Genomic DNA, 72,089 nt, shown 5'->3' with positions numbered 1-72,089 from the left:
TCAAAGCTTGAAAATTCACGAAAGATGTGTGTTTGAGCACATAAATTACTCGTTTTCTAGATAACTCACCAAGATACAATGAAGTCTTCTTAGTCGTGTTAAAGAGCTCGTCGAGGTGATTCTGTGGTCAAATTTTGAAGGTAGTTGGAGCTCATTTGCCGAAGTTACGGAAGTTCAAAGCTTGAAAAGTCACGAAAGATGTGTGTTTGAGCACATAAATTACTCGTTTTCTGGAACACTCACCAAGATACAATGAAGCCTTATTAGTCATGTTAAAGAGCTCGTTGAGGTGATTCTGTGGTAAAATTTTGAAGCTATTTGGAGCTCATTTGCCGAAGTTACGGAGTTTCAAAGATTGAAAAGTCACGAAAGATGTGTGTTTGAGCACATAAATTACTCGTTTTCTAGAAATCTCACCAAGATACAATGAAGCCTTATAAGTCGTGTCAAATTACTCGTCGAGGTGATTCTGTGGTCAAATTCTGAAGGTAGTTGGAGCTCATTTGCCGAAGTTACGGAAGTTCAAAGCTTGAAAAGTAACGAAAGAAGTGTGTTTGTGCACATAAATTACTCGTTTTCTGGAAAACTCACCGAGATATAATGAGGCCTGATTTGTCATGTTAAAGAGCTCGTCGAGGTGATTCTGTGGTAAAATTTTCAAGCTATTTGGAGCTCATTTGCCGAAGTTACGGAGGTTCAAAGCTTGAAAAGTCACGAAAGATGTGTGTTTGAGCACATAAATTACTCGTTTTCTAGCAAACTCACCGAGATATAATGAGGCCTGATTTGTCATGTTAAAGAGCTCGTCGAGGTGATTCTGTGGTAAAATTTTCAAGCTATTTGGAGCTCATTTGCCGAAGTTACGGAGGTTCAAATCTTGAAAAGTCACGAAAGATGTGTGTTTGAGCACATAAATTACTCGTTTTCTAGAAAACTCACCAAGATACAATGAAGCCTTCTTAGTTGTGTTAAAGAGTTCGTCGAGGTGATTCTGTGGTAAAATTTTCAAGCTATTTGGAGCTCATTTGCCGAAGTTACGGAGGTTCAAATCTTGAAAAGTAACGAAAGAAGTGTGTTCGTGCACATAAATTACTCGTTTTCTAGATAACTCACCAAGATACAATGAAGCCTTATGAGTCATTATGAAGAGCTCACCGAGATGATTCTATGATCAATTTTTTAAGCAATTTGAAGCACATTTACCGAAGTTACGGAGGTTCAAAGCTTGAAAAGTCACGAAAGATGTGTGTTTGAGCACATAAATTACTCGTTTTCTAGAAAACTCACCAAGATACAATGATGCCTTGTTAGTTGTGTTAAAGAGTTCGTCGAGGTGATTCTGTGGTAAAATTTTGAAGCTATAGGAGCTCATTTGCCGAAGTTACGGAAGTTCAAAGCTTGAAAAGTCACGAAAGATGAGTGTTTGAGCACATAAATTACTCGTTTTTTAGTTAACTCACCAAGATACAATGAAGCCTTCTTAGTCGTGTTAAAGAGCTCGTTGAGGTGATTCTGTGGACAAATTTTGAACGTATGTGGAGCTCAGTTGCCGAAGTTACGGAGGTTCAAAGCTTGAAAATTCACGAAAGATGTGTGTTTGAGCACATAAATTACTCGTTTTCTAGATAACTCACCAAGATACAATGAAGTCTTCTTAGTCGTGTTAAAGAGCTCGTCGAGGTGATTCTGTGGACAAATTTTGAACGTATGTGGAGCTCATTTGCCGAAGTTACGGAGTTTCAAAAATTGAAAAGTCACGAAAGATGTGTGTTTGAGCACATAAATTACTCGTTTTCTGGAAAACTCACCAAGATACAATGAAGCCTTATTAGTCGTGTTAAAGTGCTCGTCGAGGTGATTCTGTGGTCAAATTTTGAACGTATGTGGAGCTCAGTTGCCGAAGTTACGGAGTTTCAAAGCTTGAAAAGTCACGAAAGAAGTGTGTTTGTGCACATAAATTACTCGTTTTCTAGAAAACTCACCAAGATACAATGAAGCCTTATTAGTCGTGTTAAAGTGCTCGTCGAGGTGATTCTGTGGTCAAATTTTGAAGCTATTTGGAGCTCATTTGCCGAAGTTACGGAGTTTCAAAAATTGAAAAGTCACGAAAGATGTGTGTTTGAGCACATAAATTACTCGTTTTCTGGAAAACTCACCAAGATACAATGAAGCCTTATTAGTCGTGTTAAAGTGCTCGTCGAGGTGATTCTGTGGTCAAATTTTGAAGCTATTTGGAGCTCATTTGCCGAAGTTACGGAGTTTCAAAAATTGAAAAGTCACGAAAGATGTGTGTTTGAGCACATAAATTACTCGTTTTCTGGAAAACTCACCAAGATACAATGAAGCCTTATGAGTCATGATGAAGAGCTCAACGAGGTGATTCTATGATCAATTTTTGACGAAATTTGAAGCTCATTTGCCGAAGTTACGGAAGTTCAAAGCTTGAAAAGTCACGAAAGATAGGTGTTTGTGCACATAAATTACTCGTTTTCTAGAAAACTCACCAAGATACAATGAAGCCTTATTAGTCATGTTAAAGAGAACGTCGAGCTGACTGTGAGGTAAAATTTCGAAGGTATTTGGAACTCATTTGCCGAAGTTACGGAGGTTCAAAGCTTGAAAAGTCACGAAAGAAGTGTGTTTGTGCACATAAATTACTCGTTTTCTAGAAATCTCACCAAGATACAATGAAGCCTTATTAGTCGTGTCAAATTACTCGTCGAGGTGATTCTGTGGTCAAATTTTGAAGGTAGTTGGAGCTCATTTGCCGAAGTTACGGAGTTTCAAAGCTTGAAAAGTCACGAAAGATGTGTGTTTGTCCACATAAATTACTCGTTTTCTAGAAAACTCACCAAGATACAATGAAGCCTTATGAGTCATTATGAAGAGCTCACCGAGATGATTCTATGATCAATTTTTTAAGCAATTTGAAGCACATTTACCGAAGTTACGGAGGTTCAAAGCTTGAAAAGTCACGAAAAAAGTGTATTTGTGCACATAAATTACTCGTTTTCTGGAAAACTCACCAAGATACAATGAAGCCTTATGAGTCATGATGAAGAGCTCAACGAGGTGATTCTATGATCAATTTTTGACGGAATTTGAAGCACATTTGCCGAAGTTACGGAGGTTCAAATCTTGAAAAGTCACGAAAGATGTGTGTTTGTGCACATAAATTACTCGTTTCCTAGAAAACTCACCAAGATAGAATGAAGCCTTATTAGTCGTGTTAAAGTGCTCGTTGAGGTGATTCTGTGGTAAAATTTTGAAGCTATTTGGAGCTCATTTGCCGAAGTTACGGAGTTTCAAAGCTTGAAAAGTCACGAAAGATGTGTGTTTGAGCACATAAATTACTCGTTTTCTAGAAAACTCACCAAGATACAATGATGCCTTGTTAGTTGTGTTAAAGAGTTCGTCGAGGTGATTCTGTGGTAAAATTTTGAAGCTATTTGGAGCTCATTTACCGAAGTTACGGAAGTTCAAAGCTTGAAAAGTCACGAAAGATGAGTGCTTGAGCACATAAATTACTCGTTTTTTAGTTAACTCACCAAGATACAATGAAGCCTTCTTAGTAGTGTTAAAGAGCTCGTTGAGGTGATTCTGTGGACAAATTTTGAACGTATGTGGAGCTCAGTTGCCGAAGTTACGGAGGTTCAAAGCTTGAAAATTCACGAAAGATGTGTGTTTGAGCACATAAATTACTCGTTTTCTAGATAACTCACCAAGATACAATGAAGTCTTCTTAGTCGTGTTAAAGAGTTCGTCGAGGTGATTCTGTGGTCAAATTTTGAAGGTAGTTGGAGCTCATTTGCCGAAGTTACGGAAGTTCAAAGCTTGAAAAGTCACGAAAGATGTGTGTTTGAGCACATAAATTACTCGTTTTCTGGAAAACTCACCAAGATACAATGAAGCCTTATTAGTCGTGTTAAAGTGGTCGTCGAGGTGATTCTGTGGTCAAATTTTGAAGCTATTTGGAGCTCATTTGCCGAAGTTACGGAGTTTCAAAGCTTGAAAAGTCACGAAAGAAGTGTGTTTGTGCACATAAATTACTCGTTTTCTAGAAAACTCACCAAGATACAATGAAGCCTTATTAGTCGTGTTAAAGTGCTCGTCGAGGTGATTCTGTGGTCAAATTTTGAAGCTATTTGGAGCTCATTTGCCGAAGTTACGGAGTTTCAAAAATTGAAAAGTCACGAAAGATGTGTGTTTGAGCACATAAATTACTCGTTTTCTGGAAAACTCACCAAGATACAATGAAGCCTTATTAGTCGTGTTAAAGTGCTCGTCGAGGTGATTCTGTGGTCAAATTTTGAAGCTATTTGGAGCTCATTTGCCGAAGTTACGGAGTTTCAAAAATTGAAAAGTCACGAAAGATGTGTGTTTGAGCACATAAATTACTCGTTTTCTGGAAAACTCACCAAGATACAATGAAGCCTTATGAGTCATGATGAAGAGCTCAACGAGGTGATTCTATGATCAATTTTTGACGAAATTTGAAGCTCATTTGCCGAAGTTACGGAAGTTCAAAGCTTGAAAAGTCACGAAAGATAGGTGTTTGTGCACATAAATTACTCGTTTTCTAGAAAACTCACCAAGATACAATGAAGCCTTATTAGTCATGTTAAAGAGAACGTCGAGCTGACTGTGAGGTAAAATTTCGAAGGTATTTGGAACTCATTTGCCGAAGTTACGGAGGTTCAAAGCTTGAAAAGTCACGAAAGAAGTGTGTTTGTGCACATAAATTACTCGTTTTCTGGAAAACTCACCAAGATACAATGAAGCCTTATTAGTCATGTTAAAGAGAACGTCGAGCTGACTGTGAGGTAAAATTTCGAAGGTATTTGGAACTCATTTGCCGAAGTTACGGAGGTTCAAAGCTTGAAAAGTCACGAAAGAAGTGTGTTTGTGCACATAAATTACTCGTTTTCTAGAAATCTCACCAAGATACAATGAAGCCTTATTAGTCGTGTCAAATTACTCGTCGAGGTGATTCTGTGGTCAAATTTTGAAGGTAGTTGGAGCTCATTTGCCGAAGTTACGGAGTTTCAAAGCTTGAAAAGTCACGAAAGATGTGTGTTTGTCCACATAAATTACTCGTTTTCTAGAAAACTCACCAAGATACAATGAAGCCTTATGAGTCATTATGAAGAGCTCACCGAGATGATTCTATGATCAATTTTTTAAGCAATTTGAAGCACATTTACCGAAGTTACGGAGGTTCAAAGCTTGAAAAGTCACGAAAAAAGTGTATTTGTGCACATAAATTACTCGTTTTCTGGAAAACTCACCAAGATACAATGAAGCCTTATGAGTCATGATGAAGAGCTCAACGAGGTGATTCTATGATCAATTTTTGACGGAATTTGAAGCACATTTGCCGAAGTTACGGAGGTTCAAATCTTGAAAAGTCACGAAAGATGTGTGTTTGTGCACATAAATTACTCGTTTCCTAGAAAACTCACCAAGATAGAATGAAGCCTTATTAGTCGTGTTAAAGTGCTCGTTGAGGTGATTCTGTGGTAAAATTTTGAAGCTATTTGGAGCTCATTTGCCGAAGTTACGGAGTTTCAAAGCTTGAAAAGTCACGAAAGATGTGTGTTTGAGCACATAAATTACTCGTTTTCTAGAAAACTCACCAAGATACAATGATGCCTTGTTAGTTGTGTTAAAGAGTTCGTCGAGGTGATTCTGTGGTAAAATTTTGAAGCTATTTGGAGCTCATTTACCGAAGTTACGGAAGTTCAAAGCTTGAAAAGTCACGAAAGATGAGTGCTTGAGCACATAAATTACTCGTTTTTTAGTTAACTCACCAAGATACAATGAAGCCTTCTTAGTAGTGTTAAAGAGCTCGTTGAGGTGATTCTGTGGACAAATTTTGAACGTATGTGGAGCTCAGTTGCCGAAGTTACGGAGGTTCAAAGCTTGAAAATTCACGAAAGATGTGTGTTTGAGCACATAAATTACTCGTTTTCTAGATAACTCACCAAGATACAATGAAGTCTTCTTAGTCGTGTTAAAGAGTTCGTCGAGGTGATTCTGTGGTCAAATTTTGAAGGTAGTTGGAGCTCATTTGCCGAAGTTACGGAAGTTCAAAGCTTGAAAAGTCACGAAAGATGTGTGTTTGAGCACATAAATTACTCGTTTTCTGGAAAACTCACCAAGATACAATGAAGCCTTATTAGTCATGTTAAAGAGCTCGTTGAGGTGATTCTGTGGTAAAATTTTGAAGCTATTTGGAGCTCATTTGCCGAAGTTACGGAGTTTCAAAGATTGCAAAGTCACGAAAGATGTGTGTTTGAGCACATAAATTACTCGTTTTCTGGAAAACTCACCAAGATACAATGAAGCCTTATTAGTCGTGTTAAAGTGGTCGTCGAGGTGATTCTGTGGTCAAATTTTGAAGCTATTTGGAGCTCATTTGCCGAAGTTACGGAGTTTCAAAGCTTGAAAAGTCACGAAAGATGTGTGTTTGAGCACATAAATTACTCGTTTTCTGGAAAACTCACCAAGATACAATGAAGCCTTATTAGTCGTGTTAAAGTGCTCGTCGAGGTGATTCTGTGGTCAAATTTTGAAGCTATTTGGAGCTCATTTGCCGAAGTTACGGAGTTTCAAAGATTGAAAAGTCACGAAAGATGTGTGTTTGAGCACATAAATTACTCGTTTTCTGGAAAACTCACCAAGATACAATGAAGCCTTCTTAGTTGTGTTAAAGAGTTCGTCGAGGTGATTCTGTGGTAAAATTTTCAAGCTATTTGGAGCTCATTTGCCGAAGTTACGGAGGTTCAAATCTTGAAAAGTAACGAAAGAAGTGTGTTCGTGCACATAAATTACTCGTTTTCTAGATAACTCACCAAGATACAATGAAGCCTTATGAGTCATTATGAAGAGCTCACCGAGATGATTCTATGATCAATTTTTTAAGCAATTTGAAGCACATTTACCGAAGTTACGGAGGTTCAAAGCTTGAAAAGTCACGAAAGATGTGTGTTTGAGCACATAAATTACTCGTTTTCTAGAAAACTCACCAAGATCCAATGAAGCCTTATTTGTCATGTTAAAGAGCTCGTCGAGGTGATTCTGTGGTAAAATTTTCAAGCTATTTGGAGCTCATTTGCCGAAGTTACGGAGGTCCAAATCTTGAAAAGTCACGAAAGATGTGTGTTTGAGCACATAAATTACTCGTTTTCTAGAAAACTCACCAAGATACAATGATGCCTTGTTAGTTGTGATAAAGAGTTCGTCGAGGTGATTCTGTGGTAAAATTTTGAAGCTATTTGGAGCTCATTTGCCGAAGTTACGGAAGTTCAAAGCTTGAAAAGTCACGAAAGATGAGTGCTTGAGCACATAAATTACTCGTTTTTTAGTTAACTCACCAAGATACAATGAAGCCTTCTTAGTAGTGTTAAAGAGCTCGTTGAGGTGATTCTGTGGACAAATTTTGAACGTATGTGGAGCTCAGTTGCCGAAGTTACGGAGGTTCAAAGCTTGAAAATTCACGAAAGATGTGTGTTTGAGCACATAAATTACTCGTTTTCTAGATAACTCACCAAGATACAATGAAGCCTTATTAGTCATGTTAAAGAGCTCGTTGAGGTGATTCTGTGGTAAAATTTTGAAGCTATTTGGAGCTCATTTGCCGAAGTTACGGAGTTTCAAAGATTGCAAAGTCACGAAAGATGTGTGTTTGAGCACATAAATTACTCGTTTTCTGGAAAACTCACCAAGATACAATGAAGCCTTATTAGTCGTGTTAAAGTGGTCGTCGAGGTGATTCTGTGGTCAAATTTTGAAGCTATTTGGAGCTCATTTGCCGAAGTTACGGAGTTTCAAAGCTTGAAAAGTCACGAAAGAAGTGTGTTTGTGCACATAAATTACTCGTTTTCTAGAAAACTCACCAAGATACAATGAAGCCTTATGAGTCATGATAAAGAGCTCAACGAGGTGATTCTATGATCAATTTTTGACGGAATTTGAAGCTCATTTGCCGAAGTTACGGAAGTTCAAAGCTTGAAAAGTCACGAAAGATAGGTGTTTGTGCACATAAATTACTCGTTTTCTAGAAAACTCACCAAGATACAATGAAGCCTTATTAGTCGTGTTAAAGTGCTCGTCGAGGTGATTCTGTGGTCAAATTTTGAAGCTATTTGGAGCTCATTTGCCGAAGTTACGGAGTTTCAAAGCTTGAAAAGTCACGAAAGAAGTGTGTTTGTGCACATAAATTACTCGTTTTCTGGAAAACTCACCAAGATACAATGAAGCCTTATTAGTCATGTTAAAGAGCACGTCGAGCTGACTGTGAGGTAAAATTTCGAAGGTATTTGGAACTCATTTGCCGAAGTTACGGAGGTTCAAAGCTTGAAAAGTCACGAAAGAAGTGTGTTTGTGCACATAAATTACTCGTTTTCTAGAAATCTCACCAAGATACAATGAAGCCTTATTAGTCGTGTCAAATTACTCGTCGAGGTGATTCTGTGGTCAAATTTTGAAGGTAGTTGGAGCTCATTTGCCGAAGTTACGGAGTTTCAAAGCTTGAAAAGTCACGAAAGATGTGTGTTTGTCCACATAAATTACTCGTTTTCTAGAAAACTCACCAAGATACAATGAAGCCTTATGAGTCATTATGAAGAGCTCACCGAGATGATTCTATGATCAATTTTTTAAGCAATTTGAAGCACATTTACCGAAGTTACGGAGGTTCAAAGCTTGAAAAGTCACGAAAGATGTGTGTTTGTGCACATAAATTACTCGTTTTCTAGAAAACTCACCAAGATACAATGAAGCCTTATTAGTCGTGTTAAAGTGCTCGTTGAGGTGATTCTGTGGTAAAATTTTGAAGCTATTTGGAGCTCATTTGCCGAAGTTACGGAGTTTCAAAACTTGAAAAGTCACGAAAGAAGTGTGTTTGTGCACATAAATTACTCGTTTTCTAGAAAACTCACCAAGATACAATGAAGCCTTGTTAGTTGTGTTAAAGAGTTCGTCGAGGTGATTCTGTGGTAAAATTTTGAAGCTATTTGGAGCTCATTTGCCGAAGTTACGGAAGTTCAAAGCTTGAAAAGTCACGAAAGATGAGTGTTTGAGCACATAAATTACTCGTTTTTTAGTTAACTCACCAAGACACAATGAAGCCTTCTTAGTCGTGTTAAAGAGCTCGTTGAGGTGATTCTGTGGACAAATTTTGAACGTATGTGGAGCTCAGTTGCCGAAGTTACGGAGGTTCAAAGCTTGAAAAGTCACGAAAGATGTGTGTTTGAGCACATAAATTACTCGTTTTCTGGAAAACTCACCAAGATACAATGAAGCCTTATTAGTCGTGTTAAAGTGCTCGTCGAGGTGATTCTGTGGTCAAATTTTGAAGCTATTTGGAGCTCATTTGCCGAAGTTACGGAGTTTCAAAAATTGAAAAGTCACGAAAGATGTGTGTTTGAGCACATAAATTACTCGTTTTCTGGAAAACTCACCAAGATACAATGAAGCCTTATTAGTCGTGTTAAAGTGCTCGTCGAGGTGATTCTGTGGTCAAATTTTGAACGTATGTGGAGCTCAGTTGCCGAAGTTACGGAGGTTCAAAGCTTGAAAAGTCACGAAAGATGTGTGTTTGAGCACATAAATTACTCGTTTTCTGGAAAACTCACCAAGATACAATGAAGCCTTATGAGTCATGATGAAGAGCTCAACGAGGTGATTCTATGATCAATTTTTGACGGAATTTGAAGCTCATTTGCCGAAGTTACGGAAGTTCAAAGCTTGAAAAGTCACGAAAGATAGGTGTTTGTGCACATAAATTACTCGTTTTCTAGAAAACTCACCAAGATACAATGAAGCCTTATTAGTCGTGTTAAAGTGCTCGTCGAGGTGATTCTGTGGTCAAATTTTGAAGCTATTTGGAGCTCATTTGCCGAAGTTACGGAGTTTCAAAGCTTGAAAAGTCACGAAAGAAGTGTGTTTGTGCACATAAATTACTCGTTTTCTAGAAAACTCACCAAGATACAATGAAGCCTTATTAGTCGTGTTAAAGAGCTCGTTGAGGTGATTCTGTGGTAAAATTTTGAAGCTATTTGGAGCTCATTTGCCGAAGTTACGGAGTTTCAAAGCTTGAAAAGTCACGAAAGAAGTGTGTTTGTGCACATAAATTACTCGTTTTCTAGAAAACTCACCAAGATACAATGAAGCCTTATTAGTCGTGTTAAAGTGCTCGTCGAGGTGATTCTGTGGTCAAATTTTGAAGCTATTTGGAGCTCATTTGCCGAAGTTACGGAGTTTCAAAGCTTGAAAAGTCACGAAAGAAGTGTGTTTGTGCACATAAATTACTCGTTTTCTAGAAAACTCACCAAGATACAATGAAGCCTTATTAGTCGTGTTAAAGTGCTCGTCGAGGTGATTCTGTGGTCAAATTTTGAAGCTATTTGGAGCTCATTTGCCGAAGTTACGGAGTTTCAAAGCTTGAAAAGTCACGAAAGAAGTGTGTTTGTGCACATAAATTACTCGTTTTCTGGAAAACTCACCAAGATACAATGAAGCCTTATTAGTCATGTTAAAGAGCACGTCGAGCTGACTGTGAGGTAAAATTTCGAAGGTATTTGGAACTCATTTGCCGAAGTTACGGAGGTTCAAAGCTTGAAAAGTCACGAAAGAAGTGTGTTTGTGCACATAAATTACTCGTTTTCTAGAAATCTCACCAAGATACAATGAAGCCTTATTAGTCGTGTCAAATTACTCGTCGAGGTGATTCTGTGGTCAAATTTTGAAGGTAGTTGGAGCTCATTTGCCGAAGTTACGGAGTTTCAAAGCTTGAAAAGTCACGAAAGATGTGTGTTTGTCCACATAAATTACTCGTTTTCTAGAAAACTCACCAAGATACAATGAAGCCTTATGAGTCATTATGAAGAGCTCACCGAGATGATTCTATGATCAATTTTTTAAGCAATTTGAAGCACATTTACCGAAGTTACGGAGGTTCAAAGCTTGAAAAGTCACGAAAGATGTGTGTTTGTGCACATAAATTACTCGTTTTCTAGAAAACTCACCAAGATACAATGAAGCCTTATTAGTCGTGTTAAAGTGCTCGTCGAGGTGATTCTGTGGTCAAATTTTGAAGCTCTTTGGAGCTCATTTGCCAAAGTTACGGAGTTTCAAAGCTTGAAAAGTCACGAAAAAAGTGTATTTGTGCACATAAATTACTCGTTTTCTGGAAAACTCACCAAGATACAATGAAGCCTTATGAGTCATGATGAAGAGCTCAACGAGGTGATTCTATGATCAATTTTTGACGGAATTTGAAGAACATTTGCCGAAGTTACGGAGGTTCAAATCTTGAAAAGTCACGAAAGATGTGTGTTTGTGCACATAAATTACTCGTTTCCTAGAAAACTCACCAAGATACAATGAAGCCTTATTAGTCGTGTTAAAGTGCTCGTTGAGGTGATTCTGTGGTAAAATTTTGAAGCTATTTGGAGCTCATTTGCCGAAGTTACGGAGTTTCAAAGCTTGAAAAGTCACGAAAGATGTGTGTTTGAGCACATAAATTACTCGTTTTCTAGAAAACTCACCAAGATACAATGATGCCTTGTTAGTTGTGTTAAAGAGTTCGTCGAGGTGATTCTGTGGTAAAATTTTGAAGCTATTTGGAGCTCATTTGCCGAAGTTACGGAGTTTCAAAGCTTGAAAAGTCACGAAAGAAGTGTGTTTGTGCACATAAATTACTCGTTTTCTAGAAAACTCACCAAGATACAATTAAGCCTTATTAGTCGTGTTAAAGTGCTCGTCGAGGTGATTCTGTGGTCAAATTTTGAAGCTATTTGGAGCTCATTTGCCGAAGTTACGGAGGTTCAAATCTTGAAAAGTCACGAAAGATGTGTGTTTGTGCACATAAATTACTCGTTTCCTAGAAAACTCACCAAGATACAATGAAGCCTTATTAGTCGTGTTAAAGTGCTCGTCGAGGTGATTCTGTGGTCAAATTTTGAAGCTCTTTGGAGCTCATTTGCCAAAGTTACGGAGTTTCAAAGCTTGAAAAGTCACGAAAAAAGTGTGTTTGTGCACATAAATTACTCGTTTTCTATAAATCTCACCAAGATACAATGAAGCCTTCTTAGTCGTGTTAAAGTGCTCGTCGAGGTGAGTCTGTGGTCAAATTTTGAAGGTAGTTGGAGCTCATTTGCCGAAGTTACGGAGGATCAAAGCTTGAAAAGTCACGAAAGAAGTGTGTTTGTGCACATAAATTACTCGTTTTCTAGAAATCTCACCAAGATACAATGAAGCCTTATTAGTCGTGTCAAATTACTCGTCGAGGTGATTCTGTGGTCAAATTTTGAAGGTAGTTGGAGCTCATTTGCCGAAGTTACGGAGTTTCAAAGCTTGAAAAGTCACGAAAGATGTGTGTTTGTCCACATAAATTACTCGTTTTCTAGAAAACTCACCAAGATACAATGAAGCCTTATGAGTCATTATGAAGAGCTCACCGAGATGATTCTATGATCAATTTTTTAAGCAATTTGAAGCACATTTACCGAAGTTACGGAGGTTCAAAGCTTGAAAAGTCACGAAAGATGTGTGTTTGTGCACATAAATTACTCGTTTTCTAGAAAACTCACCAAGATACAATGAAGCCTTATTAGTCGTGTTAAAGTGCTCGTTGAGGTGATTCTGTGGTAAAATTTTGAAGCTATTTGGAGCTCATTTGCCGAAGTTACGGAGTTTCAAAACTTGAAAAGTCACGAAAGAAGTGTGTTTGTGCACATAAATTACTCGTTTTCTAGAAAACTCACCAAGATACAATGAAGCCTTGTTAGTTGTGTTAAAGAGTTCGTCGAGGTGATTCTGTGGTAAAATTTTGAAGCTATTTGGAGCTCATTTGCCGAAGTTACGGAAGTTCAAAGCTTGAAAAGTCACGAAAGATGAGTGTTTGAGCACATAAATTACTCGTTTTTTAGTTAACTCACCAAGACACAATGAAGCCTTCTTAGTCGTGTTAAAGAGCTCGTTGAGGTGATTCTGTGGACAAATTTTGAACGTATGTGGAGCTCAGTTGCCGAAGTTACGGAGGTTCAAAGCTTGAAAAGTCACGAAAGATGTGTGTTTGAGCACATAAATTACTCGTTTTCTGGAAAACTCACCAAGATACAATGAAGCCTTATTAGTCGTGTTAAAGTGCTCGTCGAGGTGATTCTGTGGTCAAATTTTGAAGCTATTTGGAGCTCATTTGCCGAAGTTACGGAGTTTCAAAAATTGAAAAGTCACGAAAGATGTGTGTTTGAGCACATAAATTACTCGTTTTCTGGAAAACTCACCAAGATACAATGAAGCCTTATTAGTCGTGTTAAAGTGCTCGTCGAGGTGATTCTGTGGTCAAATTTTGAACGTATGTGGAGCTCAGTTGCCGAAGTTACGGAGGTTCAAAGCTTGAAAAGTCACGAAAGATGTGTGTTTGAGCACATAAATTACTCGTTTTCTAGATAACTCACCAAGATACAATGAAGCCTTATTAGTCATGTTAAAGAGCTCGTTGAGGTGATTCTGTGGTAAAATTTTGAAGCTATTTGGAGCTCATTTGCCGAAGTTACGGAGTTTCAAAGATTGCAAAGTCACGAAAGATGTGTGTTTGAGCACATAAATTACTCGTTTTCTGGAAAACTCACCAAGATACAATGAAGCCTTATTAGTCGTGTTAAAGTGGTCGTCGAGGTGATTCTGTGGTCAAATTTTGAAGCTATTTGGAGCTCATTTGCCGAAGTTACGGAGTTTCAAAGCTTGAAAAGTCACGAAAGAAGTGTGTTTGTGCACATAAATTACTCGTTTTCTAGAAAACTCACCAAGATACAATGAAGCCTTATTAGTCGTGTTAAAGTGCTCGTCGAGGTGATTCTGTGGTCAAATTTTGAACGTATGTGGAGCTCAGTTGCCGAAGTTACGGAGGTTCAAAGCTTGAAAAGTCACGAAAGATGTGTGTTTGAGCACATAAATTACTCGTTTTCTGGAAAACTCACCAAGATACAATGAAGCCTTATGAGTCATGATAAAGAGCTCAACGAGGTGATTCTATGATCAATTTTTGACGGAATTTGAAGCTCATTTGCCGAAGTTACGGAAGTTCAAAGCTTGAAAAGTCACGAAAGATAGGTGTTTGTGCACATAAATTACTCGTTTTCTAGAAAACTCACCAAGATACAATGAAGCCTTATTAGTCGTGTTAAAGTGCTCGTCGAGGTGATTCTGTGGTCAAATTTTGAAGCTATTTGGAGCTCATTTGCCGAAGTTACGGAGTTTCAAAGCTTGAAAAGTCACGAAAGAAGTGTGTTTGTGCACATAAATTACTCGTTTTCTGGAAAACTCACCAAGATACAATGAAGCCTTATTAGTCATGTTAAAGAGCACGTCGAGCTGACTGTGAGGTAAAATTTCGAAGGTATTTGGAACTCATTTGCCGAAGTTACGGAGGTTCAAAGCTTGAAAAGTCACGAAAAAAGTGTGTTTGTGCACATAAATTACTCGTTTTCTATAAATCTCACCAAGATACAATGAAGCCTTCTTAGTCGTGTTAAAGTGCTCGTCGAGGTGAGTCTGTGGTCAAATTTTGAAGGTAGTTGGAGCTCATTTGCCGAAGTTACGGAGGATCAAAGCTTGAAAAGTCACGAAAGAAGTGTGTTTGTGCACATAAATTACTCGTTTTCTAGAAATCTCACCAAGATACAATGAAGCCTTATTAGTCGTGTCAAATTACTCGTCGAGGTGATTCTGTGGTCAAATTTTGAAGGTAGTTGGAGCTCATTTGCCGAAGTTACGGAGTTTCAAAGCTTGAAAAGTCACGAAAGATGTGTGTTTGTCCACATAAATTACTCGTTTTCTAGAAAACTCACCAAGATACAATGAAGCCTTATGAGTCATTATGAAGAGCTCACCGAGATGATTCTATGATCAATTTTTTAAGCAATTTGAAGCACATTTACCGAAGTTACGGAGGTTCAAAGCTTGAAAAGTCACGAAAGATGTGTGTTTGTGCACATAAATTACTCGTTTTCTAGAAAACTCACCAAGATACAATGAAGCCTTATTAGTCGTGTTAAAGTGCTCGTTGAGGTGATTCTGTGGTAAAATTTTGAAGCTATTTGGAGCTCATTTGCCGAAGTTACGGAGTTTCAAAACTTGAAAAGTCACGAAAGAAGTGTGTTTGTGCACATAAATTACTCGTTTTCTAGAAAACTCACCAAGATACAATGAAGCCTTGTTAGTTGTGTTAAAGAGTTCGTCGAGGTGATTCTGTGGTAAAATTTTGAAGCTATTTGGAGCTCATTTGCCGAAGTTACGGAAGTTCAAAGCTTGAAAAGTCACGAAAGATGAGTGTTTGAGCACATAAATTACTCGTTTTTTAGTTAACTCACCAAGACACAATGAAGCCTTCTTAGTCGTGTTAAAGAGCTCGTTGAGGTGATTCTGTGGACAAATTTTGAACGTATGTGGAGCTCAGTTGCCGAAGTTACGGAGGTTCAAAGCTTGAAAAGTCACGAAAGATGTGTGTTTGAGCACATAAATTACTCGTTTTCTGGAAAACTCACCAAGATACAATGAAGCCTTATTAGTCGTGTTAAAGTGCTCGTCGAGGTGATTCTGTGGTCAAATTTTGAAGCTATTTGGAGCTCATTTGCCGAAGTTACGGAGTTTCAAAAATTGAAAAGTCACGAAAGATGTGTGTTTGAGCACATAAATTACTCGTTTTCTGGAAAACTCACCAAGATACAATGAAGCCTTATTAGTCGTGTTAAAGTGCTCGTCGAGGTGATTCTGTGGTCAAATTTTGAACGTATGTGGAGCTCAGTTGCCGAAGTTACGGAGGTTCAAAGCTTGAAAAGTCACGAAAGATGTGTGTTTGAGCACATAAATTACTCGTTTTCTAGATAACTCACCAAGATACAATGAAGCCTTATTAGTCATGTTAAAGAGCTCGTTGAGGTGATTCTGTGGTAAAATTTTGAAGCTATTTGGAGCTCATTTGCCGAAGTTACGGAGTTTCAAAGATTGCAAAGTCACGAAAGATGTGTGTTTGAGCACATAAATTACTCGTTTTCTGGAAAACTCACCAAGATACAATGAAGCCTTATTAGTCGTGTTAAAGTGGTCGTCGAGGTGATTCTGTGGTCAAATTTTGAAGCTATTTGGAGCTCATTTGCCGAAGTTACGGAGTTTCAAAGCTTGAAAAGTCACGAAAGAAGTGTGTTTGTGCACATAAATTACTCGTTTTCTAGAAAACTCACCAAGATACAATGAAGCCTTATTAGTCGTGTTAAAGTGCTCGTCGAGGTGATTCTGTGGTCAAATTTTGAACGTATGTGGAGCTCAGTTGCCGAAGTTACGGAGGTTCAAAGCTTGAAAAGTCACGAAAGATGTGTGTTTGAGCACATAAATTACTCGTTTTCTGGAAAACTCACCAAGATACAATGAAGCCTTATGAGTCATGATAAAGAGCTCAACGAGGTGATTCTATGATCAATTTTTGACGGAATTTGAAGCTCATTTGCCGAAGTTACGGAAGTTCAAAGCTTGAAAAGTCACGAAAGATAGGTGTTTGTGCACATAAATTACTCGTTTTCTAGAAAACTCACCAAGATACAATGAAGCCTTATTAGTCGTGTTAAAGTGCTCGTCGAGGTGATTCTGTGGTCAAATTTTGAAGCTATTTGGAGCTCATTTGCCGAAGTTACGGAGTTTCAAAGCTTGAAAAGTCACGAAAGAAGTGTGTTTGTGCACATAAATTACTCGTTTTCTGGAAAACTCACCAAGATACAATGAAGCCTTATTAGTCATGTTAAAGAGCACGTCGAGCTGACTGTGAGGTAAAATTTCGAAGGTATTTGGAACTCATTTGCCGAAGTTACGGAGGTTCAAAGCTTGAAAAGTCACGAAAGAAGTGTGTTTGTGCACATAAATTACTCGTTTTCTAGAAATCTCACCAAGATACAATGAAGCCTTATTAGTCGTGTCAAATTACTCGTCGAGGTGATTCTGTGGTCAAATTTTGAAGGTAGTTGGAGCTCATTTGCCGAAGTTACGGAGTTTCAAAGCTTGAAAAGTCACGAAAGATGTGTGTTTGTCCACATAAATTACTCGTTTTCTAGAAAACTCACCAAGATACAATGAAGCCTTATGAGTCATTATGAAGAGCTCACCGAGATGATTCTATGATCAATTTTTTAAGCAATTTGAAGCACATTTACCGAAGTTACGGAGGTTCAAAGCTTGAAAAGTCACGAAAGATGTGTGTTTGTGCACATAAATTACTCGTTTTCTAGAAAACTCACCAAGATACAATGAAGCCTTATTAGTCGTGTTAAAGTGCTCGTCGAGGTGATTCTGTGGTCAAATTTTGAAGCTCTTTGGAGCTCATTTGCCAAAGTTACGGAGTTTCAAAGCTTGAAAAGTCACGAAAAAAGTGTGTTTGTGCACATAAATTACTCGTTTTCTATAAATCTCACCAAGATACAATGAAGCCTTCTTAGTCGTGTTAAAGTGCTCGTCGAGGTGAGTCTGTGGTCAAATTTTGAAGGTAGTTGGAGCTCATTTGCCGAAGTTACGGAGGATCAAAGCTTGAAAAGTCACGAAAGAAGTGTGTTTGTGCACATAAATTACTCGTTTTCTAGAAATCTCACCAAGATACAATGAAGCCTTATTAGTCGTGTCAAATTACTCGTCGAGGTGATTCTGTGGTCAAATTTTGAAGGTAGTTGGAGCTCATTTGCCGAAGTTACGGAGTTTCAAAGCTTGAAAAGTCACGAAAGATGTGTGTTTGTCCACATAAATTACTCGTTTTCTAGAAAACTCACCAAGATACAATGAAGCCTTATGAGTCATTATGAAGAGCTCACCGAGATGATTCTATGATCAATTTTTTAAGCAATTTGAAGCACATTTACCGAAGTTACGGAGGTTCAAAGCTTGAAAAGTCACGAAAGATGTGTGTTTGTGCACATAAATTACTCGTTTTCTAGAAAACTCACCAAGATACAATGAAGCCTTATTAGTCGTGTTAAAGTGCTCGTTGAGGTGATTCTGTGGTAAAATTTTGAAGCTATTTGGAGCTCATTTGCCGAAGTTACGGAGTTTCAAAACTTGAAAAGTCACGAAAGAAGTGTGTTTGTGCACATAAATTACTCGTTTTCTAGAAAACTCACCAAGATACAATGAAGCCTTGTTAGTTGTGTTAAAGAGTTCGTCGAGGTGATTCTGTGGTAAAATTTTGAAGCTATTTGGAGCTCATTTGCCGAAGTTACGGAAGTTCAAAGCTTGAAAAGTCACGAAAGATGAGTGTTTGAGCACATAAATTACTCGTTTTTTAGTTAACTCACCAAGACACAATGAAGCCTTCTTAGTCGTGTTAAAGAGCTCGTTGAGGTGATTCTGTGGACAAATTTTGAACGTATGTGGAGCTCAGTTGCCGAAGTTACGGAGGTTCAAAGCTTGAAAAGTCACGAAAGATGTGTGTTTGAGCACATAAATTACTCGTTTTCTGGAAAACTCACCAAGATACAATGAAGCCTTATTAGTCGTGTTAAAGTGCTCGTCGAGGTGATTCTGTGGTCAAATTTTGAAGCTATTTGGAGCTCATTTGCCGAAGTTACGGAGTTTCAAAAATTGAAAAGTCACGAAAGATGTGTGTTTGAGCACATAAATTACTCGTTTTCTGGAAAACTCACCAAGATACAATGAAGCCTTATTAGTCGTGTTAAAGTGCTCGTCGAGGTGATTCTGTGGTCAAATTTTGAACGTATGTGGAGCTCAGTTGCCGAAGTTACGGAGTTTCAAAGATTGAAAAGTCACGAAAGATGTGTGTTTGAGCACATAAATTACTCGTTTTCTGGAAAACTCACCAAGATACAATGAAGCCTTATTAGTCGTGTTAAAGTGCTCGTCGAGGTGATTCTGTGGTCAAATTTTGAACGTATGTGGAGCTCAGTTGCCGAAGTTACGGAGGTTCAAAGCTTGAAAAGTCACGAAAGATGTGTGTTTGAGCACATAAATTACTCGTTTTCTGGAAAACTCACCAAGATACAATGAAGCCTTATGAGTCATGATAAAGAGCTCAACGAGGTGATTCTATGATCAATTTTTGACGGAATTTGAAGCTCATTTGCCGAAGTTACGGAAGTTCAAAGCTTGAAAAGTCACGAAAGATAGGTGTTTGTGCACATAAATTACTCGTTTTCTAGAAAACTCACCAAGATACAATGAAGCCTTATTAGTCGTGTTAAAGTGCTCGTCGAGGTGATTCTGTGGTCAAATTTTGAAGCTATTTGGAGCTCATTTGCCGAAGTTACGGAGTTTCAAAGCTTGAAAAGTCACGAAAGAAGTGTGTTTGTGCACATAAATTACTCGTTTTCTAGAAAACTCACCAAGATACAATGAAGCCTTATTAGTCGTGTTAAAGAGCTCGTTGAGGTGATTCTGTGGTAAAATTTTGAAGCTATTTGGAGCTCATTTGCCGAAGTTACGGAGTTTCAAAGCTTGAAAAGTCACGAAAGAAGTGTGTTTGTGCACATAAATTACTCGTTTTCTAGAAAACTCACCAAGATACAATGAAGCCTTATTAGTCGTGTTAAAGTGCTCGTCGAGGTGATTCTGTGGTCAAATTTTGAAGCTATTTGGAGCTCATTTGCCGAAGTTACGGAGTTTCAAAACTTGAAAAGTCACGAAAGAAGTGTGTTTGTGCACATAAATTACTCGTTTTCTAGAAAACTCACCAAGATACAATGAAGCCTTGTTAGTTGTGTTAAAGAGTTCGTCGAGGTGATTCTGTGGTAAAATTTTGAAGCTATTTGGAGCTCATTTGCCGAAGTTACGGAAGTTCAAAGCTTGAAAAGTCACGAAAGATGAGTGTTTGAGCACATAAATTACTCGTTTTTTAGTTAACTCACCAAGACACAATGAAGCCTTCTTAGTCGTGTTAAAGAGCTCGTTGAGGTGATTCTGTGGACAAATTTTGAACGTATGTGGAGCTCAGTTGCCGAAGTTACGGAGGTTCAAAGCTTGAAAAGTCACGAAAGATGTGTGTTTGAGCACATAAATTACTCGTTTTCTGGAAAACTCACCAAGATACAATGAAGCCTTATTAGTCGTGTTAAAGTGCTCGTCGAGGTGATTCTGTGGTCAAATTTTGAAGCTATTTGGAGCTCATTTGCCGAAGTTACGGAGTTTCAAAAATTGAAAAGTCACGAAAGATGTGTGTTTGAGCACATAAATTACTCGTTTTCTGGAAAACTCACCAAGATACAATGAAGCCTTATTAGTCGTGTTAAAGTGCTCGTCGAGGTGATTCTGTGGTCAAATTTTGAACGTATGTGGAGCTCAGTTGCCGAAGTTACGGAGTTTCAAAGATTGAAAAGTCACGAAAGATGTGTGTTTGAGCACATAAATTACTCGTTTTCTGGAAAACTCACCAAGATACAATGAAGCCTTATTAGTCGTGTTAAAGTGCTCGTCGAGGTGATTCTGTGGTCAAATTTTGAACGTATGTGGAGCTCAGTTGCCGAAGTTACGGAGGTTCAAAGCTTGAAAAGTCACGAAAGATGTGTGTTTGAGCACATAAATTACTCGTTTTCTGGAAAACTCACCAAGATACAATGAAGCCTTATGAGTCATGATAAAGAGCTCAACGAGGTGATTCTATGATCAATTTTTGACGGAATTTGAAGCTCATTTGCCGAAGTTACGGAAGTTCAAAGCTTGAAAAGTCACGAAAGATAGGTGTTTGTGCACATAAATTACTCGTTTTCTAGAAAACTCACCAAGATACAATGAAGCCTTATTAGTCGTGTTAAAGTGCTCGTCGAGGTGATTCTGTGGTCAAATTTTGAAGCTATTTGGAGCTCATTTGCCGAAGTTACGGAGTTTCAAAGCTTGAAAAGTCACGAAAGAAGTGTGTTTGTGCACATAAATTACTCGTTTTCTAGAAAACTCACCAAGATACAATGAAGCCTTATTAGTCGTGTTAAAGAGCTCGTTGAGGTGATTCTGTGGTAAAATTTTGAAGCTATTTGGAGCTCATTTGCCGAAGTTACGGAGTTTCAAAGCTTGAAAAGTCACGAAAGAAGTGTGTTTGTGCACATAAATTACTCGTTTTCTAGAAAACTCACCAAGATACAATGAAGCCTTATTAGTCGTGTTAAAGTGCTCGTCGAGGTGATTCTGTGGTCAAATTTTGAAGCTATTTGGAGCTCATTTGCCGAAGTTACGGAGTTTCAAAGCTTGAAAAGTCACGAAAGAAGTGTGTTTGTGCACATAAATTACTCGTTTTCTAGAAAACTCACCAAGATACAATGAAGCCTTATTAGTCGTGTTAAAGTGCTCGTCGAGGTGATTCTGTGGTCAAATTTTGAAGCTATTTGGAGCTCATTTGCCGAAGTTACGGAGTTTCAAAGCTTGAAAAGTCACGAAAGAAGTGTGTTTGTGCACATAAATTACTCGTTTTCTGGAAAACTCACCAAGATACAATGAAGCCTTATTAGTCATGTTAAAGAGCACGTCGAGCTGACTGTGAGGTAAAATTTCGAAGGTATTTGGAACTCATTTGCCGAAGTTACGGAGGTTCAAAGCTTGAAAAGTCACGAAAGAAGTGTGTTTGTGCACATAAATTACTCGTTTTCTAGAAATCTCACCAAGATACAATGAAGCCTTATTAGTCGTGTCAAATTACTCGTCGAGTTGATTCTGTGGTCAAATTTTGAAGGTAGTTGGAGCTCATTTGCCGAAGTTACGGAGTTTCAAAGCTTGAAAAGTCACGAAAGATGTGTGTTTGTCCACATAAATTACTCGTTTTCTAGAAAACTCACCAAGATACAATGAAGCCTTATGAGTCATTATGAAGAGCTCACCGAGATGATTCTATGATCAATTTTTTAAGCAATTTGAAGCACATTTACCGAAGTTACGGAGGTTCAAAGCTTGAAAAGTCACGAAAGATGTGTGTTTGTGCACATAAATTACTCGTTTTCTAGAAAACTCACCAAGATACAATGAAGCCTTATTAGTCGTGTTAAAGTGCTCGTCGAGGTGATTCTGTGGTCAAATTTTGAAGCTCTTTGGAGCTCATTTGCCAAAGTTACGGAGTTTCAAAGCTTGAAAAGTCACGAAAAAAGTGTATTTGTGCACATAAATTACTCGTTTTCTGGAAAACTCACCAAGATACAATGAAGCCTTATGAGTCATGATGAAGAGCTCAACGAGGTGATTCTATGATCAATTTTTGACGGAATTTGAAGAACATTTGCCGAAGTTACGGAGGTTCAAATCTTGAAAAGTCACGAAAGATGTGTGTTTGTGCACATAAATTACTCGTTTCCTAGAAAACTCACCAAGATACAATGAAGCCTTATTAGTCGTGTTAAAGTGCTCGTTGAGGTGATTCTGTGGTAAAATTTTGAAGCTATTTGGAGCTCATTTGCCGAAGTTACGGAGTTTCAAAGCTTGAAAAGTCACGAAAGATGTGTGTTTGAGCACATAAATTACTCGTTTTCTAGAAAACTCACCAAGATACAATGATGCCTTGTTAGTTGTGTTAAAGAGTTCGTCGAGGTGATTCTGTGGTAAAATTTTGAAGCTATTTGGAGCTCATTTGCCGAAGTTACGGAGTTTCAAAGCTTGAAAAGTCACGAAAGAAGTGTGTTTGTGCACATAAATTACTCGTTTTCTAGAAAACTCACCAAGATACAATTAAGCCTTATTAGTCGTGTTAAAGTGCTCGTCGAGGTGATTCTGTGGTCAAATTTTGAAGCTATTTGGAGCTCATTTGCCGAAGTTACGGAGGTTCAAAGCTTGAAAAGTCACGAAAGAAGTGTGTTTGTGCACATAAATTACTCGTTTTCTATAAATCTCACCAAGATACAATGAAGCCTTCTTAGTCGTGTTAAAGTGCTCGTCGAGGTGAGTCTGTGGTCAAATTTTGAAGGTAGTTGGAGCTCATTTGCCGAAGTTACGGAGGATCAAAGCTTGAAAAGTCACGAAAGAAGTGTGTTTGTGCACATAAATTACTCGTTTTCTAGAAATCTCACCAAGATACAATGAAGCCTTATTAGTCGTGTCAAATTACTCGTCGAGGTGATTCTGTGGTCAAATTTTGAAGGTAGTTGGAGCTCATTTGCCGAAGTTACGGAGTTTCAAAGCTTGAAAAGTCACGAAAGATGTGTGTTTGTCCACATAAATTACTCGTTTTCTAGAAAACTCACCAAGATACAATGAAGCCTTATGAGTCATTATGAAGAGCTCACCGAGATGATTCTATGATCAATTTTTTAAGCAATTTGAAGCACATTTACCGAAGTTACGGAGGTTCAAAGCTTGAAAAGTCACGAAAGATGTGTGTTTGTGCACATAAATTACTCGTTTTCTAGAAAACTCACCAAGATACAATGAAGCCTTATTAGTCGTGTTAAAGTGCTCGTTGAGGTGATTCTGTGGTAAAATTTTGAAGCTATTTGGAGCTCATTTGCCGAAGTTACGGAGTTTCAAAACTTGAAAAGTCACGAAAGAAGTGTGTTTGTGCACATAAATTACTCGTTTTCTAGAAAACTCACCAAGATACAATGAAGCCTTGTTAGTTGTGTTAAAGAGTTCGTCGAGGTGATTCTGTGGTAAAATTTTGAAGCTATTTGGAGCTCATTTGCCGAAGTTACGGAAGTTCAAAGCTTGAAAAGTCACGAAAGATGAGTGTTTGAGCACATAAATTACTCGTTTTTTAGTTAACTCACCAAGACACAATGAAGCCTTCTTAGTCGTGTTAAAGAGCTCGTTGAGGTGATTCTGTGGACAAATTTTGAACGTATGTGGAGCTCAGTTGCCGAAGTTACGGAGGTTCAAAGCTTGAAAAGTCACGAAAGATGTGTGTTTGAGCACATAAATTACTCGTTTTCTGGAAAACTCACCAAGATACAATGAAGCCTTATTAGTCGTGTTAAAGTGCTCGTCGAGGTGATTCTGTGGTCAAATTTTGAAGCTATTTGGAGCTCATTTGCCGAAGTTACGGAGTTTCAAAAATTGAAAAGTCACGAAAGATGTGTGTTTGAGCACATAAATTACTCGTTTTCTGGAAAACTCACCAAGATACAATGAAGCCTTATTAGTCGTGTTAAAGTGCTCGTCGAGGTGATTCTGTGGTCAAATTTTGAACGTATGTGGAGCTCAGTTGCCGAAGTTACGGAGGTTCAAAGCTTGAAAAGTCACGAAAGATGTGTGTTTGAGCACATAAATTACTCGTTTTCTGGAAAACTCACCAAGATACAATGAAGCCTTATGAGTCATGATGAAGAGCTCAACGAGGTGATTCTATGATCAATTTTTGACGGAATTTGAAGCTCATTTGCCGAAGTTACGGAAGTTCAAAGCTTGAAAAGTCACGAAAGATGAGTGCTTGAGCACATAAATTACTCGTTTTTTAGTTAACTCACCAAGATACAATGAAGCCTTCTTAGTAGTGTTAAAGAGCTCGTTGAGGTGATTCTGTGGACAAATTTTGAACGTATGTGGAGCTCAGTTGCCGAAGTTACGGAGGTTCAAAGCTTGAAAATTCACGAAAGATGTGTGTTTGAGCACATAAATTACTCGTTTTCTAGATAACTCACCAAGATACAATGAAGTCTTCTTAGTCGTGTTAAAGAGCTCGTCGAGGTGATTCTGTGGTCAAATTTTGAAGGTAGTTGGAGCTCATTTGCCGAAGTTACGGAAGTTCAAAGCTTGAAAAGTCACGAAAGATGTGTGTTTGAGCACATAAATTACTCGTTTTCTGGAAAACTCACCAAGATACAATGAAGCCTTATTAGTCATGTTAAAGAGCTCGTTGAGGTGATTCTGTGCTAAAATTTTGAAGCTATTTGGAGCTCATTTGCCGAAGTTACGGAGGTTCAAAGCTTGAAAAGTCACGAAAGAAGTGTGTTTGTGCACATAAATTACTCGTTTTCTAGAAATCTCACCAAGATACAATGAAGCCTTATTAGTCATGTTAAAGAGCACGTCGAGCTGACTGTGAGGTAAAATTTCGAAGGTATTTGGAACTCATTTGCCGAAGTTACGGAGGTTCAAAGCTTGAAGAGTCACGAAAGAAGTGTGTTTGTGCACATAAATTACTCGTTTTCTAGAAATCTCACCAAGATACAATGAAGCCTTATTAGTCATGTTAAAGAGCACGTCGAGCTGACTGTGAGGTAAAATTTCGAAGGTATTTGGAACTCATTTGCCGAAGTTACGGAGGTTCAAAGCTTGAAAAGTCACGAAAGAAGTGTGTTTGTGCACATAAATTACTCGTTTTCTAGAAATCTCACCAAGATACAATGAAGCCTTATTAGTCGTGTCAAATTACTCGTCGAGGTGATTCTGTGGTCAAATTTTGAAGGTAGTTGGAGCTCATTTGCCGAAGTTACGGAAGTTCAAAGCTTGAAAAGTCACGAAAGATGTGTGTTTGAGCACATAAATTACTCGTTTTCTGGAAAACTCACCAAGATACAATGAAGCCTTATTAGTCATGTTAAAGAGCTCGTTGAGGTGATTCTGTGGTAAAATTTTGAAGCTATTTGGAGCTCATTTGCCGAAGTTACGGAGTTTCAAAGATTGCAAAGTCACGAAAGATGTGTGTTTGAGCACATAAATTACTCGTTTTCTGGAAAACTCACCAAGATACAATGAAGCCTTATTAGTCGTGTTAAAGTGGTCGTCGAGGTGATTCTGTGGTCAAATTTTGAAGCTATTTGGAGCTCATTTGCCGAAGTTACGGAGTTTCAAAGCTTGAAAAGTCACGAAAGATGTGTGTTTGAGCACATAAATTACTCGTTTTCTGGAAAACTCACCAAGATACAATGAAGCCTTATTAGTCGTGTTAAAGTGCTCGTCGAGGTGATTCTGTGGTCAAATTTTGAAGCTATTTGGAGCTCATTTGCCGAAGTTACGGAGTTTCAAAGATTGAAAAGTCACGAAAGATGTGTGTTTGAGCACATAAATTACTCGTTTTCTAGATAACTCACCAAGATACAATGAAGCCTTATGAGTCATTATGAAGAGCTCACCGAGATGATTCTATGATCAATTTTTTAAGCAATTTGAAGCACATTTACCGAAGTTACGGAGGTTCAAAGCTTGAAAAGTCACGAAAGATGTGTGTTTGAGCACATAAATTACTCGTTTTCTAGAAAACTCACCAAGATCCAATGAAGCCTTATTTGTCATGTTAAAGAGCTCGTCGAGGTGATTCTGTGGTAAAATTTTCAAGCTATTTGGAGCTCATTTGCCGAAGTTACGGAGGTCCAAATCTTGAAAAGTCACGAAAGATGTGTGTTTGAGCACATAAATTACTCGTTTTCTAGAAAACTCACCAAGATACAATGATGCCTTGTTAGTTGTGATAAAGAGTTCGTCGAGGTGATTCTGTGGTCAAATTTTGAAGCTATTTGGAGCTCATTTGCCGAAGTTACGGAGTTTCAAAGCTTGAAAAGTCACGAAAGAAGTGTGTTTGTGCACATAAATTACTCGTTTTCTAGAAAACTCACCAAGATACAATGAAGCCTTATTAGTCGTGTTAAAGTGCTCGTCGAGGTGATTCTGTGGTCAAATTTTGAAGCTATTTGGAGCTCATTTGCCGAAGTTACGGAGGTTCAAATCTTGAAAAGTCACGAAAGATGTGTGTTTGTGCACATAAATTACTCGTTTTCTAGAAAACTCACCAAGATACAATGAAGTCTTCTTAGTCGTGTTAAAGAGCTCGTCGAGGTGATTCTGTGGTCAAATTTTGAAGGTAGTTGGAGCTCATTTGCCGAAGTTACGGAAGTTCAAAGCTTGAAAAGTCACGAAAGATGTGTGTTTGAGCACATAAATTACTCGTTTTCTGGAAAACTCACCAAGATACAATGAAGCCTTATTAGTCATGTTAAAGAGCTCGTTGAGGTGATTCTGTGGTAAAATTTTGAAGCTATTTGGAGCTCATTTGCCGAAGTTACGGAGTTTCAAAGATTGCAAAGTCACGAAAGATGTGTGTTTGAGCACATAAATTACTCGTTTTCTGGAAAACTCACCAAGATACAATGAAGCCTTATGAGTCATGATGAAGAGCTCAACGAGGTGATTCTATGATCAATTTTTGACGGAATTTGAAGCTCATTTGCCGAAGTTACGGAAGTTCAAAGCTTGAAAAGTCACGAAAGATAGGTGTTTGTGCACATAAATTACTCGTTTTCTAGAAAACTCACCAAGATACAATGAAGCCTTATTAGTCGTGTTAAAGTGCTCGTCGAGGTGATTCTGTGGTCAAATTTTGAAGCTATTTGGAGCTCATTTGCCGAAGTTACGGAGTTTCAAAGCTTGAAAAGTCACGAAAGAAGTGTGTTTGTGCACATAAATTACTCGTTTTCTGGAAAACTCACCAAGATACAATGAAGCCTTATTAGTCATGTTAAAGAGCACGTCGAGCTGACTGTGAGGTAAAATTTCGAAGGTATTTGGAACTCATTTGCCGAAGTTACGGAGGTTCAAAGCTTGAAAAGTCACGAAAGAAGTGTGTTTGTGCACATAAATTACTCGTTTTCTAGAAATCTCACCAAGATACAATGAAGCCTTATTAGTCATGTTAAAGAGCTCGTTGAGGTGATTCTGTGGTAAAATTTTGAAGCTATTTGGAGCTCATTTGCCGATGTTACGGAGTTTCAAAGATTGCAAAGTCACGAAAGATGTGTGTTTGAGCACATAAATTACTCGTTTTCTGGAAAACTCACCAAGATACAATGAAGCCTTATGAGTCATGATGAAGAGCTCAACGAGGTGATTCTATGATCAATTTTTGACGGAATTTGAAGCTCATTTGCCGAAGTTACGGAAGTTCAAAGCTTGAAAAGTCACGAAAGATAGGTGTTTGTGCACATAAATTACTCGTTTTCTAGAAAACTCACCAAGATACAATGAAGCCTTATTAGTCGTGTTAAAGTGGTCGTCGAGGTGATTCTGTGGTCAAATTTTGAAGCTATTTGGAGCTCATTTGCCGAAGTTACGGAGTTTCAAAGCTTGAAAAGTCACGAAAGAAGTGTGTTTGTGCACATAAATTACTCGTTTTCTGGAAAACTCACCAAGATACAATGAAGCCTTATGAGTCATGATGAAGAGCTCAACGAGGTGATTCTATGATCAATTTTTGACGGAATTTGAAGCTCATTTGCCGAAGTTACGGAAGTTCAAAGCTTGAAAAGTCACGAAAGATAGGTGTTTGTGCACATAAATTACTCGTTTTCTAGAAAACTCACCAAGATACAATGAAGCCTTATTAGTCGTGCTAAAGTGCTCGTCGAGGTGATTCTGTGGTCAAATTTTGAAGCTATTTGGAGCTCATTTGCCGAAGTTACGGAGTTTCAAAGCTTGAAAAGTCACGAAAGAAGTGTGTTTGTGCACATAAATTACTCGTTTTCTGGAAAACTCACCAAGATACAATGAAGCCTTATTAGTCATGTTAAAGAGCACGTCGAGCTGACTGTGAGGTAAAATTTCGAAGGTATTTGGTACTCATTTGCCGAAGTTACGGAGGTTCAAAGCTTGAAAAGTCACGAAAGAAGTGTGTTTGTGCACATAAATTACTCGTTTTCTAGAAATCTCACCAAGATACAATGAAGCCTTATTAGTCGTGTCAAATTACTCGTCGAGGTGATTCTGTGGTCAAATTTTGAAGGTAGTTGGAGCTCATTTGCCGAAGTTACGGAGTTTCAAAGCTTGAAAAGTCACGAAAGATGTGTGTTTGTCCACATAAATTACTCGTTTTCTAGAAAACTCACCAAGATACAATGAAGCCTTATGAGTCATTATGAAGAGCTCACCGAGATGATTCTATGATCAATTTTTTAAGCAATTTGAAGCACATTTACCGAAGTTACGGAGGTTCAAAGCTTGAAAAGTCACGAAAGATGTGTGTTTGTGCACATAAATTACTCGTTTTCTAGAAAACTCACCAAGATACAATGAAGCCTTATTAGTCGTGTTAAAGTGCTCGTCGAGGTGATTCTGTGGTCAAATTTTGAAGCTCTTTGGAGCTCATTTGCCAAAGTTACGGAGTTTCAAAGCTTGAAAAGTCACGAAAAAAGTGTATTTGTGCACATAAATTACTCGTTTTCTGGAAAACTCACCAAGATACAATGAAGCCTTATGAGTCATGATGAAGAGCTCAACGAGGTGATTCTATGATCAATTTTTGACGGAATTTGAAGCACATTTGCCGAAGTTACGGAGGTTCAAATCTTGAAAAGTCACGAAAGATGTGTGTTTGTGCACATAAATTACTCGTTTCCTAGAAAACTCACCAAGATACAATGAAGCCTTATTAGTCGTGTTAAAGTGCTCGTTGAGGTGATTCTGTGGTAAAATTTTGAAGCTATTTGGAGCTCATTTGCCGAAGTTACGGAGTTTCAAAGCTTGAAAAGTCACGAAAGATGTGTGTTTGAGCACATAAATTACTCGTTTTCTAGAAAACTCACCAAGATACAATGATGCCTTGTTAGTTGTGTTAAAGAGTTCGTCGAGGTGATTCTGTGGTAAAATTTTGAAGCTATTTGGAGCTCATTTGCCGAAGTTACGGAGTTTCAAAGCTTGAAAAGTCACGAAAGAAGTGTGTTTGTGCACATAAATTACTCGTTTTCTAGAAAACTCACCAAGATACAATGAAGCCTTATTAGTCGTGTTAAAGTGCTCGTCGAGGTGATTCTGTGGTCAAATTTTGAAGCTATTTGGAGCTCATTTGCCGAAGTTACGGAGGTTCAAATCTTGAAAAGTCACGAAAGATGTGTGTTTGTGCACATAAATTACTCGTTTCCTAGAAAACTCACCAAGATACAATGAAGCCTTATTAGTCGTGTTAAAGTGCTCGTTGAGGTGATTCTGTGGTAAAATTTTGAAGCTATTTGGAGCTCATTTGCCGAAGTTACGGAGTTTCAAAGCTTGAAAAGTCACGAAAGATGTGTGTTTGAGCACATAAATTACTCGTTTTCTAGAAAACTCACCAAGATACAATGATGCCTTGTTAGTTGTGATAAAGAGTTCGTCGAGGTGATTCTGTGGTAAAATTTTGAAGCTATTTGGAGCTCATTTGCCGAAGTTACGGAAGTTCAAAGCTTGAAAAGTCACGAAAGATGAGTGCTTGAGCACATAAATTACTCGTTTTTTAGTTAACTCACCAAGATACAATGAAGCCTTCTTAGTAGTGTTAAAGAGCTCGTTGAGGTGATTCTGTGGACAAATTTTGAACGTATGTGGAGCTCAGTTGCCGAAGTTACGGAGGTTCAAAGCTTGAAAATTCACGAAAGATGTGTGTTTGAGCACATAAATTACTCGTTTTCTAGATAACTCACCAAGATACAATGAAGTCTTCTTAGTCGTGTTAAAGAGCTCGTCGAGGTGATTCTGTGGTCAAATTTTGAAGGTAGTTGGAGCTCATTTGCCGAAGTTACGGAAGTTCAAAGCTTGAAAAGTCACGAAAGATGTGTGTTTGAGCACATAAATTACTCGTTTTCTGGAAAACTCACCAAGATACAATGAAGTCTTCTTTGTCGTGTTAAAGAGCTCGTCGAGGTGATTCTGTGGTAAAATTTTGAAGCTATTTGGAGCTCATTTGCCGAAGTTACGGAGTTTCAAAGATTGCAAAGTCACGAAAGATGTGTGTTTGAGCACATAAATTACTCGTTTTCTGGAAAACTCACCAAGATACAATGAAGTCTTCTTAGTCGTGTTAAAGAGCTCGTCGAGGTGATTCTGTGGTCAAATTTTGAAGGTAGTTGGAGCTCATTTGCCGAAGTTACGGAAGTTCAAAGCTTGAAAAGTCACGAAAGATGTGTGTTTGAGCACATAAATTACTCGTTTTCTGGAAAACTCACCAAGATACAATGAAGTCTTCTTAGTCGTGTTAAAGAGCTCGTCGAGGTGATTCTGTGGTAAAATTTTGAAGGTATTTGGAACTCATTTGCCGAAGTTAAGGAGGTTCAAAGCTTGAAAAGTCACGAAAGAAGTGTGTTTGTGCACATAAATTACTCGTTTTCTAGAAATCTCACCAAGATACAATGAAGCCTTCTTAGTCGTGTTAAAGAGCTCGTTGAGGTGATTCTGTGGTAAAATTCTGAAGCTATTTGGAGCTCATTTGCCGAAGTTACGGAGTTTCAAAGCTTGAAAAGTCACGAAAGATGTGTGTTTGAGCACATAAATTACTCGTTTTCTAGATAACTCACCAAGATACAATGAAGCCTTCTTAGTCGTGTTAAAGAGCTCGTTGAGGTGATTCTGTGGACAAATTTTGAACGTATGTGGAGCTCAGTTGCCGAAGTTACGGAGTTTCAAAGCTTGAAAAGTCACGAAAGAAGTGTGTTTGTGCACATAAATTACTCGTTTTCTAGAAAACTCACCAAGATACAATGAAGCCTTATGAGTCATGATGAAGAGCTCAACGAGGTGATTCTATGATCAATTTTTGACGGAATTTGAAGCTCATTTGCCGAAGTTACGGAAGTTCAAAGCTTGAAAAGTCACGAAAGATAGGTGTTTGTGCACATAAATTACTCGTTTTCTAGAAAACTCACCAAGATACAATGAAGCCTTATTAGTCGTGTTAAAGTGCTCGTCGAGGTGATTCTGTGGTCAAATTTTGAAGCTATTTGGAGCTCATTTGCCGAAGTTACGGAGTTTGAAAGCTTGAAAAGTCACGAAAGAAGTGTGTTTGTGCACATAAATTACTCGTTTTCTGGAAAACTCACCAAGATACAATGAAGCCTTATTAGTCGTGTCAAATTACTCGTCGAGGTGATTCTGTGGTCAAATTCTGAAGGTAGTTGGAGCTCATTTGCCGAAGTTACGGAAGTTCAAAGCTTGAAAAGTAACGAAAGAAGTGTGTTTGTGCACATAAATTACTCGTTTTCTGGTAAACTCACCAAGATACAATGAAGCCTTCTTAGTTGTGTCAAATTACTCGTCGAGGTGATTCTGTGGTCAAATTCTGAAGGTAGTTGGAGCTCATTTGCCGAAGTTACGGAAGTTCAAAGCTTGAAAAGTCACGAAAGATGTGTGTTTGAGCACATAATTTACTCGTTTTCTGGAAAACTCACCAAGATACAATGAAGCCTTATGAGTCATGATGAAGAGCTCAACGAGGTGATTCTATGATCAATTTTTGACGGAATTTGAAGCACATTTGCCGAAGTTACGGAGGTTCAAAGCTTGAAAAGTCACGAAAGATGTGTGCTTGTGCACATAAATTACTCGTTTTCTAGAAAACTCACCAAGATACAATGAAGCCTTATGAGTCATGATGAAGAGCTCAACGAGGTGATTCTATGATCAATTTTTGACGGAATTTGAAGCTCATTTGCCGAAGTTACGGAGGTTCAAAGCTTGAAAAGTCACGAAAGATGTGTGTTTGAGCACATAAATTACTCGTTTTCTAGCAAACTCACCGAGATATAATGAGGCCTGATTTGTCATGTTAAAGAGCTCGTCGAGGTGATTCTGTGGTAAAATTTTCAAGCTATTTGGAGCTCATTTGCCGAAGTTACGGAAGTTCAAATCTTGAAAAGTCACGAAAGATGTGTGTTTGAGCTCATAAATTACTCGTTTTCTAGAAAACTCACCAAGATACAATGAAGCCTTCGTAGTTGTGTTAAAGAGTTCGTCGAGGTGATTCTGTGGTAAAATTTTCAAGCTATTTGGAGCTCATTTGCCGAAGTTACGGAGGTTCAAATCTTGAAAAGTCACGAAAGATGTGTGTTTGAGCACATAAATTACTCGTTTCCTAGAAAACTCACCAAGATACAATGAAGCCTTATTAGTCGTGTTAAAGTGCTCGTCGAGGTGATTCTGTGGTCAAATTTTGAAGCTATTTGGAGCTCATTTGCAGAAGTTACGGAGTTTCAAAGCTTGAAAAGTCACGAAAGAAGTGTGTTTGAGCACATAAATTACTCGTTTTCTGGAAAACTCACCAAGATACAATGAAGCCTTATGAGTCATGATGAAGAGCTCAACGAGGTGATTCTATGATCAATTTTTGACGGAATTTGAAGCACATTTGCCGAAGTTACGGAGGTTCAAAGCTTGAAAAGTCACGAAAGATGTGTGCTTGTGCACATAAATTACTCGTTTTCTAGAAAACTCACCAAGATACAATGAAGCCTTATTTGTCTTGTTAAAGTGCTCGTCGAGGTGATTCTGTGGTAAAATTTTGAAGCTATTTGGAGCTCATTTGCCGAAGTTACGGAGTTTCAAAGCTTGAAAAGTCACGAAAGAAGTGTGTTTGAGCACATAAATTACTCGTTTTCTAGAAAACTCACCAAGATACAATGAAGCCTTATTAGTCGTGTTAAAGAGCTCGTTGAGGTGATTCTGTGGTAAAATTTTGAAGCTATTTGGAGCTCATTTGCCGAAGTTACGGAGGTTCAAAGCTTGAAAAGTCACGAAAGATGTGTGTTTGAGCACATAAATTACTCGTTTTCTAGCAAACTCACCGAGATATAATGAGGCCTGATTTGTCATGTTAAAGAGCTCGTCGAGGTGATTCTGTGGTAAAATTTTCAAGCTATTTGGAGCTCATTTGCCGAAGTTACGGAGGTTCAAATCTTGAAAAGTCACGAAAGATGTGTGTTTGAGCACATAAATTACTCGTTTTCTAGAAAACTCACCAAGATTCAATGAAGCCTTCTTAGTTGTGTTAAAGAGTTCGTCGAGGTGATTCTGTGGTAAAATTTTGAAGCTATTTGGAGCTCATTTGCCGAAGTTACGGAGGTTCAAAGCTTGAAAAGTCACGAAAGATGTGTGTTTGAGCACATAAATTACTCGTTTTCTAGCAAACTCACCGAGATATAATGAGGCCTGATTTGTCATGTTAAAGAGCTCATCGAGGTGATTCTGTGGTAAAATTTTGAAGGTATTTGAAGCTCATTTGTCGAAGTTACGGAGGTTCAAATCTTGAAAAGTCACGAAAGATGTGTGTTTGTGCATATAAATTACTCGTTTTCTAGAAAACTCACCAAGATACAATGAAGCCTTATGAGTCATGATGAAGAGCTCAACGAGATGCTTCTATGATCAATTTTTGACGGAATTTGAAGCACATTTGCCGAAGTTCCTGAGGTTCAAAGCTTGAAAAGTCAAGAAAGATGTGTGTTTGAGCACATAAATTACTCGTTTTCTAGAAAACTCACCAAGATACAATGAAGCCTTATATGTCATGTTAAAGAGCTCATCGAGGTGATTCTGTGGTAAAATTTTGAAGCTATTTGGAGCTCATTTGCCGAAGTTACGGAGGTTCAAATCTTGAAAAGTCACGAAAGATGTGTGTTTGAGCACATAAATTACTCGTTTTCTAGAAAACTCACCAAGATACAATGAAGCCTTCTTAGTTGTGTTAAAGAGTTCGTCGAGGTGATTCTGTGGTAAAATTTTGAAGCTATTTGGAGCTCATTTGCCGAAGTTACGGAGGTTCAAAGCTTGAAAAGTCACGAAAGATGTGTGTTTGAGCACATAAATTACTCGTTTTCTAGCAAACTCACCAAGATACAATGAAGCCTTATGAGTCATGATGAAGAGCTCCACGAGATGATTCTATGATCAATTTTTTAAGCAATTTGAAGCACATTTGCCGATGTTTCGGAGATTCAAAGCTTGAAAAGTCACGAAAGATGTGTGTTTGAGCACATAAATTACTCGTTTTCTAGCAAACTCACCGAGATATAATGAAGCCTTATGAGTCATGATGAAGAGCTCCACGAGATGATTCTATGATCAATTTTTTAAGCAATTTGAAGCACTTTTGCCGAAGTTTCGGAGGTTCAAAACTTGAAAAGTCACGAAGGAAGTGTGTTTGTGCACGTAAATTACTCGTTTTCTAGAAAACTCACCAAGGTACAATGAAGCCTTCTTTGTCATGTTAAAGAGCTCGTCGAGGTGATTCTATGGTAAAATTTTGAAGGATTTGAAGCTCATTTGCCGAAGTTCCTGAGGTTCAAAGCTTGAAAAGTCAGGAAAGATGTCTGTTTGAGTACATAAATTACCCGTTTTCTAGAAAACTCACCAAGGTACAATGAAACCTTATGAGTCATGATGAAGAGCTCAACAAGATGATTCTATGATCAATTTTTTAAGCAATTTGAAGCACATTTGCCGAAGTTTCGGAGGTTCAAATCTTGAAAAGTCACGAAAGATGTGTGTTTGTGCATATAAATTACTCGTTTTCTAGAAAACTCACCAAGATACAATGAAGCCTTATGAGTCATGATGAAGAGCTCAACGAGATGCTTCTATGATCAATTTTTGACGGAATTTGAAGCACATTTGCCGAAGTTCCTGAGGTTCAAAGCTTGAAAAGTCAGGAAAGATGTGTGTTTGAGCACATAAATTACTCGTTTTCTAGAAAACTCACCAAGATACAATGAAGCCTTATTAGTCTTGTTAAAGAGCTCGTTGAGGTGATTCTGTGGTAAAATTTTGAAGGTATTTGAATCTCATTTGCCGAAGTTACGGAGGTTCAAAGCTTGAAAAGTCAGGAAAGATGTCTGTTTGAGTACATAAATTACCCGTTTTCTAGAAAACTCACCAAGGTACAATGAAACCTTATGAGTCATGATGAAGAGCTCAACAAGATGATTCTATGATCAATTTTTTAAGCAATTTGAAGCACATTTGCCGAAGTTTCGGAGGTTCAAAGCTTGAAAAGTCACGAAAGAAGTGTGTTTGTGCATATAAATTACTCGTTTTCTAGAAAACTCACTAAGATACAATGAAGCCTTCTTAGTCTTGTTAAAGAGCTCGTTGAGGTGATTCTGTGGTAAAATTTTGAAGCTATTTGGAGCTCATTTGCCGAAGTTACAGAGGTTCAAATCTTGAAAGGTCACGAAAGATGTGTGTTTGAGCACATAAAATACTCGTTTTCTAGAAAACTCACTAAGATACAATGAAGCCTTCTTAGTCTTGTTAAAGAGCTCGTTGAGGTGATTCTGTGGTAAAATTTTGAAGCTATTTGGAGCTCATTTGCCGAAGTTACGGAGGTTCAAATCTTGAAAAGTCACGAAAGATGTGTGTTTGTGCATATAAATTACTCGTTTTCTAGAAAACTCACCAAGATACAATGAAGCCTTATGAGTCATGATGAAGAGCTCAACGAGATGCTTCTATGATCAATTTTTGACGGAATTTGAAGCACATTTGCCGAAGTTCCTGAGGTTCAAAGCTTGAAAAGTCACGAAAGATGTGTATTTGTGCACATAAATTACCGTTTTCTAGAAAACTCACCGAGATATAATGAAGCCTTATGGGTCATGATGAAGAGCTCAATGAGATGATTCTATGATCAATTTTTTAAGCAATTTGAAGCACATTTGCCGAAGTTTCGGAGGTTCAAAGCTTGAAAAGTCACGAAAGATGTGTGTTTGAGCACATAAATTACTCGTTTTCTAGAAAACTCACCAAGATACAATGAAGCCTTCCTAGTTGTGTTAAAGAGTTCGTCGAGGTGATTCTGTGGTAAAATTTTGAAGCTATTTGGAGCTCATTTGCCGAAGTTACGGAGGTTCAAAGCTTGAAAAGTCACGAAAGATGTGTGTTTGAGCACATAAATTACTCGTTTTCTAGCAAACTCACCGAGATATAATGAGGCCTGATTTGTCATGTTAAAGAGCTCATCGAGGTGATTCTGTGGTAAAATTTTGAAGGTATTTGAAGCTCATTTGTCGAAGTTACGGAGGTTCAAATCTTGAAAAGTCACGAAAGATGTGTGTTTGTGCATATAAATTACTCGTTTTCTAGAAAACTCACCAAGATACAATGAAGCCTTATGAGTCATGATGAAGAGCTCAACGAGATGCTTCTATGATCAATTTTTGACGGAATTTGAAGCACATTTGCCGAAGTTCCTGAGGTTCAAAGCTTGAAAAGTCAAGAAAGATGTGTGTTTGAGCACATAAATTACTCGTTTTCTAGAAAACTCACCAAGATACAATGAAGCCTTATATGTCATGTTAAAGAGCTCATCGAGGTGATTCTGTGGTAAAATTTTGAAGGTATTTGAAGCTCATTTGTCGAAGTTACGGAGGTTCAAATCTTGAAAAGTCACGAAAGATGTGTGTTTGTGCATATAAATTACTCGTTTTCCAGAAAACTCACCAAGATACAATGAAGCCTTATGAGTCATGATGAAGAGCTCAACGAGATGCTTCTATGATCAATTTTTGACGGAATTTGAAGCACATTTGCCGAAGTTCCTGAGGTTCAAAGCTTGAAAAGTCACGAAAGATGTGTGTTTGAGCACATAAATTACTCGTTTTCTAGAAAACTCACCAAGATACAATGAAGCCTTCCTAGTTGTGTTAAAGAGTTCGTCGAGGTGATTCTGTGGTAAAATTTTGAAGCTATTTGGAGCTCATTTGCCGAAGTTACGGAGGTTCAAATCTTGAAAAGTCACGAAAGATGTGTGTTTGAGCACATAAATTACTCGTTTTCTAGAAAACTCACCAAGATACAATGAAGCCTTCTTAGTTGTGTTAAAGAGTTCGTCGAGGTGATTCTGTGGTAAAATTTTGAAGCTATTTGGAGCTCATTTGCCGAAGTTACGGAGGTTCAAAGCTTGAAAAGTCACGAAAGATGTGTGTTTGAGCACATAAATTACTCGTTTTCTAGCAAACTCACCAAGATACAATGAAGCCTTATGAGTCATGATGAAGAGCTCCACGAGATGATTCTATGATCAATTTTTGACGGAATTTGAAGCACATTTGCCGAAGTTCCTGAGGTTCAAAGCTTGAAAAGTCAGGAAAGTTGTGTGTTTGAGCACATAAATTACTCGTTTTCTAGAAAACTCACCAAGATACAATGAAGCCTTATTAGTCTTGTTATAGAGCTCGTTGAGGTGATTCTGTGGTAAAATTTTGAAGGTATTTGAATCTCATTTGCCGAAGTTACGGAGGTTCAAAGCTTGAAAAGTCAGGAAAGATGTCTGTTTGAGTACATAAATTACCCGTTTTCTAGAAAACTCACCAAGGTACAATGAAACCTTATGAGTCATGATGAAGAGCTCAACAAGATGATTCTATGATCAATTTTTTAAGCAATTTGAAGCACATTTGCCGAAGTTTCGGAGGTTCAAAGCTTGAAAAGTCACGAAAGAAGTGTGTTTGTGCATATAAATTACTCGTTTTCTAGAAAACTCACTAAGATACAATGAAGCCTTCTTAGTCTTGTTAAAGAGCTCGTTGAGGTGATTCTGTGGTAAAATTTTGAAGCTATTTGGAGCTCATTTGCCGAAGTTACGGAGGTTCAAATCTTGAAAAGTCACGAAAGATGTGTGTTTGAGCACATAAATTACTCGTTTTCTAGAAAACTCACCAAGATACAATGAAGCCTTCTTAGTTGTGTTAAAGAGTTCGTCGAGGTGATTCTGTGGTAAAATTTTGAAGCTATTTGGAGCTCATTTGCCGAAGTTACGGAGGTTCAAAGCTTGAAAAGTCACGAAAGATGTGTGTTTGAGCACATAAATTACTCGTTTTCTAGCAAACTCACCAAGATACAATGAAGCCTTATGAGTCATGATGAAGAGCTCCACGAGATGATTCTATGATCAATTTTTTAAGCAATTTGAAGCACATTTGCCGAAGTTACGGAGGTTCAAATCTTGAAAAGTCACGAAGGAAGTGTGTTTGAGCACATAAATTACTCGTTTTCTGGAAAACTCACCAAGATACAATGAAGCCTTATTTGTCATGTTAAAGAGCTCGTCGAGGTGATTCTGTGGTAAAATTTTGAAGGTATTTGAAGCTCATTTGCCGAAGTTACGTAGGTTCAAAGCTTGAAAAGTCACGAAAGTTGTGTGTTTGAGCACATAAGTTACTCGTTTTCTAGAAAACTCACCAAGATACAATGAGGCCTTATTTGTCATGTTAAAGAGCTCGTCGAGGTGATTCTGTGGTCAAATTTTGAAGGTATTTGAAGCACATTTGCCGAAGTTGCGGAGGTTCAAATCTTGAAAATTCACGAAAGATGTGTGTTTGAGCACATAAATTACTCGTTTTCTAGAAAACTCAGCAAGATACAATGAAGCCTTATGAGTCATGATGAAGAACTCACCGAGATGATTCTATGATCAATTTTTTAAGCAATTTGAAGCACATTTGCCGAAGTTACGGAGGTTCAAATCTTGAAAATTCACGAAAGATGTGTGTTTGAGCACATAAATTACTCGTTTTCTAGAAAACTCAGCAAGATACAATGAGGCCTTATTTGTCATGTTAAAGAGCTCGTCGAGGTGATTCTGTGGTCAAATTTTGAAGGTATTTGAAGCACATTTGCCGAAGTTGCGGAGGTTCAAATCTTGAAAATTCACGAAAGATGTGTGTTTGAGCACATAAATTACTCGTTTTCTAGAAAACTCAGCAAGATACAATGAAGCCTTATGAGTCATGATGAAGAACTCACCGAGATGATTCTATGATCAATTTTTTAAGCAATTTGAAGCACATTTGCCGAAGTTACGGAGGTTCAAATCTTGAAAAGTCACGAAAGATGTGTGTTTGTGCATATAAATTACTCGTTTTCTAGAAAACTCACCAAGATACAATGAAGCCTTATGAGTCATGATGAAGAGCTCAACGAGATGCTTCAATGATCAATTTTTGACGGAATTTGAAGCACATTTGCCGAAGTTCCTGAGGTTCAAAGCTTGAAAAGTCACGAAAGATGTGTGTTTGAGCACATAAATTACTCGTTTTCTAGAAAACTCACCAAGATACAATGAAGCCTTATATGTCATGTTAAAGAGCTCGTCGAGGTGATTCTGTGGTAAAATTTTGAAGCTATTTGGAGCTCATTTGCCGATGTTACGGAGGTTCAAATCTTGAAAAGTCACGAAAGATGTGTGTTTGAGCACATAAATTACTCGTTTTCTAGAAAACTCACCAAGATACAATGAAGCCTTCCTAGTTGTGTTAAAGAGTTCGTCGAGGTGATTCTGTGGTAAAATTTTGAAGCTATTTGGAGCTCATTTGCCGAAGTTACGGAGGTTCAAAGCTTGAAAAGTCACGAAAGATGTGTGTTTGAGCACATAAATTACTCGTTTTCTAGCAAACTCACCGAGATATAATGAGGCCTGATTTGTCATGTTAAAGAGCTCATCGAGGTGATTCTGTGGTAAAATTTTGAAGGTATTTGAAGCTCATTTGTCGAAGTTACGGAGGTTCAAATCTTGAAAAGTCACGAAAGATGTGTGTTTGTGCATATAAATTACTCGTTTTCTAGAAAACTCACCAAGATACAATGAAGCCTTCTTAGTTGTGTTAAAGAGTTCGTCGAGGTGATTCTGTGGTAAAATTTTGAAGCTATTTGGAGCTCATTTGCCGAAGTTACGGAGGTTCAAATCTTGAAAAGTCACGAAAGATGTGTGTTTGAGCACATAAATTACTCGTTTTCTAGAAAACTCACCAAGATACAATGAAGCCTTCTTAGTTGTGTTAAAGAGTTCGTCGAGGTGATTCTGTGGTAAAATTTTGAAGCTATTTGGAGCTCATTTGCCGAAGTTACGGAGGTTCAAAGCTTGAAAAGTCACGAAAGATGTGTGTTTGAGCACATAAATTACTCGTTTTCTAGCAAACTCACCAAGATACAATGAAGCCTTATGAGTCATGATGAAGAGCTCCACGAGATGATTCTATGATCAATTTTTTAAGCAATTTGAAGCACATTTGCCGATGTTTCGGAGGTTCAAAGCTTGAAAAGTCACGAAAGATGTGTGTTTGAGCACATAAATTACTCGTTTTCTAGCAAACTCACCGAGATATAATGAAGCCTTATGAGTCATGATGAAGAGCTCCACGAGATGATTCTATGATCAATTTTTTAAGCAATTTGAAGCACTTTTGCCGAAGTTTCGGAGGTTCAAAACTTGAAAAGTCACGAAGGAAGTGTGTTTGTGCACATAAATTACTCGTTTTCTAGAAAACTCACCAAGATACAATGAAGCCTTATTTGTCATGTTAAAGAGCTCGTCGAGGTGATTCTATGATCAATTTTTTAAGCAATTTGAAGCACATTTGCCGAAGTTACGGAGGTTCAAATCTTGAAAATTCACGAAAGATGTGTGTTTGAGCACATAAATTACTCGTTTTCTAGAAAACTCAGCAAGATACAATGAGGCCTTATTTGTCATGTTAAAGAGCTCGTCGAGGTGATTCTGTGGTCAAATTTTGAAGGTATTTGAAGCACATTTGCCGAAGTTGCGGAGGTTCAAATCTTGAAAATTCACGAAAGATGTGTGTTTGAGCACATAAATTACTCGTTTTCTAGAAAACTCAGCCAGATACAATGAAGCCTTATGAGTCATGATGAAGAACTCACCGAGATGATTCTATGATCAATTTTTTAAGCAATTTGAAGCACATTTGCCGAAGTTACGGAGGTTCAAATCTTGAAAAGTCACGAAGGAAGTGTGTTTGAGCACATAAATTACTCGTTTTCTGGAAAACTCACCAAGATACAATGAAGCCTTATTTGTCATGTTAAAGAGCTCGTCGAGGTGATTCTGTGGTAAAATTTTGAAGGTATTTGAAGCTCATTTGCCGAAGTTACGTAGGTTCAAAGCTTGAAAAGTCACGAAAGTTGTGTGTTTGAGCACATAAGTTACTCGTTTTCTAGAAAACTCACCAAGATACAATGAGGCCTTATTTGTCATGTTAAAGAGCTCGTCGAGGTGATTCTGTGGTCAAATTTTGAAGGTATTTGAAGCACATTTGCCGAAGTTGCGGAGGTTCAAATCTTGAAAATTCACGAAAGATGTGTGTTTGAGCACATAAATTACTCGTTTTCTAGAAAACTCAGCAAGATACAATGAAGCCTTATGAGTCATGATGAAGAACTCACCGAGATGATTCTATGATCAATTTTTTAAGCAATTTGAAGCACATTTGCCGAAGTTACGGAGGTTCAAATCTTGAAAATTCACGAAGGAAGTGTGTTTGAGCACATAAATTACTCGTTTTCTGGAAAACTCACCAAGATACAATGAAGCCTTATTTGTCATGTTAAAGAGCTCGTCGAGGTGATTCTGTGGTCAAATTTTGAAGGTAGTTGGAGCTCATTTGCCGAAGTTACGGAGGTTCAAATCTTGAAAAGTCACGAAAGATGTGTGCTTGAGCACATAAATTACTCGTTTTCTAGAAAACTCAGCAAGATACAATGAAGCCTTATTTGTCATGTTAAAGAGCTCGTCGAGGTGATTCTGTGGTAAAATTTTGAAGGTATTTGAAGCTCATTTGCCGAAGTTACGTAGGTTCAAATCTTGAAAAGTCACGAAAGATGTGTGTTTGTGCATATAAATTACTCGTTTTCTAGAAAACTCACCAAGATACAATGAAGCCTTATGAGTCATGATGAAGAGCTCAACGAGATGCTTCAATGATCAATTTTTGACGGAATTTGAAGCACATTTGCCGAAGTTCCTGAGGTTCAAAGCTTGAAAAGTCACGAAAGATGTGTGTTTGAGCACATAAATTACTCGTTTTCTAGAAAACTCACCAAGATACAATGAAGCCTTATATGTCATGTTAAAGAGCTCGTCGAGGTGATTCTGTGGTAAAATTTTGAAGCTATTTGGAGCTCATTTGCCGAAGTTACGGAGGTTCAAATCTTGAAAAGTCACGAAAGATGTGTGTTTGAGCACATAAATTACTCGTTTTCTAGAAAACTCACCAAGATACAATGAAGCCTTCCTAGTTGTGTTAAAGAGTTCGTCGAGGTGATTCTGTGGTAAAATTTTGAAGCTATTTGGAGCTCATTTGCCGAAGTTACGGAGGTTCAAAGCTTGAAAAGTCACGAAAGATGTGTGTTTGAGCACATAAATCACTCGTTTTCTAGCAAACTCACCGAGATATAATGAGGCCTGATTTGTCATGTTAAAGAGCTCATCGAGGTGATTCTGTGGTAAAATTTTGAAGGTATTTGAAGCTCATTTGTCGAAGTTACGGAGGTTCAAATCTTGAAAAGTCACGAAAGATGTGTGTTTGTGCATATAAATTACTCGTTTTCTAGAAAACTCACCAAGATACAATGAAGCCTTATGAGTCATGATGAAGAGCTCAACGAGATGCTTCTATGATCAATTTTTGACGGAATTTGAAGCACATTTGCCGAAGTTCCTGAGGTTCAAAGCTTGAAAAGTCAAGAAAGATGTGTGTTTGAGCACATAAATTACTCGTTTTCTAGAAAACTCACCAAGATACAATGAAGCCTTATATGTCATGTTAAAGAGCTCATCGAGGTGATTCTGTGGTAAAATTTTGAAGCTATTTGGAGCTCATTTGCCGAAGTTACGGAGGTTCAAATCTTGAAAAGTCACGAAAGATGTGTGTTTGAGCACATAAATTACTCGTTTTCTAGAAAACTCACCAAGATACAATGAAGCCTTCTTAGTTGTGTTAAAGAGTTCGTCGAGGTGATTCTGTGGTAAAATTTTGAAGCTATTTGGAGCTCATTTGCCGAAGTTACGGAGGTTCAAAGCTTGAAAAGTCACGAAAGATGTGTGTTTGAGCACATAAATTACTCGTTTTCTAGCAAACTCACCAAGATACAATGAAGCCTTATGAGTCATGATGAAGAGCTCCACGAGATGATTCTATGATCAATTTTTTAAGCAATTTGAAGCACATTTGCCGATGTTTCGGAGGTTCAAAGCTTGAAAAGTCACGAAAGATGTGTGTTTGAGCACATAAATTACTCGTTTTCTAGCAAACTCACCGAGATATAATGAAGCCTTATGAGTCATGATGAAGAGCTCCACGAGATGATTCTATGATCAATTTTTTAAGCAATTTGAAGCACTTTTGCCGAAGTTTCGGAGGTTCAAAACTTGAAAAGTCACGAAGGAAGTGTGTTTGTGCACATAAATTACTCGTTTTCTAGAAAACTCACCAAGATACAATGAAGCCTTATATGTCATGTTAAAGAGCTCGTCGAGGTGATTCTGTGGTAAAATTTTGAAGCTATTTGGAGCTCATTTGCCGAAGTTACGGAGGTTCAAATCTTGAAAAGTCACGAAAGATGTGTGTTTGAGCACATAAATTACTCGTTTTCTAGAAAACTCACCAAGATACAATGAAGCCTTATGAGTCATGATGAAGAGCTCAACGAGATGCTTCTATGATCAATTTTTGACGGAATTTGAAGCACATTTGCCGAAGTTCCTGAGGTTCAAAGCTTGAAAAGTCAAGAAAGATGTGTGTTTGAGCACATAAATTACTCGTTTTCTAGAAAACTCACCAAGATACAATGAAGCCTTATATGTCATGTTAAAGAGCTCATCGAGGTGATTCTGTGGTAAAATTTTGAAGCTATTTGGAGCTCATTTGCCGAAGTTACGGAGGTTCAAATCTTGAAAAGTCACGAAAGATGTGTGTTTGAGCACATAAATTACTCGTTTTCTAGCAAACTCACCGAGATATAATGAAGCCTTATGAGTCATGATGAAGAGCTCCACGAGATGATTCTATGATCAATTTTTTAAGCAATTTGAAGCACTTTTGCCGAAGTTTCGGAGGTTCAAAACTTGAAAAGTCACGAAGGAAGTGTGTTTGTGCACATAAATTACTCGTTTTCTAGAAAACTCACCAAGATACAATGAAGCCTTATTTGTCATGTTAAAGAGCTCGTCGAGGTGATTCTATGATCAATTTTTTAAGCAATTTGAAGCACATTTGCCGAAGTTACGGAGGTTCAAATCTTGAAAATTCACGAAAGATGTGTGTTTGAGCACATAAATTACTCGTTTTCTAGAAAACTCAGCAAGATACAATGAGGCCTTATTTGTCATGTTAAAGAGCTCGTCGAGGTGATTCTGTGGTCAAATTTTGAAGGTATTTGAAGCACATTTGCCGAAGTTGCGGAGGTTCAAATCTTGAAAATTCACGAAAGATGTGTGTTTGAGCACATAAATTACTCGTTTTCTAGAAAACTCAGCAAGATACAATGAAGCCTTATGAGTCATGATGAAGAACTCACCGAGATGATTCTATGATCAATTTTTTAAGCAATTTGAAGCACATTTGCCGAAGTTACGGAGGTTCAAATCTTGAAAAGTCACGAAGGAAGTGTGTTTGAGCACATAAATTACTCGTTTTCTAGCAAACTCACCGAGATATAATGAAGCCTTATGAGTCATGATGAAGAGCTCCACGAGATGATTCTATGATCAATTTTTTAAGCAATTTGAAGCACTTTTGCCGAAGTTTCGGAGGTTCAAAACTTGAAAAGTCACGAAGGAAGTGTGTTTGTGCACATAAATTACTCGTTTTCTAGAAAACTCACCAAGATACAATGAAGCCTTATTTGTCATGTTAAAGAGCTCGTCGAGGTGATTCTATGATCAATTTTTTAAGCAATTTGAAGCACATTTGCCGAAGTTACGGAGGTTCAAATCTTGAAAATTCACGAAAGATGTGTGTTTGAGCACATAAATTACTCGTTTTCTAGAAAACTCAGCAAGATACAATGAGGCCTTATTTGTCATGTTAAAGAGCTCGTCGAGGTGATTCTGTGGTCAAATTTTGAAGGTATTTGAAGCACATTTGCCGAAGTTGCGGAGGTTCAAATCTTGAAAATTCACGAAAGATGTGTGTTTGAGCACATAAATTACTCGTTTTCTAGAAAACTCAGCAAGATACAATGAAGCCTTATGAGTCATGATGAAGAACTCACCGAGATGATTCTATGATCAATTTTTTAAGCAATTTGAAGCACATTTGCCGAAGTTACGGAGGTTCAAATCTTGAAAAGTCACGAAGGAAGTGTGTTTGAGCACATAAATTACTCGTTTTCTGGAAAACTCACCAAGATACAATGAAGCCTTATTTGTCATGTTAAAGAGCTCGTCGAGGTGATTCTGTGGTAAAATTTTGAAGGTATTTGAAGCTCATTTGCCGAAGTTACGTAGGTTCAAAGCTTGAAAAGTCACGAAAGTTGTGTGTTTGAGCACATAAGTTACTCGTTTTCTAGAAAACTCACCAAGATACAATGAGGCCTTATTTGTCATGTTAAAGAGCTCGTCGAGGTGATTCTGTGGTCAAATTTTGAAGGTATTTGAAGCACATTTGCCGAAGTTGCGGAGGTTCAAATCTTGAAAATTCACGAAAGATGTGTGTTTGAGCACATAAATTACTCGTTTTCTAGAAAACTCAGCAAGATACAATGAAGCCTTATGAGTCATGATGAAGAACTCACCGAGATGATTCTATGATCAATTTTTTAAGCAATTTGAAGCACATTTGCCGAAGTTACGGAGGTTCAAATCTTGAAAATTCACGAAAGATGTGTGTTTGAGCACATAAATTACTCGTTTTCTAGAAAACTCAGCAAGATACAATGAGGCCTTATTTGTCATGTTAAAGAGTTCGTCGAGGTGATTCTGTGGTAAAATTTTGAAGGTATTTGGAGCTCATTTGCCGAAGTTACGGAGGTTCAAAGCTTGAAAAGTCACGAAAGATGTGTGTTTGAGCACATAAATTACTCGTTTTCTAGCAAACTCACCGAGATATAATGAGGCCTGATTTGTCATGTTAAAGAGCTCATCGAGGTGATTCTGTGGTAAAATTTTGAAGGTATTTGAAGCTCATTTGTCGAAGTTACGGAGGTTCAAATCTTGAAAAGTCACGAAAGATGTGTGTTTGTGCATATAAATTACTCGTTTTCTAGAAAACTCACCAAGATACAATGAAGCCTTATGAGTCATGATGAAGAGCTCAACGAGATGCTTCTATGATCAATTTTTGACGGAATTTGAAGCACATTTGCCGAAGTTCCTGAGGTTCAAAGCTTGAAAAGTCAAGAAAGATGTGTGTTTGAGCACATAAATTACTCGTTTTCTAGAAAACTCACCAAGATACAATGAAGCCTTATATGTCATGTTAAAGAGCTCATCGAGGTGATTCTGTGGTAAAATTTTGAAGCTATTTGGAGCTCATTTGCCGAAGTTACGGAGGTTCAAATCTTGAAAAGTCACGAAAGATGTGTGTTTGAGCACATAAATTACTCGTTTTCTAGAAAACTCACCGAGATATAATGAAGCCTTATGAGTCATGATGAAGAGCTCCACGAGATGATTCTATGATCAATTTTTTAAGCAATTTGAAGCACTTTTGCCGAAGTTTCGGAGGTTCAAAACTTGAAAAGTCACGAAGGAAGTGTGTTTGTGCACATAAATTACTCGTTTTCTAGAAAACTCACCAAGATACAATGAAGCCTTATTTGTCATGTTAAAGAGCTCGTCGAGGTGATTCTGTGGTAGAATTTTGAAGGTATTTGAAGCTCATTTGTCGAAGTTACGGAGGTTCAAATCTTGAAAAGTCACGAAAGATGTGTGTTTGTGCATATAAATTACTCGTTTTCTAGAAAACTCACCAAGATACAATGAAGCCTTATGAGTCATGATGAAGAGCTCAACGAGATGCTTCTATGATCAATTTTTGACGGAATTTGAAGCACATTTGCCGAAGTTCCTGAGGTTCAAAGCTTGAAAAGTCAGGAAAGATGTGTGTTTGAGCACATAAATTACTCGTTTTCTAGAAAACTCACCAAGATACAATGAAGCCTTATTAGTCTTGTTAAAGAGCTCGTTGAGGTGATTCTGTGGTAAAATTTTGAAGGTATTTGAATCTCATTTGCCGAAGTTACGGAGGTTCAAAGCTTGAAAAGTCAGGAAAGATGTCTGTTTGAGTACATAAATTACCCGTTTTCTAGAAAACTCACCAAGGTACAATGAAGCCTTCTTTGTCATGTTAAAGAGCTCGTCGAGGTGATTCTATGGTAAAATTTTGAAGGTATTTGAAGCTCATTTGCCGAAGTTCCTGAGGTTCAAAGCTTGAAAAGTCAGGAAAGATGTCTGTTTGAGTACATAAATTACCCGTTTTCTAGAAAACTCACCAAGGTACAATGAAACCTTATGAGTCATGATGAAGAGCTCAACAAGATGATTCTATGATCAATTTTTTAAGCAATTTGAAGCACATTTGCCGAAGTTTCGGAGGTTCAAATCTTGAAAAGTCACGAAAGATGTGTGTTTGTCCATATAAATTACTCGTTTTCTAGAAAACTCACCAAGATACAATGAAGCCTTATGAGTCTTGTTAAAGAGCTCGTTGAGGTGATTCTGTGGTAAATTTTTGAAGCTATTTGGAGCTCATTTGCCGAAGTTACGGAGGTTCAAAGCTTGAAAAGTCACGAAAGATGTGTGTTTGAGCACATAAATTACTCGTTTTCTAGCAAACTCACCGAGATATAATGAAGCCTTATGGGTCATGATGAAGAGCTCAATGAGATGATTCTATGATCAGTTTTTTAAGCAATTTGAAGCACATTTGCCGATGTTTCGGAGGTTCAAAGCTTGAAAAGTCACGAAAGATGTGTGTTTGAGCACATAAATTACTCGTTTTCTAGCAAACTCACCGAGATATAATGAAGCCTTATGAGTCATGATGAAGAGCTCCACGAGATGATTCTATGATCAATTTTTTAAGCAATTTGAAGCACTTTTGCCGAAGTTTCGGAGGTTCAAAACTTGAAAAGTCACGAAGGAAGTGTGTTTGTGCACATAAATTACTCGTTTTCTAGAAAACTCACCAAGATACAATGAAGCCTTATGAGTCATGATGAAGAGCTCAACGAGATGCTTCTATGATCAATTTTTGACGGAATTTGAAGCACATTTGCCGAAGTTCCTGAGGTTCAAAGCTTGAAAAGTCAGGAAAGATGTGTGTTTGAGCACATAAATTACTCGTTTTCTAGAAAACTCACCAAGATACAATGAAGCCTTATTAGTCTTGTTAAAGAGCTCGTTGAGGTGATTCTGTGGTAAAATTTTGAAGGTATTTGAATCTCATTTGCCGAAGTTACGGAGTTTCAAAGCTTGAAAAGTCAGGAAAGATGTCTGTTTGAGTACATAAATTACCCGTTTTCTAGAAAACTCACCAAGGTACAATGAAGCCTTCTTTGTCATGTTAAAGAGCTCGTCGAGGTGATTCTATGGTAAAATTTTGAAGGTATTTGAAGCTCATTTGCCGAAGTTCCTGAGGTTCAAAGCTTGAAAAGTCAGGAAAGATGTCTGTTTGAGTACATAAATTACCCGTTTTCTAGAAAACTCACCAAGGTACAATGAAACCTTATGAGTCATGATGAAGAGCTCAACAAGATGATTCTATGATCAATTTTTTAAGCAATTTGAAGCACATTTGCCGAAGTTTCGGAGGTTCAAATCTTGAAAAGTCACGAAAGATGTGTGTTTGTCCATATAAATTACTCGTTTTCTAGAAAACTCACCAAGATACAATGAAGCCTTATGAGTCTTGTTAAAGAGCTCGTTGAGGTGATTCTGTGGTAAATTTTTGAAGCTATTTGGAGCTCATTTGCCGAAGTTACGGAGGTTCAAAGCTTGAAAAGTCACGAAAGATGTGTGTTTGAGCACATAAATTACTCGTTTTCTAGCAAACTCACCGAGATATAATGAAGCCTTATGGGTCATGATGAAGAGCTCAATGAGATGATTCTATGATCAGTTTTTTAAGCAATTTGAAGCACATTTGCCGATGTTTCGGAGGTTCAAAGCTTGAAAAGTCACGAAAGATGTGTGTTTGAGCACATAAATTACTCGTTTTCTAGCAAACTCACCGAGATATAATGAAGCCTTATGAGTCATGATGAAGAGCTCAACGAGATGATTCTATGATCAATTTTTTAAGCAATTTGAAGCACATTTGCCGAAGTTTCGGAGGTTCAAAACTTGAAAAGTCACGAAGGAAGTGTGTTTGTGCACATAAATTACTCGTTTTCTAGAAAACTCACCGAGATATAATGAAGCCTTATGAGTCATGATGAAGAGCTCAACGAGATGATTCTATGATCAATTTTTGACGGAATTTGAAGCACATTTGCCGAAGTTCCTGAGGTTCAAAGTTTGAAAAGTCAGGAAAGATGTGTGTTTGAGCACATAAATTACTCGTTTTCTAGAAAACTCACCAAGATACAATGAAGCCTTCTTTGTCATGTTAAAGAGCTCGTCGAGGTGATTCTATCGTAAAATTTTGAAGGTATTTGAAGCTCATTTGCCGAAGTTACGGAGGTCCAAATCTTGAAAAGTCACGAAAGATGTGTATTTGAGCACATAAATTACTCGTTTTCTAGAAAACTCACCAAGATACAATGAAGCCTTCTTTGTCATGTTAAAGAGCTCGTCGAGGTGATTCTATGGTAAAATTTTGAAGGTATTTGTAGCTCATTTGCCGAAGTTCCTGAGGTTCAAATCTTGAAAAGTCACGAAAGATGTGTGTTTGAGCACATAAATTACTCGTTTTCTAGCAAACTCACCGAGATATAATGAAGCCTTATGAGTCATGATGAAGAGCTCAACGAGATGATTCTATGATCAATTTTTTAAGCAATTTGAAGCACATTTGCCGAAGTTACGGAGGTCCAAATCTTGAAAAGTCACGAAAGTTGTGTGTTTGAGCAAATAAATTACTCGTTTTCTAGAAAACTCTCCAATTTACAATGAAGCCAGTAGTTAGTTATTACCGATTTTGGCTCACTTCCCCCCACCACTTTACTGCCCCGCACTACTTTACTTTCCCCCACCACTTTACTTCCCCCCAACCACCATTCTAGCTTTTTGTATATATTTTAATCTTTTAAGGGGATTTGCAATAAATATAAGTAAATTTTTAGTAACATTTCAATATTTTTCGTCAAAAAATTAATATAATGCATCTGTACAATGGATGTAATAAAAGTTTTACACAAAAGTGTAACTTGAAACGAGACATGAAGCAATCATGTCGTTTTCAACCGTCTTGTTCTAGTGTAGTGAATAAAGCAGACAAAAGAAAAGCAGATTTTTCCAGTAGTGCTATCAAGAAAGCCAAAATACCAAACCTGCTACTATCCCATTGCACAGAGTATAATAACCGGTACAAGAAGAAAACACTTAGTGCTCATTTACGTTCAAATCTTCATAAAAATATAGTGTGTGACAAAAACGATAACAGAACTGTGAAAGTTATAACTTCAGCATTTAAAAATCGTATTATTTCTTTTATGCTGCTTTCGGAAAAGAAACATGTAGATATTGGAGATTTTTTTGGTGATGTGAAGAAATCTTTTATAGAATTAATTTTACAACAACTTAAGAAACATAAATTGGTAAAGGTGAATGTTGAATTGTTTCGACAATACCTTTTACACTCAAAGGAGATTCTAGAACTTAAATCTTTTAATACAAAGAATAAGATTGTTTCTTTATCATCGGATATGGAAATAATCTTTGGTGACTTTTTGAGTGAAATCAAGGAAAAAGTGTCAGTGTTTGCTGAAAATGGATCAGGATGGGCCTTGTAGAAAATAATGCATTTAGAAGTCAACATTAACAAATATAATCCAATTCGAGCTTCCTCATATATTCCTTTACCGAAATAGATCGTTAACAAACACGCCATCATTAATGTGAAGGATAGTAGTCGACACTCCGTCAATGCGAGTAGACGTGTTCACGCAGCAGCGATAGTGGTGTTTACAGTTAGTGATAAATATAAACATAGATGAAATACCACTCCCAATACGAGGTGGTATTGCGGTTAAGACCGTAAGCAATCGTATATAAAATTTATAATATAAAATACTTAAAATATTTAAAATAAAATAAACTCAACCAATTGCCATAAAGATGGCTAACCAGGAACCATTTAAAAAAGCACCCAAAATTAGGAGATCCCCGTTAGGACAAAATGAATTAAATGAAGGTAGTAGTGTTTCAAACTATTATGACGCTTGGCAGGAGCAAGTGCAGAATAATAAACAACTACAACAAGCAATTACCCAATTACAATTGGAGATACACAATCTGAAAGAAAGATTGGAAGAGGAGAACAAGAAACAAAAATTATCTTTCAGCTCTCAAGAGGATATTGCTCCCATTGAATACCAAACAGATGAGGAAGAACTTGCCAGGGAGACAAAGTGGATCAGAACGAAAGTCAAAAAAAGAAAAAGAACTAAAACTGATTCAACCCCAATAATAAAACTAACAAATTTAAATAAGCAACCAGAGCGGCAGCAACAAAAACGAATTCATAAACCCCCGCCAATTATACTATCAGGAATTAAAAACCAGGAAGAGCTATGTGCAAGTACTGGCCAAATTATCGGCAGCGAGAACTTTCAAACAAAACTACTAAACAGGGATACAGTTAAAATAAACGTTTTGAACGAGGATTGCTAGAGGGTTTTAACGAATGAGCTCAAAACTCGGGGCCTTGCATGGTACTCTTACGAAAACAAACAAAATAGGGATATTAAAATAATGATAAAGAACCTGCACCACTCATTCCAACCTAAAAATATTATAAGTAACCTAAACGAACAGGGATTTGTAGCCAAGAATGCGACGCTAAAACTGAAATGGAAAACTAAAGAACCTCTTGACATGTTCATTGTAGCCTTCTCAAACAATGAAAATGTAAAGAAAATATATGACATTAAAACAGTCTGCAACACTAATGTTACTGTAGAACCACTAAAAACCAATAAACTAATACCACAATGTAAAACATGCCAATCGTTTGGACACACAAAGAACTATTGCAACAAAACCCCTAGATGTGTTAAGTGCGCTGGCTCTCACCTCACATCTGAATGCAAAAAACCGGAAAATATTGCACCGAAATGCTGTCACTGCGGTAAAAATCACCCTGCGAGTTACAGAGGATGTGAAGTTATTAAAGAACTTCAAAAACTAAGAGGAAATAAAAACAAAACCCAATCAGTAGCAAAAGAAGCTATAGTGGCAAAAACATCTAACCAGAAGGTGTCTGGAAGGAAGGAAAACAAGGAAACCTATGAATCATATAGCTAAGTGTTGATGAAAAGGAAATCCTCAGGAACCCAAGAACCGAAAACCAATGAAGATAGATTAGACCAAATACTGGAACTATTAAAAAACCAAGATCTGCGTCTCAACAAAATCGAGAGCACCCTTAAAATAATATAACGATTAATGGCCTCCCTACGTATAATGGAATGGAATGCTAATGGACTTGCGAAGCATCTACAAGAACTCCAGGTAGTATTACATTCGGAGAACATAGATATATGCCTCATATCCGAGACTCATTTTACCACAGAATCCTTTATAAGACTCAAAAATTACTCAGTCTCTCAAACAGTACATCCCGCCAACACAGAACGAGGAGGTAGTGCTATTATTATCAAAAATAACATCAAACATTATGAAGAACAACAACACAAAACAATGGAAATTCAAGCAACTGTTATTACGATCGAGACAACCAAACAAAAGCTAAAGGTATGCGCTGTCTATTCTCCACCGAAATACAGCATCACCGCAGAGCAATACATGACACTTTTCAAAAAACTAAAAACACAATTCATTATGGGTGGTGACTTTAACGCTAAACATACCCAATGGGGTTCAAGGCTCATCACTCCCAAAGGACGAGAACTATATACAGCAGCTGCTGATTATGGCTGCCATTTTATATCCACTGGACAACCAACCTACTGGCCAACTGACCCCAATAAAACACCGGATTTAATTGACTTCTTCATTATTAAAAGTGTGTCACTGAACGTTATTAAGATTGAGAGTGGCCTTGACATGTCATCGGATCACTCTCCGATATACCTAACACTTAATGACCACATTATCACCAGGGAATATCAGCAAAGACTAACCAACAAAAAAATGGACTGGAATTACTTCAACAAACTATTGGAAAGCCAGATAAACATAACCAAACAGCCTAAAACGTGGGTACAATTGGAAGAAGATATTGTTAACTTCACTGTAGCGATCCAAGAAACCGCCTGGAAAAGTACTCCTGCTATCAAAAGATGAACAAATGGTCTTAACTATCCAAAGGAAATTTGCGAACTGATTACTGAAAAGCGAAAACTTAGAAGAAGATGGCATCAGACAAGAAGCCCCATAGACAAAAAACTACTAAATAGAGCTACTCAACAACTAACTAAAGAAACTAAACGCATTAAACAAGAGTTAACAAACGAATTTCTTTCAAACCTGACCCTGGATAATGACCCAAATCACTCGTTGTGGAACGCTACAAAATATCTAAAACGTCCCATACCCCATGTGCCTCCAATCCGAACTCCAGATGGCAAATGGGCTCAAAGCAATGTGGAAAAAGCCAATATGTTTGCAACACATCTTGAAGCTACATTCCAGCCAAATGCAGGAGACAATATATTACCACAAGCTATAAACAGCAACTGCTCGGAAGAAATACCGTTAGTAACACCCAAAGAACTATTTGAAGAGATATAATACAATCTAAATGCGAAAAAAGCACCAGGCTACGATCTTATAACGGGCGAGATTTTAAAGCACCTTCAACGAAAGTCTTTGATTAAACTAACTAATTTGTTCAACGCCTGCATACGGATGAAATATGTCCCAAGTGTATGGAAAACGGCTGAGGTGATCATGTTGCCAAAACTTGGAAAAGACGCAAACAAAGTTGAATCCTACAGACCCATATCGCTATTACCAACTATGTCTAAATTGTTCGAGAAAATAATATTAAAGCGGCTTAAGCCATTCATTGAACAAAAAAAACTACTCCCTGCACATCAGTTTGGATTTAGAAACGACCATTCAACAATTGATCAAGTACATCGTATCACAGATGTAATCGAAGAGACGTTGGAAAACCAAAGAGTGTGCACAGCCGTCTTCATTGATGTAGCACAAGCATTCGATAAAATGTGGCACGAAGGTTTACTACACAAACTAAAGACACAAGTTCCCAGCCAATACTATCAACTCGTAGAATCATACCTAGCTGATCGACACTTCCGAGTAAAATATGAGGATGCGTACTCAGAACTAAAAGGGACTAAAGCTGGTGTACCCCAAGGGAGTGTGCTGGGACCGGTCCTATATCTTCTCTTTGTCAGTGATATTCCAACAACGCTGTATAGCACAACAACCACCTTTGCTGACGACACAGCGATCCTGGCAGTAGCAGAGACGGTAAAAGACTCAACTAAAAAATTACAATCCGCAGTCAACAAAGTTGCCGCATGGACCCAAAAATGGCGCATCAAACTTAATGAAACCAAGTCAGTACAAATAAATTTCACAAACAAAAAGATAATTCCCCAGCCAATCTTTATTAATGGCGTGAAACTTCCATATTGCAATACCGCAAAATATCTTGGTATGACACTGGATACTAAGCTCAGGTGGAAGGAACATATCAAGAAAAAACGGAATGAACTCAATATTAAATTCAGAAAAATGTATTGGCTACTTGGCCGTAACTCCAAGCTATCAACATATAACAAGCTTATGGTATACAAGCAAATTCTAAGACCAGTATGGACCTATGGAATACAACTGTGGGGCTGTGCTAGCATTTCTAACATCCAAATAATCCAAAGATTCCAAAACAAAGTACTGAAGTCTATCGTGAATGCACCGTGGTATGTGCGTATATGTGATCTTCATCGCGATTTAGGGGTTGAGATGATTTCGGAAGTAATTGGTAGCTTTGCCGATTCGCATCAAAACATACTTCAAAACCACGTCAATAAAGAAGCCTCAGGTCTTCTTAGTGCGAAATATCGTACTAGAAGACTCAAAAGAACGAAACCTTTTGAACTTGTAAAGTGATCCCGAGGGGAATAACTTAGTAGTAGCAATGTAACTCTAATAAAATAGGATAGAACAAAATTGATCGTTAGTTATGTAAACTAGTTTTAATTGTAGTGGGTTCTGTTAGAAGTGGGCATGCAAATGCAAATACTGCAAACGAACCTTATAAAAAAATATATAAAAAAAAATTAAAAAAAAAAATTAATGTGAAGAATAAGGATCAACACTGTTTTGGATGGAGTATTATAAGCGCATTGTTTCCTGTCAAAGCGAACGCTGACAGAACAACTTCATATCCAAATTTTTTTAATATTCTTAACTTTGCCAGAATATCGTTTCCAGTAAAGTTAAAAGACATCAAATTATTTGAATTGCAAAATAATATTTCTGTGAATGTTTATGGTTTAGAGAGTGTTGATTGGGGACGCAAACACGAGATAGTTGGACCGCTTCATTATTCCTCTCAAAAATTTCCCTCACATGTAAATTTGTTATTATTGAATTAAGGTAAGAATTATCATTATTGTTGGATAAAGGATATGTCTAGGTTAGTATCTTTTCAAATTAATAAAGTAGGACATAAAAAATATTTTTGTGATGGTTGTTTAATATATTTTAATACAGAACACCAATTAGATATACACCAAAAAAATGATTGTAATCATGTGACAACAAAACTTCCTACAACTAAAATTAAAATAAATAAATATGGTCAAAATATTCCTGAAAATATTCTTCAATTTGAAAATTTTCAACGCCAGATAAAAGTTCCTTTTGTAATATATGCAGACTTTGAATGTTTTTTAAAACCTTTAGAGTTTGAAGTACCCAAAAGTTGTGATGAGTCTTATACTAAAAATACTTTTAAACACGAACCGTACGCCTTTGCTTATTTCATTAAATGCTCATTCGATAATTCATTGTCACTATTAGATTATTATTTCGGTGAGGATGCAGCTGAGGTATTTTGCAAACGAATTGAAGAACACATTCACAAAATTTACAATACTCATCTGAAGCATGATGTTAAAATGCTTCCATTAACAGACGAACAAAAAAAGGATTTTGAAAATTCTGTTATTTGCAGTATTTGTGATGAAAAATTTAAACCCGAAGATGTTGTGGTTAAAGATCATGACTATATTACCGGATACTATCGTGGAAAGGCTCACAATCTATGTAATTTACATTGCAAAATATCAAACGTTATTCCAGTTTTTTTTCACAATCTAAATTATGATTCCCATCTATTTATTAAACAGCTTTGTTGTGAAGGAGATATAATAGATATTGTTCCACAAACAAAAGAAAAATATATTTCGTTTTCTAAATCAATTTTAGTAGATAAAGTAGCTACAATGGACAATAGAATTAAAAATATTTTCATTAAACTTAGATTTCTAGATTCTTTTCGATTTGTTGCTTCATCGCTAGAATCTTTAGATGAAAGTTTAGAAACAGAGCAATGTATTGAAATTTAAAAAAATTTCAAAGATCCAAATCAATTTAATGAAATTAGAAGAAAAGATGTATTCCCATATAATTATATAAATTCAATGGAAAAATGATATGAAATTCAACTACCTGCTATTGATGATTTTTATGATACACTTAATGATAAACCTATAAGTCCCGCAGACTATAACAGAGCTAGAAATATTTGGAATTTATTTCAATGTAAAAATTTATTAGACTATACTAAAACGTATTTATTATCTGATGTCCTCATTCTTACTGACTTTTTTGAAGCTTTTCGAAATATTTCATTTAATATATTTAAATTAGATCCTGCTCATTATTATACATCACCAAGTTTAAGTTGGGATGCTATGTTAAAATACACTAAAGTAAAATTAGAATTATTAACAGATATTGATATGTTGTATTTTTTTTTTTTAAATAACATAAGGGGGGGTATATGTCACTGCAGTGTTCGAAAGATAGAAGCTACTAACCAATTTCTTCAAAATTTTGATTCAACAAAACCATCATTATATATAATGTGGAGTCGGAGTTCGATCGTCGTTCGATGAACATGTGTCTACAGGCCGGCAAGTTGTTTATTTATTTGTTTATTTAGAGTAAACTAGCGAATACTATCGGGCGAGTGGATACGGCGGCGCGTCAGTGTCGTGCGAGTTAAGTTTGAGGTTCAGCCAAACTATTTTTTAAAAATTTATTTTACAGGAAACAACACAAAATGTAACTAACAATACGGTTACAAAAATTATGATTCCTAAATCTACGTTTTTCCCTATTTATATTAAAATATATGCTGACCATGCATAAGGCTTCCAGAACATTATGAACTTAATATTAAATCGCAATTAGGGGTAATACGTTTTCTAATCGCAAATTCTAGATGGTAGTAAACACTACGCAGTTTCTTATTATTTAATTATTAAGCAAATTGTTGTGATATAACTCCTCCATCCTTAAGAGGCAAACTTAATGGAATGGGTTTGACTGTTAGTGTTTTCTACTTCATTATATGTTTTTTCCAATGTTTTTCTCTTATTACAAAACTTTTTATACCTAACTATAAGAATACTAATTATTATTGAGATTATTATAAATGTCCAAAGAGTTGCACTTGACCACATTGATATCTCATCTAGATGGCTTTCTTCTATGGGTGGTAGATGATCGATAATGTCCTTTATATGGTGGCTTTCTATAAAATCCATTCTTGTGAGGTTGATTACTATTGATGATTGATCATTTGGCACATAATCCATTTGAACTTCTGGTAGAATAAATGCAATTCCTTGACTTATTTGCATTTTGTTAATAAATGTTTTTCCTTCTATAACGAGTTCACAATCAGTTGAAAATTCAACTAGGGTAGGTGCTCCGATTTCCGTATAATGATCCGATGGACACTTTGACAGTACTTGTATCGGCATTGAAGGAATTATTAATAATTTATTGTTTGCAACTTGTTCTATTAATGTTTGTTGCAACGATACATGGGTCTTTTGGCATCCTTTTAAGGGACGGTTTGTCAATAAGTTGACGACACACTCGTCGGCAGAGTTTTCACTTTCCTTGCAGAAAAATATTCTTCCAATGTCTGGGCAGATGTGTTCTTTAAACTGCAGGTTATCATTGCTTTGTGCCACGAAAGGGAATTTTAAGAGAAGCATGGATTTTCTTTGGATAACGGAATATAGGCGATGAAAGTTATAAACTTCTGTTTTCAGGATTGGGATATGTATTGCAAAAATTATTCTTCCTTTGACAAAAGATACTTGCGTTCCCAATAATTGATAATACTCTACTGAGTTATTTAATTTAGGTATTTTATCATCTCCATAAATGTTACTTAATTCTATTAATAGTTCATTAATTTGAGAAATGGATATTACAGTATTATGTATCGAATTGAGTTTTGCAAAAACAACAGCATCTTCTAAATTGTCCAAGAATGAGATTAAACTTTGACAATCTAAATTAATTTGCGTTAAAATATTTTGAATACTAAGGTACTGGTCTTGATTCCTAATTATTCGATCTATAGTACTTTGAACTAATTCTATACCTCTTTTAAGTTTTCCTTGATTATCTGAAATTATTTGCATCGTTTTATTAAGAAAATTTACAATTTTCTGAGATATTGTTATTTGTCCATTTACAGTTTTTTCGAACCTTATTTGATTCGTTTCCAAATTTCTAATCGCCTTATCATATTGTTTTCCATCGTCAGAGTCCAAATTTCCGAATATCCATTTATTAAAGTGACCAATTACGTTTATTAAACCTCGTTTTCTTTGAAGATTCGAATTTGGATAAAGGTTGAATATTTTCTTTTCAATTGTGTTTATAAAAAACTCTGTTCTAGGAAGCAAATTTCCAATCAATCCATGATAAGATATCGGATTCGATATATTATCTTTAGTTATACAGTTCCTAATTGAATCATATGATTTCTTAATATTAATTAATTGCGAAAGTAAGGACTCCATTTCTACATAATACAGAAATGTATGTTTCGTATAGATTATTCTTGCTGATCCTAATTTAATTGGTAACAAAGGATTTGGAACTGAAATAAATTTTGCTTCTTCATTCCTTGCTGGTTGAAGGCTGATTGTCAGTATTATTAGCACAAATTTTGGAGTCGTCCTGAAAAATTTTGACTGTTGTATTTTGAGGTCTTTTAAGTGTATTCTTATGATATTCCGCATTTGCAGTTTTTACTTTAATTTCTGATTGATCTTTTAAATCATAAATTTTAAATTTTGGCAGGGCTTTATTACGATTCTTCGTTTTCACGTATATTGGTTTATCTAAGGGGTAGAGTTCTGGCTCTTCTCGTTTCTCATTTCTTTTTGAAATTGTTTGTTCTTTTATCTTGTGATTCTGCTGGGCGATTTCTCTATATAGTTCTTGACAAATTTTTTTATGTTCCTGAACGTAATGTGATATAATTACGTGATCATTCATGTCTAATGAATCCGAATTATTTATATGCCCTTTAATTATTTCAAAAGGTGTAAATTTAGTAACACTGTGGATTGAATTGTTATATCCCAATACTGCTCTCTTCATAAGTTGTTCGGGATTCAAATGTTTATTAGTTTCTTTAAGGCAACGATAATGTTCAATTATTGTTGAATGAAACCTTTCGACAGGAGAATTGGAATTACTATTCTTGGACGTGGTAAAATGCAAGTCTATTTTATATAGTTTACAAAAATCTTCTAAGTCAGCATTTTTAAACTCTGATCCTCGATCACAAGTGATTTTTAGGGGAAGTCCATGATGTGTAATAAAGTTGAACAAATTTTCAGAAATAGATATACCCGTTATACTATCTAACAAATAGGCTTGGCCGTATCTGGAAAATGTATCTATGATTGTTAAAAATGATTTATTTTCTATCCTAAATGTGTCTATATGAATATGCTCAAAAGGTTTGGAAGTTGTTGGTGTTAAGTTAAACTTAATGATTGGTGGGTTCCGGTCATATTTATTTCTTTGACATATCTCACAGTTATTAACATATTCTTCAATATCCGAATCCATTTTTGGCCAATAATATTTTTTTTGTAACGCAGTTTTCATCTCTGTTATCCCCCTATGACAAGTTTTCGTGTTATGATGCAGATCTAATTTTTGTACTTGATCTTCCTTTGTTAAAACATCCTCGCGCATTTTTGTACATTGGACAAATTTAAATGAAGTGTTTACGAAAATATTTTGCATCGTAACAGTAAAAATTTCTCCCAATTGTGGTTCTCGAAACAAAAATGCATAAGAACGTTTAGGACTGACATATTCTTTCACGAACTGAATAATCCCAGGAACTAAATTATTTCTTGGCAATATGACATTAAACCTTGTATTGTCAAAAATCTGTTCCTTTTGACACCTTACCGCTGGAATATCTCCCATTATTACAAGAATTTGATTTTTATATCCATTAAATACTCTCTCTGTGATTGGTAGATTAAAAATGGGATTCTCTAATGAGGTATGCACTGTTTCTAAATCATCGTCAGTATTCTCATTGGTTTCTTTTGGAATTTCCTTTAATTTCGATATTTCTTTATTTCCGCACTTATTATCGGGTGGTTTGATTTGTATATCAGATATAACATTAATTTTTGGTGGTTCTATATTTTCTAATATTTCTTTAACCGTTTGTTCATCTAATTGTGGGTACCTTTCTATGTTTTTGCAGAATTCTAAAATTTCTTCATCACAATCGCCTGGATTGTTAACTATTGAAGCAGTTTCTAAAGCATTTAAATCTTCTTTTGGATTTCTTGACAGTGCATCCGCTGCTGTATTAGAGTTTCCTTTTTTGTATTTAATTGTATAATCAAATTCTTCCAGTTTGAGTCTCCATCTCACTAAACGGCTATTTGGTTCTTTTAAGGAATAAACCCATTCAAGTGGTTTATGATCTGTAAAGATTGTGAATTTTGTTCCAAATAGGTATGGACGATAATATTTACATCCCCATACAACTGCGAGTAATTCTTTCTCTATTGTGGAATAATTTGTTTCGGCTGGGTTCAATGTTCTAGATGCATAACCGATCGGATGTCCATTTTGAGATAAAATAGCACCTATAGCAAAGTTTGATGCATCTGTATTGAGTTCGAATGGTTTAGAAAAATCCGGATACGCTAATACTGGTTCAGAAGTTAAAATATTTTTACAAGTTTGAAAACTATCAAGAAATTCTTTAGTGTGAACAATTTTTTCGTTTTTCTTTAAACATTTTGTCATTGGTTTGGTTATTTTAGCTAAATCTTTAATAAATTTACGATAATAACCAACTAATCCTAGAAAAGATTTTATTTCTTTAACGGTTGTTGGTAAAGGAAAATTTTGAACTGCTTCAATTTTCTTCGGGTTTGGTTTTATTCCCGATGGTGTTACTACGTGTCCCAGAAATTCTACTTCTTTACGAAGGAATTCACTTTTATCTAATTGTATCTTAAAGCCTGCTTGACGTAATTTGGAAAATACCAGTTTTAAATTTTGAATATGTTCCTGGAGGCCAGTGCTAAATATAATAATATCGTCCATGTAAACCATACATATTTTATTTTGTACATCTTTTAAAACTTCATCCATAACTCTTTGAAACGTGCTAGGGGCATTTTTTAATCCGAAAGGCATTCTGAGATACTCATAGTGACCATTTTCTACTGTAAAGGCTGTTTTTTCAATTGAATTTTGGGCCATTTCTATCTGATGGAACCCACTAGCAAGATCCAGAGTCGAAAAGTATTGTGCACGTCCTAGCTTATCTAATATATCACTAATATTTGGAATGGGCCATCGTGAATCTATAGTTTTCTCATTGATTTTTCGATAATCTACTACGATCCGCCACTTTTGTTTCTTTGTTGCATCTATCTTCTTTGGCACAATCCATATTGGTGAACTCCAAGGACTTGAGGATGGTCGAATGATTTCATTTTCCAGCATTTCTTTAATTTGACGTTGAACCTCCTCCTTATGAATAAATGGGTATCTATATGACCTAGTGTGTACAGGAATTTCATCTATTGTTTTTATCTCATGTTTAGTTTTTGACGTAAATGTTAGTTTATCACCGGGTTTGAGAAATATGTCAGAGTACTGTTTACATAATTTTATAATTTCATTTCTTTCCTCCTTATTCATGTGATCTGTTCTGATTAATTTTTGTATATCATTTATATCTTCACAATTTATATTGTTTAAAAATAACACATTACTTTCCAATTTTCTCAAGTCACATATGTTGTAAGTTTCTTCTTCAAACGGTTTTACTGGAAAGCGTTCTTCCATTGTAACGTCAATGGTTTCCTCCGAATAGTTCTGAATTTCCACGAGGGCGTATCCATTTTTGGAAGTACTTACGCCTTGTGAAATCATCATTCCGTCCAGGTCAACAGGATCTATTAAGATATCGCCCTTGAATATCGTTACCGGAATTCTCTTGACAGTCTTTTCACGTGGTTTTAAAGAAAAATGATAGAATTCATCTAATTGATGCCTAATTTTGAAAGGAATTTTAACTTTGGTATTTACTAGAATTCTATTCACTAAATCTATATTCAAATTTAGATTCAATAAATCTGTCAATCCCAAGATTCCGTCAAAATAATTGTGAAAATCAAATAATATAAATTCGATACCATCATTAATATTGAAGTCTTTTAGAATTGGAATGTTTGCGCAATATTTTGTATTCTGACTACCCAAAGCCGTTTTAACAATATTTTCTGATTCCCAAATGTTGTTCGGAAAATATTCTTTGACAAATGTTGGTTTAATTACTGAGCGACTACTACCCGTATCTATTAAAAGTTTTATTTTAAACGACTTAATTTCTATATAAGGTAGGGCACCTTTCAGTGAAATATTAACTTCTGTCATCGGTGCATTTGCTGTTTGAAAACATTTTGAAAATTTCCTTTCATTTTTTCCTCTACATTATCAATTTCTAGTACAGTATTTTGTGGTTCTACCGTGATTTCAGGGTTGTAATTAGTTTCTTGATTGTAACTATCTAACTGGTTTCCTTGATCTAAATAGTCTTGAGCAAATAATTCCTCACTGATCACATTATTAGCATTATTTCTTTGGAAATAATTAGGATTTCCAAAATTTCCTGAATTATTCCTAAAATTTGAATAATTAGTTCGAATCGTGGGGTTTTTTGATGTAGTTGACATTGGGGTTGGTTTTGGTAACTGGTCTGACCTTATCTGACCAGGTCTAAATACGTTTAAAGGTTTTTGATTTCCAAAAACTTGTCTATTCGTAGGGTATCGTCTTGGTGGTAAATCTGTTCTTGGACGGGGAAACGAATTACTTTGATTTTGATTTTGAAAAAATGGATTTGATCGTTGCGAATTATAATTTCGGGTGGTCATTTCTTGATAAAAATTTTGTCTCGCCGGTCTATCTTCTAAACGACCGTACAATGATTGGAAATTATTGAATTCATTGGCATAAGCCATTGCATCCTCTAAACTATCAGGTCTTTTTAGATGCATATTATTTTTTAAAATTCCTGTACATCCTGCAATAAAAGTATCCAATGCTGTTTTTTCATGATGTCTGATATCCCACTGTTTTTGTGTTATGTTAATGGTATTATCGTTCCCGATACGTTGGATAACATTGCTTAAAATTAATTGTACTCTATTCCCAAAATTTAAAAGATGTTCACCTTTTTCAGGCCTAGTCCTAGTTAATTCTTGCACTAAATTATCTAGGTCTCTTCTATCAGAAAAACACTGAATTAAGCAATTTTTCAATGTTATCCAATCCTTTATTTCCGTACGATTTCCTACTAGCCTTTCAGCTTTCCCTACTAACTTATCCTGGATTGATTCGAATATGTGTGTATTTAATTCATCATCCTTAAACATATGGTAACTGGAAATTATACTCTCACATCTGTCAACAAATCTATTTAATGTATTGCTATCACCATCATAAGGTTTAAGTGAATTTAACCGAGATTGGAACAAATCCCAATTTATTCTTTTTTGTACTATACTAGAAGAACCGTCACTAGAAGTCATTTTTAAATTTTTTCTTGTACTTATATTACCTTTTATTGAGACGTTATTTAACTGAGATGATAATTCATCAATTGATTTATCAGTTTCACTGTTTGACATATATATGTTTGCAATACCTAATTATCCCTATCAAATCCTTATACAGAGGGTTCAATGGACAAAAGGAAAATTTGTGGCACTTACCCACGCCTCATCCTTAGCAGAGGATAGTCGTTGGTCTCAGGCTCGATTTCTTTATCAGATTCTCGTTGCGGGTGCTTTTCGCTGCTTCCTGTTTTGGTTGTAGTGAACTTTTGATAGTGTTTTCTTAATCGTGCAATTCGATTTTTTTTTTTTTTAACACTTTTTCAAAATATCCTACCGACTGCGCCAGTTAAGTTTGAGGTTCAGCCAAACTATTTTTTAAAAATTTATTTTACAGGAAACAACACAAAATGTAACTAACAATACGGTTACAAAAATTATGATTCCTAAATCTACGTTTTTCCCTATTTATATTAAAATATATGCTGACCATGCATAAGGCTTCCAGAACATTATGAACTTAATATTAAATCGCAATTAGGGGTAATACGTTTTCTAATCGCAAATTCTAGATGGTAGTAAACACTACGCAGTTTCTTATTATTTAATTATTAAGCAAATTGTTGTGATATAACTTGCGTTATCGCTAAATCAGCAAAATGCTGAAGAAACCAGTATTGCAATTGCAGAACAACGCCAGTTCACAAAAGCAATTGACGCTGACAATGGAAAATGACGGAACCACAGCACGTGCACAACAACTGGAAGCCAAGCTAAAAGATATGCAAAAAAAGTATGATGAACTCATGGTTAAATACATGGAGCTAGAAAAGAAAATTTTACCTGCACCAGCTAAGGAGATGGAAATAAGCGAAGAATTCTTTACCGACGAAGAGGAACTTGCAAATGAAACAGAATGGATTCGGGAGAAAAACCGAAAAAAGAGGAAGCGGAATACTTCCGCGACTCCGCCAGCATTGAAACAAAAGAACCCGGTTAATCCTCCAAACCAAAAAGTACACAAGCCTCCCCCAATCATCGTTGAAAACATTAATAACTTTTCCGATTTACACGCAATTGTAAATCAGTATGCAAATTCCCAAATTAAAGTCTTTAATAACAAAACTATCAAAATCAACGCAAACGACGAGAAAGATTTTAAAGCACTTTCCGCAGTGTTGAGCGAAAAGGATTTTTCTTGGCATTCCTACGAAAACAAGCAAAATAGGCCAATTAGAGTTATGGCTAATAAACTTCATCACTCCGTAAAGACGGATGACATTGCTCGGGACCTCAGAAATAGAGGCTACAAACTACTTGAGGTGACCGCAAAACTAAGCTATAAAACGAAACAACCGCTAAACATGTTCATGCTTTCATTCAGACATGATGAAAATGTGGACAAAATTTATGGTATAACCGATATCTTAGGAGTAAGGGTAGAAATCCTGCCCTTAAGAAAATCCCGACTAGTACCGCAGTGCAAAAAATGTCAAGCCTATGGCCACACTCAAAAGTACTGCTCCATGGAACCTCGATGTGTCAGATGCACTGGTAAGCACTTGACAATTAATTGTGACAAGCCCAAAGACGCTCAACCAAAATGTATACACTGTGGTGGAAATCATCCGGCAAATTACCGAGGATGCACGATTGCAAAGGAAATGCAAAAACTGAAAGATAAACGAACACAAAGGACAAATCCTCATAAACAACTGCCTCCAAAACCTCAGAGGCAAACAGTTGTACCACCGGCAATACGACAAAGCAATGAAGTAGGAAGTGCTACATATAGTCAAATGGTTTCAGGAGAAAGCAAAGCCTATCCGAAAACAGTAGTACAAAACACAGACCCTGTGCAGAATTGTCTCCAACAAATATTGGAGAGGCTAGAAAATTTGGATAATCGTCTCAGTAGACTTGAACACAGCAACAAAGGAGCTGTCCCTAAAAATCGTAATGGCTAAAAACAGCAGCAATCTTAGGATCATGGAATGGAACTCTAATGGACTAGCACAACACAAACAAGAGCTTCAAGTAATATTAAATTTAGAAAATATAGATATATGTTTAATCTCTGAGACTCACCTCACTTCTGAGTCATTCATTAAATTTCAAGGATATGATTTGTATCACACGACACATCCAGATAATGCACCCCGAGGGGGTAGTGCCGTTATAATTAAGAAGACCATTCAACACGGAGAAGACCTCAAATATCAAACAGAAGAATTTCAAGCCACTTCTGTAAAAGTGAAAACTAAAACGTGTGAAATTATTGTCTGCGCAGTCTACTGTCCTCCTAGACATGCCTTAAAAAAAGAACAATATCTACATTTTCTACGTAACTATGGCTTTAGATTTATCATTGGAGGAGATTTCAATGCCAAACATATTCAGTGGGGATCCAGGATTTCAAACACAAAAGGAAAAGAATTGCTGCAAGCAATAAATCAGCTTAATTGTAAACCGTTGTCGACTGGTAAACCTACTTATTGGCCAACTGACCCAAACAAAACTCCTGATTTGATTGACTTCTTTATTACGCGAAATGTGTCCTTCAACTGTATGCATGTGGAGGAAACTTACGACATGAATTCAGATCACTCCCCAATTCTACTCAAGCTGAATGACAGTATTATACAAAAAGAAGCATCTCCCCGGTTAACTAATAAAGTAACTGACTGGCAGAGCTTCAAACTTCAACTGGAAAATGCCATAAACTTGTCAGCTTCATTGAAAAATGAGTTGGAACTAGACAATGAAGTAGAAAATTTTGTCGTCTCAATTCAGCAAGCTGCCTGGAATAATACTCCCCATATTACTTATCGTCCGTATGGCACAACATATCCAAAAGAGATACGCACGTTAGTCTCTGAAAAAAGAAAACTTAGAAAAACCTGGCATCGGTCTAGATGCCCGGCTGATAAAACCAGACTAAATAATGCAAATCAACATCTGAAAAGAGTAATTCAAAATTTTAAAAGTGACAAACTTAGCAACTTTCTAAGTGAATTATCGAATGATGCAAAAACCGAATATTCAGTTTGGAAGGTTACAGCAAAGTCAAAACGACCCATAGTGCAACAATCACCAATTAGGAACCTCGATGGCACTTGGGCAAAAAGTAACAAACAAAAGGCAGACAGGTACGCTGAACACCTCCAAAATACCTTTCAGCCGAATGAAGGAGACAACACACTTGACTGGACTCAATGTATAGTACTTGAAGGCTGTATCAAGCATACCAGCCCTAAAAAAATCGAGCAAGAAATCAAAGAGAATATCAATCCTAAGAAGGCGCCTGGATTTGACCTAATTACCGGAGAAATCCTGAAACAACTCCCACGTAAGGCAATTATAAAATTATGTCACCTTATTAATGCATCATTTCGGCTGAATTACGTACCTAGAGTATGGAAGGTAGCTGAAGTTATTATGATTCCTAAACCTGGAAAACCGCCAACGGAAGCCTCATCGTACAGACCAATTTCATTACTACCCGTAATTTCAAAGGTTTTTGAGAAAATACTGTTGAAGCGACTTAAACCTATAATTGAAGAGAAAAACTTAATCCCTTCCCATCAATTTGGATTCAGAGAAAAACATTCTACCATTGATCAAGTTCATAGAATCATTGATGTGATAGAAAAATCATTAGAAAACAAAAAAGTTTGCTCTACCATCTTCCTTGATGTGGCGCAAGCTTTCGATAAAGTATGGCATGAAGGACTTATTCACAAACTAACCAACTTCCTACCCAAACCATTCGCTCTATTACTAAAATCATATATTTCTGATAGAGCATTTAGAATAAAACAAGAAGATTCTTACTCTGACCTAAAAGAGATTAAGGCAGGGGTACCACAGGGAAGTGTGTTGGGACCAATGCTATACTTGTTGTATACCTCTGATATACCTACATTAGAACTTGACACCATAGCAACTTTTGCTGATGATACTGCCCTTATGGAGGTGGGCGAAAATTACGAAGACGCGGCAGCAAGCTTGCAAGCAACAGTGAATAAAATCGCCACCTGGACCAGACAATGGCGAATTAAATTGAACGGCACGAAGTCTGTTCACATTAATTTTAAAAACAAAAGAAACAATTATATTCCGATTTATATTGATGATATACAAATACCATATGCTAACACTGCAAAATATTTAGGTATGACGTTAGACGCTAAACTACGATGGAAAGCCCACATCAAAAAGAAAAGGGAAGAACTTAATATTAAATTTGGAAAAATGTATTGGCTGCTAGGAAGAAACTCTTCTTTATCAGTATACAACAAAGTACTACTGTACAATCAAGTTTTGAAGCCTATATGGTCGTATGGAATCCAACTCTGGGGATGTGCAAAAAAAAACAACGTGGACATAATCCAACGATTTCAAAATAAAGTGCTAAGGTGTATTGTCAACGCACCTTGGTACTTTAGAAATAGTGACCTTCACAGAGACCTGGGTGTGGACACCGTCAGCGAAACCGTCAATAAAGTTGCGAGAAGACATGAACAACGACTTCTGCAGCACACCAACGTGGAAGCTATCCAACTCCTAGACAACACTAACCTGACCAGACGACTCAAGAGGATCAAGCCCTTCGAGCTAGTTTAGTGTGTGAATAGTAGAAACAAAGCGAATTTTCACGCGTCAATTTTATATTAGAACCTAAGGACTACTAATTAACTACTAATTAGTGACCCCTAAATGTAGCTAAGGCATATTAATATTAGAACAAAATTACTCATTGATCATTCTCTGATCAGATTGTAATTCCCTTAAAATGCTTCTGGAAGAAGCGTTTTAATAAATATAAAAAAAAAAAATATATATAATGTATTTAGATGCAACCAACTTATATGGACATAGTATGAGTCAATCACTTCCTATTGATAATTTTTCTTGGATGACTATTGAAGAAATAGATTCTCTTAAAATTGAATCATTGAAAGATAATGACGAATATGGTTATTGCACCAGAATGATCTTGAAAATCCCCTGGACAATGGTGCTAATCAGTGGGTCCTGCTTCCGCGGCTGGTTCTTGGGTATTTTTGTTGTGTTCCGAAGGACCACTCTCGGTTTTTGTCAGGCCGAGAGAAAACTGAATTGTACTCAATTGAAATATTTAATTACTTTATCTTTATTTATGTATTAAATTCTTAAAGTAACACTCGGTTGATTCTGCCTCACTTCTCTGGGGTTGCAACTGAATTTCTTCTTTTTCAAGTGCGGTCATCTCACGGTCTCGTCTCCCTTCAGCGTCTCTTCTTTCCCTCAACCTACTTTTTTCCCCGCTCCACCCTTAGTTCGGGTGTTACTCAAGGATAACTTAAGATTTATATCTGGTTGACATCTAGTATGTTTTGCTTCACTTGCTTGCAACCACCAGATGTTGGCTATCACCTATCGCCCGTTAGAGTGGAGTATTTTGGAAGATTCCTTTATTGTGGGCAATAAATCAAACAGACCGAGTACTTGAGTCACGTTAAGCGCTTTACCCGACCTTATGATTTGTCTTTATGTACCCTTGTTACACAAATTAGGAATTTTCCCAAACGTCTGAATTGAATTCAGACAGTTATATTTTTGAAATAGATATTAAATATCCTAAAAATTTGCATGAAGAACATAATGAGTTACCCTTTTTAGCTGAAAATATTTGTGCACCTAATTCTAAGCAAAAAAAGTTAATTTGCACTTTAAATCATAAAGAAAAATATATCATTCATTATCGAAATCTTAAACAGGCTCTTGAGAATGGGTTACAGTTAATTAAAATTCATAGAGGTCTTAAATTTAAACAAAAAGCTTTTCTAAAACCATACATTGCTTTAAATACTGAAATGAGAAACAAATTGAAATGTAAATTGGAAAAAGATTGTTATAAATTGTTTAATAATGCTATCTATGGTAAATCCTTGGAAAATGTTGATAAACGTGTTGATATAAGATTAGTAACACATTGGAAAAACATTGGACATAAGCAGGGTGCTGAATTTTTAATTGCAAAACCGAATTTCAAGAATTCTTTAGTCTTTAACGAAAATCTTGTTGCTTTGCAACTAGAACGGTTAAAAGTACTATACAACAAACCGGTGTATGTGGGGTTTAGTGTGCTAGAATTAACAAAAACTGTAATTTATAATTTTTATTACGAATACGTAAAACGGAAATATGGTAACAATGCAATTTTATTATACACTGATACCGATAGTTTAGTGGTTCATATCACAACAGACAATTTTTATGAAGATATGCAAAAAAATTTAGAAAAATTTGATACTTCAAATTATAGTGAAATAAACCCACATAACATCACTAAAAACAAATCGGTTTTGGGTCGTATGAAAGATGAGTTCGCAGGAAGAGCAATCGAAAGTTTTTATAGATCAGGAGCAAAGGCTTACTGTATTAATTTAGAAGATTTGACTGAAAAAAAAGCAAAAGGTGTTAAAAAATATGTCATTAAAAATTCGCTTACTTTAACAGATTATAAAGATGTTATTAAAAAATTCGAAATTAAATATAGAAAAATGAATTTATTTCGATCAATTTTGCATGAAATGTATACACAGTTGAAAAATAAGGTTGCGTTGTCACCTGAAGATGACAAAAGGTATATAATTCGAGATAGTTTCAGAACTTTAGCGTGGGGTCATATGGATATAGACATTTTAGAAACTAAAACCAATAATGAAGATAAATCAGTAAACAATCTTATTAAAACTTTACGAGATTTAGTGGATAGTAAATATAAATAAAAAAATGTAATTAGCGTAAAAAATGAATAAAAATATATTTATTTTAAACATTTGTTTTATTCACCACCATTTTAGTTTCAATCTTCTTACGGTATGAAAGTGATCAAAAATATAGTATTATACTCTGTATTGGGGAGTACATTATACGTATTCAACCCCACAAATTCCCAGTATCAATATATCTGTTTAAATGATAGCAAAATTGAAACATATCCACACTGTTATAAAGCTATGAATTTTTCTAGAATAAATAATGTTGATGTATTTTCATACAATTTAAATTCCTCCAATCCTACATTTTTCAAAATCTTGTTTGTATATCATAATGGATCTCAAGTAGTATCAACTTGGAATGTAATTACTCAATGTTCTAACTCTTATTTTAATAAACACAATAATAGCATAAAAAGCGACGAATTTGAAAATACCTGTTCACATACATCATCCTATATAGCATTTAGTATTTTACTACTTTTAATTTTTCCTACCATTTTAACAATACTTTATTGTTACTTAAAAAATCGATTTAAATTTTGCATCCACTATCCTCCCACTACTAATAACCCACACAACTTT

This window comes from Euwallacea fornicatus, unplaced genomic scaffold, assembly GCF_040115645.1.
Source record: "Euwallacea fornicatus isolate EFF26 unplaced genomic scaffold, ASM4011564v1 scaffold_89, whole genome shotgun sequence".
Taxonomy (NCBI): domain Eukaryota; kingdom Metazoa; phylum Arthropoda; class Insecta; order Coleoptera; family Curculionidae; genus Euwallacea; species Euwallacea fornicatus.
The sequence above is the reverse complement of the archived record's forward strand: the minus strand, read 5'-3'. Positions refer to the sequence as shown.